General features: G+C 36.2%; 1 protein-coding gene, 2 long non-coding RNA genes and 2 pseudogenes across 3 annotated transcripts; 2 read left to right on the forward strand and 3 right to left on the reverse strand.

The window, feature by feature from the left end:
- Positions 1-8,979: 8,979 nt before the first annotated feature.
- LOC148916808 (small RNA-binding protein 11, chloroplastic-like) lies at positions 8,980-9,779 on the forward strand (annotated as a pseudogene).
- Positions 9,780-20,014: 10,235 nt separating this feature from the next.
- On the reverse strand, positions 20,015-21,562 carry LOC148916809 (uncharacterized; annotated as a pseudogene).
- Positions 21,563-26,534: 4,972 nt separating this feature from the next.
- On the reverse strand, positions 26,535-28,554 carry LOC103330949 (uncharacterized). The gene is made up of 3 exons (XR_016127270.1): positions 28,254-28,554; positions 27,285-28,128; positions 26,535-26,793 (listed from the first exon to the last, which is right to left on the reverse strand). It is a non-coding gene; the product is annotated as an uncharacterized LOC103330949 (long non-coding RNA).
- Positions 28,555-34,031: 5,477 nt separating this feature from the next.
- Positions 34,032-34,418, reverse strand: LOC148916810 (uncharacterized). Its single transcript, XR_016127332.1, has 2 exons — positions 34,389-34,418; positions 34,032-34,250 (listed from the first exon to the last, which is right to left on the reverse strand). It is a non-coding gene; the product is annotated as an uncharacterized LOC148916810 (long non-coding RNA).
- A 14,739-nt stretch (positions 34,419-49,157) lies between these two features.
- Positions 49,158-54,681, forward strand: LOC148916811 (uncharacterized). Its single transcript, XM_089052809.1, has 2 exons — positions 49,158-52,302; positions 54,614-54,681. The coding sequence occupies exons 1-2, from the start codon at positions 49,221-49,223 to the stop codon at positions 54,679-54,681; spliced, it is 3,150 nt and encodes a 1,049-aa protein (XP_088908935.1). The 5' UTR covers positions 49,158-49,220.
- Positions 54,682-59,084: the final 4,403 nt, after the last annotated feature.

Raw genomic sequence — 59,084 nt, forward strand, 5'->3', positions numbered from 1 at the left:
ATATGAGATTATAGTAAATAAACTTACGTATTCACTATATTTCTCATGTCCTCGTCAACAGAGCGGTTTAGCAATGAATCTATGTAATAGACAGTCTCTTTAGCTGGTCTCACAACTTTTTACACCCAATGACCCCTACACATAATGATCCATATAGGTTAAATACTACAAAGAAAAATATTACAAGGAAAATAGGTTAAATAGTTCAGGGGACTAACCCTGGATTATAAGGCACCAAGTAAAATTGATCCCCATCTGCTTGTTTCATCTGAGAGATGTTTTGAACAATAAGATAACGTTCTAGATTGAGTGCTGACTTGTCCAGGGTCGACAAGGACAACAAGGTTTACCATATTTGTCATTTTTAAATAGTCAAATAGGTACCTAAATATATGAAATTGAATTAAATGAGATTTTAATTTAAAGAAAGGGAAATGTAAAAATAAAAATAAAAAACAAAAAAGGATTTCTAGAATTACCTCATGTATATTGCAATAATTGTGGATCCGATCTCAATCATAGAAGCAAATTGTAAAATATGTTCACACAAGAGGAAGGTATCATGGTCAGTGCCAAACACTTCCTCTGGAATGTGAACTCTCACGGTCTCGTTAGTAGGCTTCAACTTGGTTATAGGGCTACCAGAGGAGGTGGCATGTCTAGCTATGAGAAATCTTGTTACAATAAATAAATAAAGAAATATAAGTTCATTTGTACAAGTAAAATAAATGACTCTAACAAACCAACAAAATCCACGTGGTATATAATATAAAGGACGGTTTCTAAAACATATTAACAAAGTAAAAGTTATAGACAACGATACAGACATAACCGTCGTTGTGTAAATATTCTAATGTCACTATAAAATAGAAAGGTTGTCTAGTTAAACTGTTCTAATGTCGTTACACAATAGAAAGGTCGTTTAATGAAATAGACAATGGTCTATAAACGAAAAACTGATGTAGTAAAATACTTAGACGACGGTTAAAAGCAACGTCTATTGAAAATTTAAAAATCAGAAAAAATCAAATGTAAGAAATTTTACAGTTTCATCTTGGCATTTTTCAGCAGCATTAGCATCATTCGTTGGATTTTATTCCTCCAAAACAAGGGGTCTCACATTAGAGCAGCTTGCTTTATCACACATTGGATTTTTTGGGCTTTGCTCTTGAGGCAGTAAAGGAATTGGAGTAATTGGAGTAATTGGAGCTTTATCGAGCAAGTTGGGCTCAAAGTTGGGAAGTAGTTGACTGAATTGTTTCAACCAAATTTCCCTCTCTGCTCTGACTGCCTCCAAAACCGTTTCCTTTGCCCTAGCATCTATCCTTTTGGTTTCTTCTCTCACTGCCTTCATAACACTTTCCTTCAATTTCTCAGCAAATTTTACTCTCTGTTGTCTCAGGAAATTGAAGAATTGAGTTGGGGAAACCCCAGCTCCAACACCTTTGACTCTCCCAATAGGCTCAGGGGTTCCCAAGCCAAGGTCAAAATATCGTTGCTCCCAAAGACAGTCAAAGTGCCCTCGGAGAATTTTTTTTTAAATCATCCTAAAAGAGAGAGAGAGAGAGAGAGAGAGAGAGAGAGAGAGAGAGAGAGGTAACAGATAGTAAAACAGATAAAATAAACAACTAAACAAAAAATATTAACTGACGTGGTAAATCAGTGAAAACAACTGTTTATTTAAAAAACTAACGCAGTAAAAAATTTAACACGTCAGTAAAAAAAATCGTTGTTGTGTATGCATTCTAACGTCGGTGCATGAAAAAACCGTCATATATTTGACATCCAGAAAAAATAAATCTTAACCAAAATAATCATGGTTTCTAGAAATAGTATACAAACCAATTGCAGAGAGAGAGAGAGAGAGAGAGAGAGAGAGAGAGAGAGAGAGAGAGAGAGAGAGAGAGAGAGAGAGAGACAGAGACAGAGAGACATACTGAGAGACAGAGACAGAGAGAGTATGTGTGCGTGTGATGCAAGTTGCTAGTGCTAAGGATAAAAACTTTATTGTCTCCAATATGGGTTTTTATAGTGTCATTCAAGAAATTTGGGACCTTGACTACCAAAAGTTTAGAATCCCAGTCTTTAGGTGTGATTGGATAGATAACACTTCAGGCCTTTTAGTTGATGAGTTCGGATTTACCCTTTTACATATGAGTAAAATTGGACATAGGAATGATCAATTTGTTATCAATTCTCAAGTCAAACAAGTATTTTTTGTTGATGACCCAATGCATCGTGGTTGGTCGGTAGTGTTATCAATGCCTAATAGATAATATAATGATGTTATTAGTGATGATATGCTAGGAGATATTAGAATTGAATGTGAGCCATTTACTAGAGGGATACCCAATGTTGACACATTTGGTGACCTGGTGGGTGACTTTGGGAGTGAAAATATTAGAGATGAGTGTGAAGATATATGGATTGATTGATTGTTGTAATGTGTGACATTAGTTATGCAGTTAATTGTAATAGCTCTGTATAACATTAATTTTGCAATAAATTTCAATGTTTGACATTATTCTGATCACATTTTCATTATGCAGGCGTCTGGGCATAAAAAATCCAAAAATAAAAATACTGGGTTAAAGGGGTAAAATACGACGGTTTAGTTAACAAATTGCAAAAACAGACGTCTAAAACATAACCAAGGTTGGATTTTTACAGATGACGTGGAATGACAATGCAAAAGACGTTAAAGAAACAAAAACCGTCATTTGAAAAAGAAAACATGTCGGTTAGTTAAAATTAAATTACATGACAGCTAATAGATATTAACAACAACGACGTGGAATGACACTACAAAAGACGTTAAAGAAACAAAAACCGTCATTTGAAAAAGAAAACATGTCGATTAGTTAAAATTAAATTACATGACAGCTAATAGATATTAACAACAACGACGGTCATGAGAATTATGCACATCGTAGATTTAAAAATAAAACGACGGATTAGTGCTCCAACAAAAGGAAAACACTACTTCTACCGATAAATAATTGACGTTGTCTAAAGATCGCAATAAAGGCAACTCAGTTATATTAACTGTCGTGACAACTTTTCTGAACGTCGGTTAGACGAAAACAATTGACGTCTCAAAGAATACACACGTCCATGAGGGTTATAAAAGTGTCTTTTAAAAGGCCAACCACGTCCAGTCCTATACACATACCGACGTGGTAAGTGACATAACAATGTCAACAAATTGTATTCTAGGGACGTAGTGAGGAGATTAACCATGACCGTTAATTTACATTAATCGCCACTCAAACTTTGATCCACGGCGTTTTATTTCCTGTTCCTGCTGTCAAAATCATTTTTAACGACTGTGGGTAAACACTTGGGTTGTGGTTTGGAATTATTACCTCAGTGTGTAATAAAATTGTGCCATGTTAAAGTATTCAAACGTCAGTGTTTTAAAAAAAGCATTGCCTAACGTTGTCCAAGTGGCCTTTTTTTTATCATTTAAATGTCGATTCTCGTAAGAATTAGTCATGGAATAACTTTAACAAGGTGGTGTTTTCTTGGGTGGTGACGTGGAAGATGTTATAAGCATCGGTCATTCTACACCAGTGATGTGGTTAACACATTTTACGTCAGTTATGATATGTTTCTTGACATATAATATCCTTTAGATGTCTGTTCTTTTCTATAAGCGTCATCTAAGACTGTTGAAGTTTATTTATTTATTTATTTATTTTAGATTTTAGACATCAGTTTTTTTATTTAGTAAATATAGTATATAATAATCACGACGGTTCCGACGTTATACATGACGATATTCTTTCAAATAGAGATGTGGGCAACTTTTTTTTATGTCGGCACGTATATAGTTCTTGACATGTAACACTCTTTACACGCCTCTATTTTTCTAAAATTGTTGTCTAAAGTTGTCGAAGTTTTCATTTGTTGCTGTTTATATAGTAATTAGATGTCGGATTGTATTTTGGTATGACGATTGCATGTCTTAACCACAAGCAAAACTAGGAAGGGGCTCATATGTGCTTTAGCCCAGTGCTAAATTTTCATTTAGGCATGAATGTATGAATAAAATATACTATAATTAAATATTAGGGCTCATATGTGCTTTAGCCCAGTGCTAAATTTTCATTTAGGCGTGAATGTATGAATAAAATATACTATAATTAAATATTAGCCCTCAAATCTCCCACACACCGCAACTTTTTTTTTTTTTCTCAGCCCACGAAAAGCTTCTTATTATTTTATTTTTTTTTCAAACACTTTTCTTTCTTCTTATTTCTTATTATTTTTTATTTTTTCGTCTCCGCTAGTTTTCTTCTTTCTTCTCTTTTCTCTCTCTTTTTTTTTTCTTCTTTTTCCTCTCATTTGATGTCCAAAAATAAATGAACCGGCTCTACTTTCTGCCAACTTTCTTCTTCCTCCTTCTTTCAGTGTGGTGTCTTTGTGGTCATTTTGGCTGGAAGAACACTGACAAATTTTTCATGTTTCACTCCAAAAATTAGAGGTCTATGAAACATAGAAAAAGGCAAAGATAACATCACCAGCTGGAATATCTGCTCCATTCCTCCAACCAAATCATTCAATTTTATATTGTCTGTTTGTTTGCTAATTAATTGGCTTCCCTTTTTGGGGGTTTGGTTATGGTTGTGTTAAGTGTTTGGAAAAAGAATGAACCAGCTAGTTCAGTTTCTATAATTTACTTGTGTTTCTAAAATTTAACTAGCTGTTTTCTCACTTTTGCCCCCCTTATAAATAAAATAAAATAAAAAAAATCTAGACAATTTGAAGCATGATATATTATATTATAGAAGAAGCCAAGGAAAATAAAATTTAGCCTACCTCTAGAAAAATTCCTAGTTCTGTCAATGGTCTTAACAACAACGTTTGCTGTCGTTGTTTTATGTATCAAAAGATGGCGGTCGATTTCACGACGGTTTAAAAACCTTCTAGACGACGGTGGATTTCTGTTGTCTATTTCAATTTTTGTAGTGAGTCTCTTTCTTGCTATCACCAACTCTTGGACACGTTGCCAATTTGGACATCAAGAATGCTTTCTTAAATGGTGTTCTTCAAGAAGACCTTTTTATGTCTCAGCCACTTTGCTTCACTGATTCGCAACACCCTCACTTCATTTGCAAACGTCAAAAGGCCTTATCTAGACTAAAACAAGCCCTCCGTGCATGGTTTAGTCGCTTCAGCATCTTTCTACTATAGTTTGGGTTCACTTAAAGAAAAACGGATTCTGCTGTCTTTATTTATCGCTCCTCATACTATTTATGTATTATTTTATGTTGATGATATTATTCTTACTGGCACACGTGCTGATTTTATTTCTTCCTTTGATGTCAAGGACTTGGGCTCCATGCGTTACTTTCTTGGCCTTGAAGTTCTTCCACATGATTCTAGACTCCACATCTCTCAAGTCAAATACACGTTGGATTTTTTCACCGCAACTCCATGACTGAATGCAAGCCCTCCTCCACTCCACTTGCCGCCAAGCACCACCTCACCGCACATGATGGTCCACTTCTCAACAACCCAACAGAATTCCGCCATCTAGTTGGCTCCTTGCAGTACCTCACCTTAACTAGACCCGCCATATTGAATTGGACTATCATTTTGTTCTCGAGAAAGTTGCCCTTGGCAGTCATCGTGTTCAGTTTGTTCCCTCCACTTATCAAGTTACTGACCTTTTCACAAAAGGTCTTCACAAAAGTTGTCATCTCCAGCTCTATAACAAACTCGTCCTTCGATGCCCACCATCCAGTTTGAGGGGGAGTATCACGCAATCAACTCAAAGTCGTTAGGCCCTTCCTCCATTACAGGAATCCTCCTTCCATATTCATATAGGTGTTAATCAACATGCCAAATTATACTTTACACAACACCACATAGGCATCAACAAATCTAAAAACCAATGCTGTTAGTATCTTAGGCATCGCTTTTATAATTAATAAGACTAAAATGGTATAAAGGCATCATCATAAATTTTTTATGTTTCTTACCGATGCCGTTGATTATACTTTACAATGATAAATTATACTAATGCGTAAAATGATATTTTTAAGAGGGACATTTTCTTTTAAAAAGCCGCATGATAGGACCCGACCCAAATTCCACTTTGGAATTCGAGCCAAATCCTGTGCGTGTCCGATGCAGCGAATGCCAGGCATAAATGACCAAATTGCCTTTCTAACTGGAAACCAAATTTTATTATCAGTTAGGCTGCTGCCGAAAATTCGGCAAAGTCCCCCTTGCAACTTGCTCATTTCCCAAAAGTTTCCACTTGTCAACAAACATTTATATATCCCAATCGTTCAGCGTGCATTAAATTATATCCAAGCAATCAAGCATCATATCATTCTGGCCTTAGGCCTCAACAAATCAAATAAATCATTCTACTAACAAAATTCATCTCAACTTTCAGAACATCAATAGTACATTACCAATCTCAAACACTCCAACTCGTGGCTACACCTTGTAACATTAGACTGCCTACATACCCTTACTAAAGGATTAAGCCACACGTAGTTCTTTCCCTTTATTAATGTAATTGAATAACTTACTCATTCATCATATTGCCATGTGTTTTGCAAATCAAATTGAATTCTCATGTGTGTGTGTTATACACAATCATATTCACAACTCCAAAGCAATACTTTGTAACTTCCCAATACTCGTATCAGTCATATACTGAATATAAATATGCCATACACTGAACTCCCTCTATTTTAGTTTAAGAATATCTCAAAACTGAAATTCTAGCCACCCAGGCGTACCCCCATTCGTGATCCGTCAATTCCATCCTCGCAGGCCTTGGAGACACCAATTATATCCGAGCCGCAATCCTCACAGGCCTCGGAGATACCACTTCTATCCAAGCCGCAATCCTCGCAGGCCTCAAGGGATCGTTGGTTAGCCTGAGCCGCATTCCTCACTCCGCACTGTTCAGGGGTTCCCAAAACACGTGGGTTTGAAAAACCATATCCCAAACTTATATCAATACTTTCCTTGTATTTCACAATTCATTTCCCGACCTTTATATCAACTTTCCAATAAATTGATTCTCAACTATACTTAAAATATATATGCCACAATCTGATAAAAACCAAGGGCCATGATTCATCATTTTCAGCTACTGGATACATTAGCAATCTATAAATAACTATCTATACTCAATTCGTAACATGACCCAGATGAATCATTCTAGATCAGGACTTGTTTACACGGTCATTTTAACACTTCTCAAAGGATATAACTACCTCGGAAGACTCATGGTCAATTTCGTCCATCTGCCTAAACTTGGTCCACTAAGACTGCGAGGCCCACGACCTCCTATCACAAATCCGGGAGTCCCTATAGGTTCAATGCACTCTTCTGAACCTACCCTGCAAGTATGGTCCAAATCGAACAGTTGGATTGATCACGATAGCACGATCGGACGACTACAATTTATCTTACCCTAGGGTTAGCAATTTCGGGGTATCAGGGACTCCAATTCACGATCCGTCAAATGCTATATGATTCTAGAAGTTCCTAGATCAACATATTTGAAAACTAAACGATCCAACGGTCCGAACCTACCAAACCCGGATATTGCCTAATGTGCGATATCTGATCGAGGATCAAATGATATCCAAATTCATATCCGAGCATACCTTCGTGATCGAGATGACATGAGGATGATTTCAGGAATCAAGGACAATCCCAAAAGTGGCCCACGCGCTAGCAGAGCATGGGTGTCCAAAGCAATTCCGGCGGTTGGAAAATATTCAAACCACTGGTCAAGACTTATACCTACATGATCATCACATAGATTGGAACAACTTTTGTTCTTGGACCTACCCCAAAAAGTTGACGGAAGTGGCCAGAATCGAAGGCCGAAACGGGCCAAAACTTGCCAAAACTTCTATCGCTTGTTTACCCACAAAAACTCAGAATGTTCTCCTAAATACCATAACCAGCAGCTAGAACACATTGAAAGGATATAAAAGCATACCAAATTCGAAGAAAATGGTGGCCGAAGGTGTCCAAATGAGCTCCGTGAAATTACATCAAAAAGTCCAAACCGCCTTGTTTGGTGTTTCCGGTGACCATGACGGCGAATCGAGGCTGGGATGGGCTGGGACTGGAAGAGGGAAGTGAGATGGTTTGTGTAGGACCAGTCTATCTTGAAACGGTGGCTGGAGTTGGGAGATATCAAGGTCTGAAGTTGGCTGGTTGTGGAGCTTTTGAGGAAGAAGAAGAAGAAAATTTGGGTTTTAAAACTGAACTTCTTTTGAACGTAACTTCTTCGTTACAACTCCGATTTGAGCCCACTATGTGTCTACGGACTCATCTCGATGTGCTCTACGCATCAGTATAACTAAAATTTCCAAATTCCTTCCCAGTCAAAAAGTCAACTTTTAAACCATTAAGATATTCTAGGGGCATAATGGTCTTTTACCAGAATAAATTAATAAATAAAAATTGATTTATGATCGGGTTGTTACACCGCAGATGCCTAAAGGGTAGTCAACGCTAGTCCCTCTCAAACTCTCGCCCTCCCTCTCAAACTCTCGCCCTAGATTCCATCTCTCTCTCAATTTTTCAGTCCCTCTCTCAAACTCTCGCCCTAACTTCCGTATCCCTCTCCCTCTCATTTCTTTCAGTCCCTCTCAAATTCTCTCTTTATTCTCTCTCCTCCATCACTGCCTCTTTCTCTCTCAGACACTCCAACCAGGGCCGACGCTTCCCTCAAGGCTAAAGCCTAGCCACCCCTGCCCCTCCCTGAGCCTCGGCGAGCTTTGAAAGGTCACATTTGGTGCATGAGAAACCTTCAAATTTTTGTAGAGTCTTTCTAGTTTCTCTACTGGACACCTTTGGTGCAATGCCAAAAGCCAGTCTGAGTCTGGATCTCTTTTTTCTTCCTATATGTTCTTATAAATTTTAAATCTGCTTCTTCACATTTCATGCTCAAAGAAAAAGTAGATCTCTAGAACTTGGGTTGACACAGAGATGGCCAAAAGATTGAGCTCGCAGCTCTTCGTCAGCAATATTCTCTCTTTCCCTTTCTCTCAAATCTTTTTTTATGGTTTTTTTGTTTAAAACGCTTGTTTTGATTCTTGGGTTTGTTGCTTAGGATTATCAGCGTTCACTAATAATGAACAACTCAAGAGACTGTTTTCTCCTTTTGGAGATGTTGCAGACGGTATTTCTACTTTTCTTATTAATTTGCTCCGATTATTTTTTATTTTTTCTTCTGTAATTTGTGGAAATTACTGGCTGGTTTTTACCTTTGTGATGATTTTGTTTAACTGTATGTTTAGCTAGAATGGCTATGGACCGTATAACTCAAAGACCCAAAGGATTCGGTTTTGTCACTTACAAGTCAGATATTGAGACACAAAAGCTTTGATGGGCATGAATGGCAGGGTAATTTCCTTCTTCCCTAAGGTTAAAATTAATTTATTTTTTTTAAAATGAAAAAAAACCAATTCATGAACTTGATTTATTCAGATTGCAATGATAAATTGACTCATATTATAATTGTTTTTGTGCCAAATTGCAGAACATATAACCCTTATACTTGCGCATTCTAATCTTTTACGTACTGAATATGTGTTTTTGGTTTATCAAATTTCTTAGTCTTTGTTTTCGCCATATGTTTTTAAATTGTATTTTTTTATGAACACCTTCAGTCTTGTTTTTCTCTTTTGAAGTTTCTGTTAAAATTTGTGCAGATGGTTGATGGGAGGCTGATTTTTGTTGAAGTTGCCCAGACTCAAAAACAGGAAGAGGATACCAAATCTAGATAATGACCTTTTTTTTTTCTCCATGTTGTTCAAGATGAGTTAACTTTTTAAGATTGAACACATATCAGATTACTATTGTATCCTCATCATTGCTTTGGTACTTCAAGTTTGAGAAATTTGAATGCAGCTTCCTCTCGTAATGTCGTTTTTCCCATTAAAAAAGAAAAAAAAAAAAAAGAGGAGAAGAACCGATTTTATTATACTTCAGCAACTAAAGGTATTTTGAAACATAACCAAATGTTTTGACATATCTTTATCTTTATTGTTTCTTTTTATATATTCTTTTGGGATAAGTAATTACCTTCAAAAGGTTAAGAACTTCTAAACTTTTGGGTAAGTAATTATCTTCAAAATTTAAGAACTTATAAACTAAGTGTTGTCTTTTTATATTCATGTAACTGAAGTTAGTTCTAACATATATGCCATGCCCTTGATCACCGATATTAATAGGTATGAAAAGGAAAGTGTTTTGGCTTGAAACTTCGGGCATTTACTTGTGCATTTTGAGATCACCAAGGGGACTAATTATGGTTGGCGTTCGAGTTAAATGTGTCTAGAATTGATTTGTGTGTTCTTTTTGTCTTTGGCATTGATTTTCTCACCACTACAAAAAAGGATAAAGACGACGGGAATTCACGGTCGTGTATTCGGTTTTCAAATCGTCGTGGAATCGACCGACATCTATTTGGGTGTCAAACCACGACACTAATCACAGTCGTTGTTAAAACAAACAACGTCATTAACAAATAATAACCGACGTCTTTGTAATGGAAAAAGAGATAAAAAAATAGTCGAGGATGAGAGTAGACGACCAATTCTAACAAAAAACGTCGTTAAAGAGGAAACATATGACATATATTAACAGAACATGGCCGCAAGATATACATACCTTTCACGACAAATAAAAATATGACGTCTTTAAATACATAATCGACGACGTTATTGACTCATACTACGTCAGTATCTTTTCAACAACCGTCGTGAAATGAATTTTCCACTTTGATTTTTCTATTAATGATGACGTGGAAATAGATGTTTGGGTCATTACTTACGACGCATATATTTAAACTGACGACGTTGTACTAATAAATAACGTCGGTTACAAATAATTGAGAGCCGTATTACATAATTTATACGTCATCTCTTAAAATATAATCGTCGTCTAATGGATCTGACACAGCAAGGTTTCTCAGTTCACCGCCGTGTAAACAAGTTTTAACGACACGATCTTAAAATAAACGACGTGGAAAATATGTTGGGGTCATTACTTACGATATATTAATTTATAAAGACGACGTTGTCGTCAATATACAACGTCGTTAGCATTCAAAAGACAGCCGTGTTTCATAATATATACGTCATCATTAAAAACATTACCGTCGTCTAATTCCTATTAGATGGCGTTGTTAATCCGATATTAGCCGTGTAAAGAAATTTTAACGACATTATCATAAGAAAAGAGACGTGGATACATTCATATAACGTTGTTTTTGTAAAGGAACGACGTCCAAATATATCTTAACGTCGACAAATTTACTAATGGATTTAAAATACCGTCGTGAATTCATCCTTTTCCACTTCGTTTATGAAATAACATGCGACGTGGTAAAGTTAAGATGACGTCGTCTTTTGTAACGTTCAGGTTAGATATCTCGTCTTTTAGACGTCGGTATTATGGGATTGGAGTCGTGTTATTTGGAATTACATGGCGGCTCTTTATGCTTCTCCGACGTGATATCCTTAATAACTGTTTCACAATAGTGTCGTGGTTCTTCTTTGTTACGTTGCTTTAAGACGTCGGTAAATATATTGCGGTCGTTGAATGCTCCAAAACATCATTTTTTATTGGAACAGACGTTTGTTTTTCACATTTTTTGTACTGATTGTTTTGTGGCCAAACCTGTATAATGAAAGTGAAGAAATCACATTACAATATATTACAAAATTAATGTCATACACTGCCAATTACATAAGCATCATTCAATCCATATATCTTCACACCCATCTCGAATATTTTGACTCCCAAACTCACCCACTAGTTCATCAAATGTGTCAACATTTGACATCCCTCTAGTAAATGGCTCACACTCAATTCTCACATCACCTAAGACATCATCATCACCAATAACATCATTATATTCTCTATTAGGCATTGATAACACTACCAACCAACCACGATGCATCGGGTCGTCAACAAAAAATAATTGTTTGACTTGAGAAGCCAAAACAAATTAGTCATTCCCCAAAACAAAAAATACGTCTAATTTGAAAACAAACGAAGGTTTAAAGAAACTATCGACGTCTGAAATTTGAAAAACAAATAAAAAGGCAAAGTTATGAGAATATACCTTTTCATCATGCTTTTCTTCATCTTCTTTTTTTTCTTTCTTCTCTTCATCTTCTTTTTCTTCTTTCTTCTCTTCATCTTTTTTTTCTTCATCTTTTTTTTCTTCTTTATTCTCTTCAACTTTTTTTTCTTCTTTCTTCTCTTCATCTTGATTTTCTAAATCCCCAGATTTCTGTTTTAAGTAAAAAAGAAATATATATATATATATATAAGACAGATTGTACATAAAGTAAAAAAATTAAATCAAAACGTCATGGTAAGGCATAACTTAAGACGGTATATAAAAATTATGGACGTCTTAAAATTATTAAACGATGGTAAATAATAAACGTCGTGGGGATTCATATATTACGTCGGTAAGGACTAAAACCGTTGTCTAAATCACCACAAAAGTTTTCAAAAATAACGACGTCTAATGGCATGTAAAACAAGTAAACTAAATACGACATTGTATTGAAATACAAATGACGGTTTATTAATAAAATCGTCGTGGTATGTATTTCAAACGACGGTTTGCTTCATAATAACGACGTCTAATAGCTCTTTTAAAAAACAGAGAATTCAAAGTTCAGATATGTTACCATTTCTTCCTACTTTTCCCCATTTTTGGCAGTATCATCCTCAAAATGTAGGGATCTCACATCCCCAGAGCAGCTTGCTTTGTTAGACATTGAATTTTTGGGACTTTGCTCTAGACCTAGATTTTGACAGGGAGTTTTCGGTTTAAGCATGCTTGGATCAAAATTGGGGATGAGTTGGGAAAGCTGAATCAGTAAATGTTCCCTCTCAGCCTTTACCAATTGCTTGGTTCTAGCCTCCATCCTTAAAGTCTCTTCCCTTGATCTAGCTTCCATCTTCTTAGTCTCTTCTTGAAGGTCAATTCTTACACTTTCCTTCAATTGATCGGCAAACTTTACCCTCTGTTGTCTAGGTAAATTGAAGTATTGCCTAGGGGAAATCCCATCACCTACCCCTCTTACTCTCCCTGGATGCTCGAGACCCAAAGCCAAGGTCAACACATCATTATTGCCAGATACACTGAGACTGCCTTCAGCCACTTGTTTTTGCAATTCATCCTAAAACAAAGACATATAAAAAAGTCAGCACAAGAAAACACACGACGGTTATTTATAAACAAATGACGTATTATATAATTTCACACAACGCAATAACATAGAAATCGACGTTATAATATATTTATAATGACGTTACTTAAAGAACGACGTGGTTAGTTGTTTCAAACGATGCAATAAATAAACCACCGATGTCTTATGCTATAATTACAAAAAACAGAGTAGCGATCCCAAATTCAGACACATGTAACGACGTTTTAAAACATCTCGACATAGTAATATATTCAAACAGACGCAATAAATAAAACACCGACGTCTTATGCTATAATTACAAAGACAGAGTAGCGATTCCAAATTCAGACCTGTAACGACGTTTTTTAAAACATATCGACGTAGTAATATCATTCACACGATGGTAAATATAACATAAGACGTAATAAGAATTATCAGGGCAATACAGAGTTTAATAAAAATTTAAAACAGAGTGAATTTACAATTAATTTTGCTTTCTCTGCCACCTTTGGATCAGGGATGTTACCATCTTTGTCTTGTCTAGCTTTCTTACATAAGGCAGATCGATCAATTTCTACCCCAGGCATGGTTTCCTCCAATTGATCCTCCAAACCAGCATATCCTTTTCGAGACAATCGATGATTGTACTCAAGTTTCTCCCTAATCTTTGAATGTTGAGAATGCACAGACACAAATTCTTGGGATAACCCTGAAGCCACAAAGGCATTCCATTCTGCTTTCTCTATGAATTTATATAGTTGAGGGGGTTGGCTTAATTTCTCCCTCTCCTTGATGTATGGAAGGATATAATGCCTCGTTAGTGTAGACTTGAAATCCTTCCATTTCTTGGCAGCAGAAGATAACACCAGGTTCTTGCCCCCTTGACCTACCACAAAAGCCATGTCAACGGCTTCCCAAATCTGCTCCTTTATGTCCTTGGGGATTTCAGCCCATTTCTTGTCCACAAGTGGGACTCTAGAGCGTGCCAACACACCAATGTAAGACTGCATCTCAGTATGTGCAGGGCCACATCCTTTCCCCCTTTTATTGTACTCAACAACTGGCTTGATTTTATGAAATTTTCTCTTCACAACACGAGGCATTGTGCTCATACCTCGACCTGACTTTGAATCCTCAGAAATTGTTGTCGTGTTGGCTAGTTCTGTCTCAGCAGATGAAACAAACTTCATCTTCTTCAAGGTCTTGGCTTGAGGAGTTACCATTCCAAGCTCCTTACCTCCATTTTTTTTCGAGCTAGAGTCCTTACTTTAGTCTTGAGAAACCATGGTTACAGACAAATCAAACCTGCAAGTGAAAATATTTTAGGAAAAAATTAAGAACACAAACAATGGTTATTCATAAAACACAACGTATGATAAGATTTTACACGACGCAATAACATAACATCAGACGTAATAAATGTTTAAAACGATGGTACTTAAACAACGACGAAAAAATATAAAAGAAGACGTAATAAGAAGTTATTACGGCGTTATTTACACTCCATCGTGATATTTATATTCAAACGACGTTAATATTAATATAACGTCGTGGTATTAAAATTAACACGACGTGAATAATAAGATACCGTCGTCTATATAAGATTCCAAACCCTTCTTTCTTTGTCTGTGAATGTTTGATTGTAGGTTTGATTTCTCTGAACCATGGTTTTTGTTTTTCCTAATTTGATAAAATACAAAGACAAAGAAAGAAGGTTTTGGAATCTTATATAGACGACGGTATCTTAGTATAAGGTCGTGATATTAACATTCACACGACGTGAATAATAAGATACCATTGTCTATATAAGATCCCAACCCCTACTTTCTTTTTCTTTGTATTTTATCAAATTAGGAAGAACAAAAACCATGGTTCAGAGAAATCAAACCTGCAATCAAACAATAAAATAAAAAAACGACGGTCATTTTAAAAACAACTTATGTCAATTTTCAGACGACGCTAGGGGCGACTGATGAACCGTCGTGGTCTACATATTTAACCACGTAAATAAGAAGCTACCGTCGTCTTATTTAGTTGAAGTAGTTGTGTTCAAAGTTGGAAACTTTCCCTCTTGTCTATATATTTTATCAAACTTGGAAAGAATTAAAATGATTTTGGCCAGAAAAAAGGTAAAAATATTTTCAAAACAAAAACCGTATGAGCATGCAAAACAGCAACAAAAATAGTGAGAAATGAAAGCTTACCTTTTGCGTGCAATGAAAGCTTTCTCTCGGAGTTTGGTGTTTAAGTTCAGAGAAGACGACGAAGAAGACGATGAGATACAGTGACAGTTCTTTGACAAGGAAAAAAGACGAAAAGTTTTCTCTTGGAGATTGAAATTTTTTATCGGGTTTGGAAACAGTGCATGTGTAAGTCAGGTAGACGAAAAGTTGAATATATACACAAATCGTTTCATAAAAATAAGGCGGCGGTTTACAGAGTATGAAGACGTATAAATAAAAAACTACGACGATAATTTGAACTTAGGACGTGGTAAATAAATACGACAGTAGTGTTGTAGGTACCGTCGTAGTAAACTCCAAACTAAAAGTTGATAAATTAATATCTCGCGTCATGGTACAAGGATTTAACACGTCGTTTTTTTGTAATATACCGACGTGGATTTTTATAATATACAACGTATATTAAATAATAACCGACGTTGATTTTAAAATTAAACGGCGGTTTGTGTGTAATGACCGCCGTGGGTTTTAAAAATTTATTGTATCAATTTGTTGCTTTCTTTCAGTTTCAGTTTTCATTTAGGGTTCCAAGTTCTTCCTCTCTCACAGACACTCTCTCTCACCTCTCAAAGACAATAATTTGGATGTCTTTCTCAAAGAGAAATGGAGCTTACTCTCCAACAAATCTATGTCCACAAGAAGAAGCTTGTCATCTAGACTTCTCACTTCCGTGATCAGGCCTGATAGGAGACTTAGTGCTTCTGAATACTCCTTGCTTTCCATCAAAAGAGATGCAAGCCTGGCCTCCACTCGCTATCGAAGGAAAGTTCACTTCTCAGCACGGGTCCACTGCGCAATTTCTTTGCAAAGGGAAATCTGAAGATCAGATGTGCTTGATCCTCTGCTCGATTTTCTTGGCTAAGAAGATCCGTCAGATTTGTGATAGCCTGTTCCTTTATCCGTAGAGCTTTAGAAGAAGAAGATGGGTTTTCAAGAATGCGATAAAGAATAGAAATGGCTTCAGATGGCCTCTAAAGCCTGAGCAATCGAATTTGTAAAGACATTGTCAATGCTTTGAACTATCCAAGTCCTGCAGAAAGAGAACAGACCAAATTTGAAACAACGACGGTTTTTTGTTCTATCGTCGTCTTTTTTAGTCGTCTTTTTTGTCGTCGTAGTATATTAAAGTAAGATGGCGGTAGGTTTATAATTACCGACGTAGATTATTTTTGTTAACGTCGTTAAGTGTAATATAACCGACGTGGATTTTACTTTTAAATTATAAATAGAGTTTTTTTTTCCCGAGTTCTTTCAGTTTTAGTTTTCAATTACAATGCGTTATAAATAGAGTTTTTTTTCCCGAAGAAATTTAAAATGACGGAAATTAATGTTCTAGAATTTGTAAAGTTTCTTGTTAGGGTGACTGATTTAAATTAAATACAAATATAAAAACAACGACGGTTTTTTGTTCTACCGTCGTTTTTTTTCTCGTAAGATGGCGGTAGGTTTATAATTTCCGACGTCTTTAATTTCTACGTCAGTACTTAATTGATTCTATCGTTGGTTTTTTGCTCTGAGACTAAGATGACGCAATATATTTGTTTCACGACGTGGATTCTTTTTGTTAAATGACGTTAGGTGTAATATAACCGACGTGGATTTGATTTTTTAATCATAAATAGAGTTTTTTTTTTTTACAAATTTATAAATAAACCCAATCCTAGACATGTATTTATAAAAAAACCCAAGCACTATTTAAACATAGAAACACACCCAAAATCAACCCCAAAGTCAACTTTTTGGGTGTGTTTATAAATGGGTTTTGAGTGTGTGTAATGATGGGTTTTGGGTGTGTTTATATGTTTAAATAGTGCTTGGGTTTTTTTATAATTTCAACCCCCATTTTGGGTGTTTTAGTGAAACTCCCTTTTTTTTTTCTCCGAGTTCTTTCAGTTTTAGTTTTCAATTACAGTGCGTGATAAATAGAGTTTTTTTTCCCAAGGAAATTTAAATGACAGAAATTAATGTTCTAGAATTTGTAAAGTTTCTTGTTTGGGTGACTGATTTAAATCAAACACGAATATAAAAACAACAACGGTTTTTTGTTCTACCGTCGTCTTTTTTGTCGTAAGATGGCGGTAGGTTTATAATTTCCGACGTCTTTAATTTCTACGTCAGTTACTTAATTGATTCTGTCGTTGGTTTTTTTCTCTGAGACTAAGACGACGTAATATATTTGTTTCGCGACGTGGATTCGTTTTGTTAAACGTCGTTATGTGTAATATAACCGACGTGGATTTTATTTTTTAATTATAAATAGATTTTTTTTCACAAGTTTTTTCAGTTTTAGTTTTCAATTAGGGTTTCAACTTCTTTTTGCCCTTTTCTCTGTCTCACCTCACCTCTTAGGAGGCAATTGTTTGGATGTTGGTGTATGTGTGTATGTTCGTGTAGATACACAAACGCACAGACATCATCAACTTCCAAAAAATTGTCTCTCTCGATTGCAAATCTGAGGCTGCCGTCGTGAAATTTCAGAGGCAATTTTTTGGATGTTAATGTGTATGTGCGTTTGTGTATCTCAAAGACACAAATACACATATATCATTAACCTCTAAAATATTGTCTTTCTGGTAAGATTATGATGAGGAACAGAGTTCCATCTGGTAAGATTTCGTAACCCTTGGGATCTCAGAAAAATGTGATTATGTCGGCGGTTTTCTATATAAACCGTCGTGGTTATTTCAATTCTTGTCATTAAGTTGATCTACCGACGTAGGATAACAAAATCCAAGAAATAAATTGTTAAAAAAAATTCTTATTAAGACGACGGTTTAAATATAAGGTATGACATATAAAGTGAATAAATACGACGTTAAATTTTATAATACGTCGTTAAATGAAAAACCCCAACGTGGTGAGAGATAAAGATACTGTCGTATAACTATACGAGAAAGACGTCGATATATTTATCTTTGCCGTAGTTGTACATTAATTTAATACGGCAGTATTTTGTATTATACCACCGTGGATTTATTTGTAATTATACGGCGCCTTATACGAAAACTTGGTCGTGTTAATTTCTGAGTAAAACGGCGGCTTTTTGACATCGTCGTCTATACTTTCTACGTAGGTCTATTCATAACTTCTGCCGTTCTTTGTTGGCTTAGATTTTAGTCTGCGGAAATCCCATTTCAATAAGACGTCGGTTTTTTAATTAGGTGCGTCGTCTTTTATGAACAACCATTGGAATCTCCCATTTTTAGGTGTCTAAGGTGTTATTACATGGCGATTTTATAGAACCGTCGTCTTTTAAAAAACAACGACAGTTTTCCCTTAGACCGTCGTTTTTTTCTGGTCGTCTTTGTCACTTTTTGGAGTAGTGTCTTCCTCCTAGTGATGGAAAGCTTGAGATTGTGGTTCCTTCTTTTGTTCACTATCTTGAAGTTCTAGAAGGTGCTGACTAAGACAAACATCCTGGTATGGCAATTTCCTTTATCTTTTTTGGGTAAAGCTGTCTTAAAGGTTGGTGAAGTAATTTTTCTGAGTACTTGCTTAATTCTTTATCAGGTTGGTCTGCTTTTCATCTCTAATGTATATTTAATCTCAGCTAATGAATGAATTTTCATTTCTTCCTTCCATTTGTACTCGTTGAGGAGGACCACAATTAATTAGTTTCAGACTGCATGCTCGAAATGTCCCACTGCAAGCTTCCATGACTGTAACAGATGGTTAGTATCACCATATACATTTTTTTTGTTACACTTGTATAATAACTTTTTCAAAATCAATAAAGCACACTGATACATTTTACTATTTGCGCGATGAAGACAATTTAGTTGCGCAAAGAAGATCTGAGTTGCACAAAGCTAAGCGCGACAAAAACTTCGTTGCGCTAAATCCGTCGCACAAAGATCGTGAAGAAAGACTATGCACAACGACAGATTTAGATTGGTCGCGAAAACCCAGAACCACGGCTAATCTTTGGCACACAAAAGTTTAGGGACGAGACTAATGTTCGTCTCTCAAAACGTTGCGCGGCGAAAATAGTTCGTCACAATCGCACAGCACGATGGTTTGCCTTTGTCGCACTGAAATGTAGGGACGAGAGTGTTGTTCCTCTCTCATACCTTTGCGCGACGAGGTGTGTTGGCGTCACGAAAATGTCTTAGTCACTTCACTTTTTCGTGAGACGAAGAGTTTCATCGCACAAAAATAAAATGTATTTCATTTAAATTTAATTTTACCTTTTTTTATTTTGTAAAAAAATAAAATTTGAAATATTTTTTTTTTTTGGGTAATAAAATGAAGTTACAATAAAACATTTAATGAAGAGAAAAACAAAATTGAAAAAAATATAAATGTATATAGTACAAGAGAAATGTTTAAAATGTAATTAAGAAAGTAAAAAACTAATCAAAAAATATTCCAAAATCTACGTGGTCGTCTTGCAAATGTGGCTTGGAGGTCCGGACATTGTAGACAGAGGTAGAGATGCTGTGGCCATGTTCAGGTTGGAGGGGCTCGGAGGTCGACGAGGACCAAAATGTGGGATTGGAATGCCAAACAGAGCGAGGGACTCTAGAAGCTGTGACATCTAGGTACTATACGGCGACTTGGGTCTTAAGCTCGGCCACCTCTGTTGTCAGCAGTCACCTGATTTGACAGCGACAATGAAGCGGCTCTAGGTTCCCGCCATCGTGCATTCCCCATCCCTCAACAATATGTCCCTAGGCTCCTCCCGAGAGTCTGATCCAAGGTCTCCATCAAGATCTAAAACCCTGTATTCTGTGGAGGATCCACATACTCGAGCGGAGTATCGAGAAGAAGATGAGAGGCGGACTCCGGAAAAACCAACTGGCTATTCTCCATCATCGTCGCCTGTTTAACATAACATAAAATAAAATATTAATTAAAACATTCATATAATAACCATGAAACTTGAATGCGTAAGATAATAGTTCAAATTAAAGAATACTTACATGAAGGGACTCGACCAACTCATTCCCAGGTCGAACATAAACGTCACCAAAGACGTCGATCTTCAGGAATTTGGATCCCCCCTGAATTGAACAGGAGAAGAAAAATGCTAGTACGAAAAAAACAAATTAATATTAATAACGTATTAAAAATTGAATATAAACAACTTTATTATTACCCCCCGCCGCACCTCTATCCTATAAGAGAACAGCCTGGAACCTGAATAGTGGAGAAGAGTCTTCTTGTCCCTATTACCCTTATTTGCTTTCGCCTTCTTCTGTTATACAAAAAATAAATGTATTAGTTGAAATTGAAATGAAATATAAAAAATTAAATAAACATTAGTAAGAAACGTCTAATAATTTTCAACTTAATAGAAAAAAAATACCACATAATCAGGCTCTTGAAAATGACCGCTGAGCCACACCCAACTATCCTCCTGCCCCTCAAACTCCTTCAATCAACCCTCTTGAAGAGTGACCTGCAGATCATCAAATGCCTGAAAATGGTGGTGCAGGTCGTACTTCCATTGCTTTTACCTCTCAGCAAAGAGCCTGTTGAAGAACGCCAATGACTCATCGTCAAGGTTCTCTAAATTGTAGTTCGTCTGTAATAAATTAATTACATGCATTAAGTAATAAAAATATATAAAGTTGGAAGGAAAAACAATTAAAAGGTAGGATACATACCGACAACTGTCCTCGCACCTCCATCCTCATCTTGTCAGGCATGACCTTCCAAGACTTCCATTTCATCAGACAATGGGTCCGAACGACGTGACCAATGTCGTGGGCCAATGAGCTATGATGGTCCACCGTTGGTGCAACCTGATGCCGCTCGTCGTATACAATGTTGATACGACTGTTGGTCACCCGAATCACCTTCGCCATCTTCAACTGGCGACAAGGTCCCCGGATGTTCTTCTTGGCTACAAAAAAATATAAAATTAACGTTAAATAACAAATCCTACTAAAATCTTAGTCCAAAACAGCTGGAGTTCAAGGAAATATTTACCTCAATGTTGTGTCGATCGTCGGGGCGGTGATGACGCCTGGCACAAGCAGTTGCGCCACTAATGACGCTGATGACACCGTCGCATGGGAGACCCCGGGACCAACCGGCAAGTGGTCCATCTGTGCTGGAGCAATGGTAGTTGCCGGCTAAGCCGGGAGGCAAACTCTGTACAGTCATCACCGCCTTACGACTTCTAATAAGGTTTGATATCTGCACAACTGAACAAGCATCCAAAATTAATCCAATTAACAAACATAAATCCCAACTAATAAAACAAAAATATATAAGAATCTTCATTAATTAATGAACATAAAAATTAATCCAATTTACCAAGATATAATCTAAGCATATACAACCTAATAAAAAACACTAATTTATTAATACTAACTAACCAAAATAAAAACTCAACAAAAAAATTAGTCAAGAGAAACAAAAGCATATAAGAATCCTTATTTAAAGCATATCTTACCATAGGGTTCGCGACTTCGGAGTATCCAGGACTCCGATCTACGATCCTAGAATTACAAGGTACAACATACGAGAGTTTGAGTTCAATCCAATGGTCCGAACATATCAAACCCGGAAATCGCACAATAGGTGAAATCAGTTCGAGGCTCAAATGGTATCCAAATTGGAGTCTGAAGATACCTATGTGCTCATGACAACTAGGGGATCGCATCGGGACGCAATGTTCTTTTGCTACAGTGTCCACACGAGCCGACAGCGCTTGGGTGTCCAAAGGGATGGGTCTGCAGTCTTTGGGCCAGCCATGGCTGGTGGTGGTGGTATGGAGGTTTGGAAGGGCACAGGTGGAGGAAGTGAGAAAGACTTGCGAGAGAGAGAGAGAGAGAGAGAGAGAGGGTTTTTAGAAGTATTGAAAAAAACAGCGCCTTCTTCTAAATTTTCTTGAACTTGCTCTACAAAACAATTAATGCGTCGTGCAAGTTTGCAAATTTTTTGAAAATGGTGCTTTTTTTTTCAGGGTTTAGGGTTCAGGTTTAGAGTTTGCACGACGTAGAAGAACCTATTATGTCACACAAGGAAATATTTCCATGCCAAAATTATCGCACCTTGCACAACATAGAAGAGCCTTTTACGTTCCAAAATTATCCATGCCCTAAATCCTAAACCCAAAACCCCAAACCCTCAACCCTCGAAAATTATCGTACCTTGCGAGATGTAGAGGAGCCTGTTATGTTGCACAAACCCTAAAGCTAAACCTTAAACCCTACACCATCAACCATCAACCTGCGAATTTTTTTTTTATTTTTAAAAGAATGAGTGTAAAAATTACTGAAGAATCATATCAAAAATTCTACAAGTATTGTGAAATAATAGAAATAATTGTAACCAATTGCATTTTTAAATGCAAAGGCATGAAATCTACATTCTTGCATCTTGAACTCTTATTTTTGTACCACACATACTAATATTTAATTTTATAAAATGAAAACATTAAAACTTTTATGAATTTGATTTGTGATTGTTATTACATGCTAATTGATGATGAATTTTAGCCATAAAAAAATTGATTTATAACATTAAGTCGTTGCAATTTTTTTTTTAATCATTTTTATATTAGATTATGTGAGGGCTCCAGTTTAAGTTTCAGCAGTGGATACCACAAAATCTTTACAGTAACATAATTAATTACAAAAAAATTCATTTACTATGTTTTACATTGCAAGTCACAAATAAATTGTATTATTCATCATCGGAACTATAATAACTTTCGTTATCATCGCTATCATCACTTTCAGTCTCCCAATCCTCCTCCTCTATAACTACATCGCCGTCGTTGTTCGGGCCCACTGCAACATCGTATCGCAGAAGATCACCGAGGACAATTGTAATTGATTGAATCGGTATTTCGATTGAAGACACTCCTTATATCTGAAACGGTTCTTGTATACCATTTGTATCTCGAAGATTTTCTGCAAAAGATAACTTTTGTCACGACAAAAACTCATTTTCATCGCTCAAAATAACATTTTCGTCGCGCTTGTTGACAGCAAACTTTATGCGACGAGAAATCGTTTTCGTCGCTAAACATTTCGTCGTGCCAATGACCAATATCGTCGCGCATGAACGTGTCGACATCTAACTTTACTCGACGACAGTGATAGTTCGTCGCCCAAGTATTTGGCGCCAAATAAAATAGACCCGCGTTTTTCTTACAATGGTCGCGCAAAGTTTTCTTTCGCGACGAAAGCTATCGTCGTGCAAGTGTTTGGCACGAAATAAATAACCCCGCGTTTTTCTTGCTAACTCTGCGTGATGATAACGTGTATTCACAACGAACATTTTGGTCGCGCAAGCTTAGAAATATAAAATTATTATCCGCGATAGTTTGAGCTTCGAATGAGTTCTTCTGTCGCGCAAGTGTTTCTTGTGCGACGAATTTCTCTACGTCGCGCAAATCGTAAAACGTAGTAGTGGCAGTAATCCCTCATAGTAGAGGATAGCCATGTGGGTCATCCTTTTTTTTTTTTGTTTTTTGGACTCTTATCTTAACTGTATTTTATCTTGTAGCTCATGCATTGTGTTTTTAGATAAACACTAGGTAAACTTTGCCTTTCTTGTTTCCTTTCGAATCTTTGAACTTATTGCTCTTTATGCATTTTTAGGGCATGCTTGGTCTATAAATTGTTTTGGGGAGCCATGAATATGAATTTTTTAGAGCTTCAGTTTTTAGCATGATGTAGTACGATTATGGAACTAAGGTATTTTCTTATTGTGTTTGCTATTTTATAAGTATTAATCCAGCCTCTTGGAATGTATTTTGTAATTATAATCCGTCTAGTAGTTGTTGCCTCAATTTTTGTTTATGGTGAGTCAAAAGGATTTTGTCTGTATTTAGCTTATCATTGCAACTTGATAGATAAGGATAAATTAAGTGTAGCCAAATTGCCAATTGGACTTGAATTTTGACCATCTTTGACAAGTTCAAATTTACTTTCGACTGTCCCACTCTGGACATGTGAATCTGTAAATGGATGGCTTAGTCTTTTTGTTGTAGCATATTTGAGTCTTTGTTATGGATTGGATGATTGGGTTCAGCTGAAAGACCAAATTTTTTTGATTCCTTTGTTTGATGTTGCTCCTTTTCGGCTCTGGCAATGTTACCAGCGTTGAGGTGCCTTTGTTTTTTTTTTTTTTTTTGGATGAATGTTAAATATAAAACCTTATTGTAATATTTTCATATACCATTCTGTTTGGTCAATCTACTGCAGAATATGCATGATTTCTTTCTAACAGTTTTTTTGTTTCCTGGGCATAGTTGCTGTCTGGAGATAAGTTTACTTAGATGTTTTTTCTAGCAAATTTTAGGGGGTGTAGCTTCAATGGTTTTCTTCTTGGTTCTAGTTTCCTGCTTTTAATTAAGTAGTGTTTGCTCTTGTTGTTTAGTCAAGGACAGCTTGTCCTCTTGATTATCAATACAATCATTTCTATTCAAAAAAACAAAAACAAAAAGTTACTGTTTGAAATCTTCTAAAAATTGAAGTTGAATTCCCTGTAATTTTTTTTTTTATAGTATTTTTGTTTTTCTTTAGCTTCTTGTTGAAGATTTTATATAGTTTTTCTTAATCTTTATATACTCTTTTCATTTAATTTCAATATGCGAGAAGTGGAAAAAAGAAGGGATTTTACGCCCAAATGGAATTGGACGAGGTTCGAGATGAATGGGCATGTCATGTGCTAGAGTGGATTTGAGTTTGAACATTTTCCTTCTTGTTTTGGTAGTATTTTGCTTATATATGTATGGATTGATGGATTTTGGTTTACTAGCAGAACTCATAAGTTTATATATATATATATATATATGAATATTTTTTGATGTTGCAATGGCAATATATATGAAATGGATGAGATGCCTCTATATTTTGAGACAGAAACTAAGTAAAATATGATGTGAAACATGGAAATTGCTTACAGTTTATTATTAAATATGATGTCTATTGTGTATAACAACCTTTGTTATGCCATAACAACTGAAGTTAAAAATTAAAAACAACATTAGCACTCTATGGGAACCGAAGCCTATAATCAAAAGGGGGTCAATAATATTTGTAGAAATTCAAACTATTTGTAGGCTTTTCACTTCAGCATAAGCGCAAAAAACGAATGAGTAAACCATAATTTGCAACAGCAGCGACATCTTTTCTGAAGTCGTAAGTTAGAACACGCTTCAGTATAATCAAAACCCTTGATGCTATAACGAGTATTTAGCATTAGTGCTGATATATTCCCTAATGCTATTAAAGGTTTAGGCATCAGAGGTGAACGTTGTTTTGGCACATGGTAACTAGAGGCGGGCACGGTTCTGATTGGACTGGTTTTTGCCCCAAAATAGAACCGATCCGATACTATTCATCCGATTTGGTTTGGTTCGATTTTGATTAAAAAAATTTCAAAAACTATTCGGTTCGGGTTGAACCAGTTTTGTTCCGGTTCAGTTTTGAACCGGATTATAAAAATTAATTTTTAATACAATTCTCAACTGAAATATTATTCTTATTACTTGAAAATTAACAAATTATTCAATTTCATATAAAAATAAATATTAAAGTTAGAAAAGAGAGATATTTTGAAATTGAACTTGAAAAAATATTAGTTTTTTTTTAATGAAATTAAAAATATAGCATTAAATATAAATATATATTGAAATTATATATTTTTCAATTTGACCAGTTTGGTTTGGCCTGGTCCGGTTTTTGAAGACATGGAATCGGATCCAAAACTGGTCCAAACCGGTCCGGTTCAGTTTTGACCGATTGTTGACTTTTTGGTCAACTCAATTTTTTCCGGGTCTAGTTCGGTGCGGTTTGGTTCGGATTTCCGGTTCGCCGGTTTAAGTGCCCACCCCTAATGATAACAACTTATGCACGGCGATTAAGTGAATAGCGAAGTCATAAATAATCTTTAACAACGGATAATATCTGAAGCGTATGATTGTATCATACGCATCGGTTCCCAATACTTCGATTCTTGGGTACCTTTAGCAACGGATATTATTCAAAGCTAAAATTCAATTTTCACATAGTGTAATATTGATTTACCTTCCTTGTATTGTTGATTCAGTTTCCTTGCACATCTTTACTAGGGTTTTTAAATGTGTATAAATCTCTCATGTATCACACTTATCAAATCAATCCAAAATACAAGGTTTACATGATGCATTCAAATTTGTGTCTCCAATGCACACCCATCATTTTACTACATATAAATAAGCTTCAAATATCAATTGCCCCTTGTACATACAATCGACTAAAATCCAATTTATAAATACTACCACAAACGATACATTACACAAATTTAGTTGCAACAAGCTTGAAACTTCTTTTTGGTGCTGCCTCGTTAAGCTAGGATCAGATGCACTTGATGATCATCAAGATTCTTCTCTCATACTGGTGATAATTATAAACAACAAGGTACATGAGATGGGTTAAATATTTTACATTAAAAAAAAATATTTGAATTAGTAGGGAAAACAAAGACATTAGCAGGAAACAGTAATTCCCTAAATATTTGATGTACATGAGTTTGCATCACATATGGCGATTGGGATGCCATCTTTTCTGTGACACCCTGAAACTTTGGTCACATGACAACAGTACTTGCCTCGAGAATCTTGAGAATACAATGCACAATCGCCACATCGACATACTCCTAAGTATTGCCGAAGTATGTTAAACCCTTTTGTTTAGTTAAAATGGGTTGGATAAGAATGTTATTGATAGTAGAAATTAAAACAAAATATTTCCATTACACCAACCCGAAGTTACAAGTTTGTTATAGTATGATAACCATAAAGATAATTTAGAAGCAAAAGAGAGTTCGAAAGTAACAATAGATACAATAGAATATACAAGGATTAGATCTTTAGTTAAGGTATTACCTCTTTATTAAGAACTGCATGCCAATACCAATGTCATTTAAGAAATTATATAAATGTGTGAGTCGTTTGGGGAAGAATGAAGTAAGCTTTTTTTCCGTGTCCTCTGTCTACAAAAAAATTTGATATGTTAAGATATGTCCCTATATATTTGTAAGAAGAAGTTTAGAAAAGTAGTTAGTGTGATGTGCATACCGAACTATTTTGTCGTAGGAAATGAAGGCAAATCTTTCTTGAGTACCGATGCACTCCCAGTGCATTATCCTCATATTTACCTTTCTCATAGAAGTCCATAAAATCTGTATCCAATTTGGACTTTGCAATCGTTTCTTTAATGTTAATGCTCTCATCATCGCTTTGGCAGTATTTATCCTTCCAAACACCCTTTTTCTCATTTTGAAGTGTGATGTGGGCATCAATGGGGAAATAATATCTCTCATTAGGCGACATGAGTAGAGGATGATGGCATAAATCATCTAAAGCCACCCTGCAAATAAAATTAAATGATTCCATAAAAAAGTATAGAAATGGAAAGAAAAGAGAGAACTTTTTTATTAAATAGTTCCCTTACTTTGGTTCGTCAACCTTCAAATAAAAGTGTGCCAGCTCCACTCTTGTATTTCCCCCCTCCACGCTTGTATTATCATCCCCCTCAAGTATGCTCTTAACCAAAGATCTCAATTTGCTCCTATAAGTTGTCAAATTCTCTGTATTGGATGAATTTGGAATGTCTTTGATATGTGCTCGATAAGGCTCACGATCGATGCGTATGTGATCAACTAGTGTCAAATCGTCAGGACAGCTTTCACCTTTTTTCATCAATTCAGAAAGCTGCTCAATGACGTCCCTTTGAAAAGGATATAATAAAAATGTTTAGAAATATATGTATACATATATATAGTGGAGCTTCATGATATATATATCTCGGAAACATATATACGAAAAAAAGAAGTTAAACTGTATGAAACTCACCGAATAATATTGCGGTATTTTTTTGCAACATAATTACCATCCCATGGTGAAGTCGCACGAGGACTCTCTAGCATCATAGCTAAGGTATAATCGGAATATGACGGTTCTCTAGTAGCAGGCTCAGTTCCTACTGCGGTTGTATCATCCTGGTTTCTAGAGACTCCTGAAGTAGAAACTACTTTGTCTGTTTTTTTTAAGAATTCGGGAATCCCAACTGTACTTTTGGAGGCATTATTCATTTTGGATGCTTTTGTGTAGATGAACAAAGTAAGAATACCAAGAACTTGACGAGGTTTGAAAACAAGCAACTAAGAAGAACAATCAATCACCCACTTGTATAGAACTCCTTGTATGCTCACAAGCTTGCTTTGGCCTCTTTCTAAGCACTCTTACGTAGTTGTGATGGTATTGAGAAAACATGTCTTCTTGTCTAAAAAATTTAAATATTTTATTTCCAAAAAGACTAAGTCCAATGAGTGTGGTGATTCTTTATTGCAAAAGCATAGGGGAAGAAAAAAAATGAAGAAGAAAGATATTTCAGAGACTGTCAAAATAACGGAAAAAGCATAAGAAAGAAAGATGGTTTAGTTAATTTTTTTTATATAAGCACTCATCTAAATTATTTTAAATTAATCTAATTAACGGGAAGAATGGGATTCAAATTTGAGTACAAGGGGATGGTCAAACTATCATAACCAATTGCCTTAACCCATATTATGCAAACAAAATATTTTAGATTTTTTTTGGACCAACGAAATGTTTTAGTAAATTCCCAAAAGGATAAGTCAATTAATAAGCCAAAAACATACGAGAGAGACATGCACAACGCACCATGGACTCCATTAAAAACCGATTCATATAGTCGTGGTAGGTGTGTGTATATATATATATATATATATATATATACAGTCCCCTTCTATTGAGGGATCCCTCAAATAATTTTATTTGAGGGACGCCCTTTAGGGTACCCTACAATTTTTTTTCCAGTGATCCAAACCATCTATTTTTTAGGTCTTCATTCATAGATCATCCTTACAAAAAATTAGACAAATCGGACATTGTTTCGACATCCAATTGTGTCTTACAAAATCAATGAACACGGTGCTTCAAGAAAGTACTAAAATTTCAATAACTCAATTGAGTGGTCAAATGATATCGGATTCAAGTGATTTTTTGTAGAGATGATCTTTGAATGAGTATCTACAAAATAGATGGTTTGGATTAGTAAAATACAATCCATAGTGGCCCTACAAGGGGTGTCCCTCAAATAAGCTTATTTGAGGGATCCCTCAATGGAAGCTCTCTATATATATATATATATATATATATATATATATATATATATAATAACTACTATCATAAAGCAACCAATGGAATTGATCCTTTGAGTGCGCACGTATCTGAGATAGTTACAAGTCGTTCGTCGTTTTTAAATCTCAAACCCATGTCATGTATTCTGGGTAAGAAACTTGTCATAATCAATCCTAACATGATCGACCTTAATTATGTTGCGTACAGAGTTGTGGTGACAAAACCATATTCAATAGCTAATATTTTATACAAAATAATTGGACGCGTACAGAGTACTTTTTTTATGAATGATAATGCCATTCATGCAAATTAGTCAAATTAATAAATTAATTATTTACAAAGTAAAAATTAAGGTTTAAAATATCGATGGTTTTTTGAGACCTGAGGGTTTTTTGAAAACACAAGAAACCTCAGGAGGTGTCAGTGTAAATAACTCTTCAAATTTTTAATTGTCTTCTTCATATTGATAATATCCATATTATAGTGATATTATAACGATATTTTGGCCAAATATTGCTGAAGTGTGAGAGAAATTATCGACGTTGATATTTTTCGATATTATCGGTACTAATACGATATGTGTATGAATATGTTCTAAAATATCCTAGACCCGGAAAAATCATAATATCCTCGATATTTCGTAGATATTATCGATATTTTAAATCCTTAGTAGAAACACACTGAAGCGATTAATTACATAGTAGAAAAGAAACACGCTTTGCTAAAAATTTCAAAAGTAGCTTACCTGCCAAAAGATATTATCGATGTTTTATAATCTTCAATGCGTGGCCGCTGGCACGTTTGTATTCTTGCTTCTAGCTAGGTTGATTCAACTTGTCATAATTAATTAATCATAACCCTAGTTACATGATCGACATTAATCATATGGTGCATTCAGTTAAGAGGAGTTTGGGTGACAAAAACATATCTAATAGATTTGTTAGTACGAAAATCGTATTGTCATTTCCTAGACTTTAGTATAGGTTGAAAATTAGTTGTGAGGAATTGCGACTGGACGTTTTGGCACTACTCTTTCAACCCCATACATCCGAGGCATGACTTGACCGATATGAAAAACTTGACTTCAGGTAAATCATGACATAATCATGCATTCATGATAGGACTTATAGTTGAAGTTCTTTTTAGAGTCTTTGTGTTTGAAGTTAAAATATGAGCAGATTCCTAAGTGTTGTGCACTATGCGTATCTTCCAATTATCTTACTTTAAGAGTCAGTTGGTTCCCTATTAAACGTGGACGTTTGTTAAATTCATTAAGAGTCCATAATGAATCAGACTTTGTATTTTCATTGAATCAGAATTTATTGGATAATTGGTTGGCTCTTGTGTGGCGTCTCTTTAAGGAATTCATATTGCATCAGGTTTAAGGAGGCTTAGCTGATTTGGTCTTAGAGTCATACTTGCTTTGGAAGTGTAGTCTCGCAAGTTTCTCTCTTGTGACAGAAACTTGCTTTGAATAAATGGATGTTTGTTTCCTTTCATTAGTAGCTTTTCAACGCATTAATTTTGAGAGCATATTGAATCTGTTTTTTGGAAAAGCTGCTGCACTTATTTCACTTGGTAAATCATCAAGGGTTTCTGTGACTTGGTGATTTATCGAATTCATTCATCATTCATATTGCATTCATATGCATGTCGGTGACTCATACGGTTGAGGGCACCAAGACCGTGGTGGCGGTTTTCCTCCGGTGAGCTTGAAGCAATCGTGGCCAGTATTGCGTTCAACATAAGGAGTGTCGAAGATCATCCCGTGACTGAAGTTGAGTTACGAAGAAGTTGGTAAACATTATCTAGAATGTGTCTAGGATAAGTGTGTGAGTACTTCTTGTAATCATCATTCTATAGTGGATTTGTGTTGGACTGAGGAGTCCCGTGGATTTTCCCCAGAGGTGGGGTTTTACCACGTAAAATAATTCTCTACGTGTTCTTTTATTTTATGCCCAGCACGTTACAGGATTGATAAGCCATATCAATCCTGCTACCGAAGTTTATTTTTATTTATTTGATTAGAATCTTAAATTGGCCTATTCACCGTCCTCTAGGCATTTTGAGTCATCCTGCAGGTATTTTCAAGATTAATTATCAACTTATGAGATATTTGATTAGTGATGATCGAAAGAGAAAGTAAAATAGACCTATCAAATAAAAAGAAAAGGCACACCCCTAGTCTTGTGGTGTACGGCATACAAGAAATCAAAGAGAGACTTCTAAGTGCAACTGAGAGCCATAATCATAAATATTCCTTGGAACATCATAGGAGAAGAAAAAAATGAAGAAGAAAGATTCCAGAGACTCTCAAAATAAGGAAAAAATAAATGAAAGAAAGATGGTTTTAGTTCATTCGTTTTTATATAAGCACTAGTCTAAATTTTTTTAAATTAATCTAATTAATAAAATGGGGAATTAGAATTTGGGTAAAGGGGGTGGCCAAACTACCATAACCAACTGCTTTAATCCACGTTGTGCAAACGAAATGTTTTTGAAAATATTCCTAAAAGAATAAGTCAATTAATAAGCCAAGAACATACAACGGAGACGGGCACAACACATCATGGGAACTCCAATAAGCTGATTCATATAGTCGCCATAGGTATATATATATATATATATATATATATATGCAGTCCCATTTCATTGAGGATCCCTCAAATAATTTGATTTGAGGGACACACTTTAGTTAGGGTAGGCGACAAATTTTTCTTTTTCTACAATCCAAACCGTCTATTTTTCAAGTCTTCATTCATAGATCATCCTTACAATAAATAAGACAAATTGAAAAATCAATAAAGCATCTAATTGCAAGCAACAAAATAGACGAACACGGTATTTCAAGCAAAGACTAAAATAACAATCAACTAATTGAGTGGTCAAATAATTTTGAATTCAAGTAATTCTTTAAAGAGATGATCTTGAGAAAATATCTAAACATTAGACAGTTGGCACTCCAATAGAGACTGCCGATTCATATATTCGTCGTAGGTATATATATAAAGTAGTTAAATAACTAGTCTCATAAAGCAACCAATGGAGTTGCTCCTTTGAGTGCGTACTTATCTTAGAAGTCGTTGCTTGTTTTTTAATCTTCAATCCGTCCCTGGCCGGTGCTGTCCCGAATCAAGCATTCTAGGTAGCTTTTCACAAAAAATAAATGGACGCGTACCGAGTACTTTTTTTATGAATGATAATGCATCAAAATGGCCAATTAGAAACGTCGTCGTGACTCGTCCATGTAAATTAGTCAAATTAATTAATTCATTAATTACAAAGTACAAACACGCTTTGCTAAACATTTTGAAAGTATTACCTGCATCATTCAGACTCTTCTAGAAGCGAGACTGCTCATTCTTAATATTAATAATGTAGATAAATTCTACACTATTGAATTTCTATAAACAAACCCAAAAAATGACAACTGAGGCTATTAAATTTAAGTTTTGATTATTATATTACTTTAATACTCTATTGAGTTTTTTTATGAGGTTTTGGGGTTAAACTTGTTTTAAGAAATTGATGGCAGTTTTGTAATTTATAAGAAGTTAAAATCCTCTTCATTATGTTGTAAATGAGCTTTGGGTGTGTTTCTAAAGTCCATTTCATATATGGTATTTTTATAATTTGGTCTCCTAAATTGAGTATAATAATGAATCTCCTTAAACTAGATATACTATACAAAAGTATTCTATATAAAACGTTTCTTCATTCCTCTTTATTAACAACTTTCATTATTTCAAGAAATCAATAATAATAATTTACATATACACTTCTTAGGTTTCAAAAACTTGCATTCACATTTGTGTCTCCAATAGGTATCAAATATAAACTGCCCCTTTGTACAACGGTTTTTCTTCAATACTTTGATGTATCCATACATCAAAGCTTCAGACGGGTAATTTTCATTTTATGGGGGATTTGTTTTCTTCCATGAATGAGGTTATAGATTTGTGCATCAAAATAAGCACGACTACAAAAATTGATATAGACGACGGGAAAACACTGTCGTCTTTTTCTTTTTCAAACCGTCGTTAAATCAACTGTCATCTTTTTGAATGTCAAACTACGATGGTAATTAACCATCGTCTATTACATGTAAAAACAACGTTTTTTAAAAGAACCGTCGTCTATTGACTGTAAAGACAAAGGTTTTTCTAAAAGAACTGTCGTCTATTAGCTGTAAAGACAACAATTTTTCTGAAGAACCGTCTTCTATTAACTCTAAAAACGACAGTTTGTTAAAAAATCGTCTTCTATTAATTCTAAAGACAACCGTATTGTTTAAAAAATCGCCGTTTATCAATTGTAAAACTGGACATGGTGATTTGACATTTTAGCTTCTTTTTTTTTTTTCTTTTCAATGGCTCTCAACAACAATTTTAACTAAAAAAACAATCATAATTCTTTGTGAATAATAAATTCAGGTCCAAATTTGCTATTACCCACACCATACATATATATACTCAAAAATTGTTTATTTCATAAAACTTGAAGATTTAATAGTAATTACATAGTTTGCCAATCTTGATTCCTACTATATCCATACAAAATACCATATCCATAGCATTAAACTATAATTAGAAATAGATGAGCTACATATGATTGGTCGTAAATGCTGCCCATTCGATCCGAATTTCATCAATTTGTTCGCGTATGAGTTAGCTCCGCCTTCTTGTACTACAAAACCAAGATTTAAAAAATAAGTTTTAGCAAGAGATTATAGAACAGTAGACCAATTCTCTGCCTAGACAGTTCTCTGCCCCTAGACAGTTCTCTGCCCCTTTACATTAAAGAATAGTAGACCAAGTTAAGAACCTGAGTTTCCATGTTGCTAGCACAAAACTTACAATGATTGAATTTGATCTTCAATTTAAAATATTTACATTGGTGGATACCACAAAATCTTATGTTATATTTAACGAATGTATAAATAAACTCTTAATTGTTAGTGAAGATATTGTTCTGATAGCATACGCATTCTAAGAAACTAGTTTCAATGATCCAACCGTCAAAATTTTTTGTTTATACTTCAAGATCATATATGCCAAAAATCGGAAAAAATAAACATTTAGAGATCAAGTAATATGACAAAACGTTTCGACGATTATAAACGAAAAATCACGATTTAACGGCTATTTACACTCCAATTTTGATGATTTTTTACAGCTACACTCCTTGACCCTATATGAATACAATGAACTAATTCGATCGTCAATTTAAAATATATATTTTTGAACAAAAACCCAATCCGATCTACAATAATATATTAACAAAAATCCGATCCGAACTAAAATAACAAATTTAAAGCTACTTAATAAATATATATACCGTTTAATTTCTTAAGTGTTATGCATACAAAATAAAAAACAACAATAAATTGGTTTAGGCGATGAAATATTTAGAGTACGTCATGCAAAGATTTAAAAAAATAAATTTATTATTTTATTTATTTTTGTAAAGACTTTGCGCGACGAAACACACTTTGTCGGGCAAGACTTTGTGCAATGAAGTTTAGTGTTTCGTAGCACAAAGTCATGCAAAGATTTTAAAAAATAATTTTTTTATTTTATTCAGGCTTAAGTGCTACAATACCCCCTTAAAACACTAGTCAATTCTCACTTTATCCCTTGAAAGTTAAAGTGACCCACTTTGCCCCCTTGATCAAGGTTTGATGTTCCACATTGCCCTTATCGTTAACCTCATCCAAAACTCCGTAAAGTTTGATGACGTGGCAGGGGTATTTTAGTAATTTTGTGCACCTAGGTTTTTTAATTACTTAAAAAAATAAAATATAAACATAAAATTGAAAATAAAATAGATTTTTGAAAAAAAAAACCCAACCCATCCCTTCTCCCCAGTCGCATTCTCAATGGCCTCCTCAACACGGTGAGCCAAACCCATTGGTGGCCTGACTGTTATTAGTTGCAGGAGCAACACCCCAAGTGAAAATATATCATATTTTGTTCCAAGCATGCCAGTTGTTTTTTTGTTGTTTTGGATTTGCAGAGAGGGGTAGAGAAGAGGAGTTAAGGGAGAGGGGAACATCAATGTTCTGGGTGGGGAAGATTGGGACACCCTTCCTTCTCTATCCTTGTAACCCCCACGCACGAAACCCAAAGCTCCCCCAACCCGCAACCCACCCATCTCCCGTGTAGAATTTGGAAAGCCATCACCTCCCGAACTCAAAACCCATGGGCCCCCTCCAGTGACCCATTCTCCTTGGGCGAACCTCAACAAATATCAAAACAACCCAAAAATAAAAAAATCCCACCCCTCGGCAAAAATCAAAACAACCACCCTCCCTATGTTTTTTCTATCCATTAATCAGCTTTCAAGTTTCATGCCTCCAATCCCAAAATACAAAACAACGAACAGAGAGAGAGAGAGATCAATTTTTTTAAAGTTTTAAATTTTATGTTTGTGTTTTAATTTTTTAAAGTAATGAATTTTTTTTATCCATGATGGAGGTGGGCTCCACTTTGCCACATTACCCACTCAAATTTGTGAATAAAAACTTAGGTGCACAAAATTACTAAAGCACCCTTACATGTCATTAAACTTAACAGATTTTTGGATGAAATTGACGGTGGGGGGCACTGTGGAACATCAAACCTTGGTCAAGGGGGCAAAGTGGGTCATTTTAACTTCCAGGGGGTAAAGTGAGAATTGACTAATGTTTCAAGGTGCATTGTAGCAATTAAGCCTTTTATTTATTTTTGTAAAGACTTTCCGTGACGAAATACACTTCGTCGCGCAAGACTTTGTGCAACGAAGTTTAGTGTTTCATAGCGGAAAGTCATGCAAAGATTTTAAAAAATAATTTTTTTATTTCATTTATTTTTGTAAAGACTTTGCACGACGAAACACACTTCGTCGCGCAAGACTTTGTGCAACGAATCTAGTGTTTCGTCGCGCAAAGTCATGCAAAGACTTTACAAATAATTTTTTTATTTTATTTATTTTTGTAAAGACTTTGCGCCACGAAACACACTTCTCGCGCAAGACTTTGTGCAACGAATCTAGTGTTTTGTCGTGCAAAGTCCCTTTGAGCGACGATGTGTGTCGTCGCGCAAAGTGACTTTGTGCGACGATGTGTGTTTGGTCGCGCAAAATTTGGTCGCGTAAGACTTTGAGCGACGAATTCTTGTGTTTCATCACGCAAAATTTGGTTGTGCAAGGGTTTTTTTTTACTAGTGAACATAATTAATAGAACAAATCAAAGTTAATTGACTTTATTTTGAGTATTAAAAAAAGTCAATTTTTAACAATCTTACATGAAAATACTGCAAAAATGTAGTTTACCTTCATATAATCAAATTTATAAGTTCTAATGTTTCAATTTGAGAAAGTTAAATACAAATATGTTAGGTATAAAGACTTGATTTTTTCTTTTAGTACTTGTTAACTATATGGAGACTTTTTTTTCTTTTTATTTTTAATACTTGTTAACTATACATGCATATATATACAGAGAGCTTCCATTGAGGGATCCCTCAAGCTTATTTGAGGGACACCCCTTGTAGGGCCCACTCCGGATTGTATTTCAGTAATCCAAACAATCTATTTTGTAGATACTCATTCAAATATCATCTCTACAAAAAATCACTTGAATCTGATATCATTTGACAATTCAACTGACTTATTGAAATTTTAGTACTTTCTTGAAGCACTGTGTTAATTGGTTTTGTAGGACACAATTGGATGTCGAAACGGTTTCCGATTTGTCTAATTTTTTGTAAGGATGATCTATGAATGAAGACCTAAAAAATAGATAGTTTGAATCATTGGAAAAAATAAATAAATAAATAAAATTGTAGGGTACCCTAAAGGGCTTCCCTCAAATAAAATTATTTGAGGATCCTCAATAGAAGGGTGTATATATATACAGTCCCCTTCTATTGAGGATCCCTCAAATAATTTTATTTGAGATACCCTAGGGTACCCTACAATTTTTTTTCCAATGATCAAAACCATCTATTTTTTAGGTCTTCATTCATAGATCATCCTTACAAAAAATTAGACAAATCGGAAATCGTTTCGACATCCAATTGTGTCCTACAAAATCAATGAACACGGTGCTTCAAGAAAATACTAAAATTTCAATAACTCAATTGCATGGTCAAAAGATATCGGATTGAAGTGATTTTTTTGTAGATATGATCTTTGAATGTGTATCTACAAAATAGACGGTTTGGATTAGTGAAATACAATCCGGAGTGGGCCCTACAAGGTGTCCCTCAAATAAGCTTATTTGAGGATCCTCAATGGAAGCTCTCTGAATGAAGCTTCCTATATATATATAGGAAGCTTCATTTGAGGGGCACCCTTGTAGAGCCCACTCCATATTGTTTCCAAGTGTTGTTTTTTTGGTTGTTCTCCTTAGGAGGTTTACTAGTTTATATGGTTATTGGTTTTGATTATTAATATCCTTGAGATTTTCGGAATTCGTATATATATATATATATATAGATGGGCTATCGTTTTGGAATTTATTATCTTTGTCTTATGGGATTTTCGGAGATTATTATTTTTCCTAAGTATATGAATATAATATTTTGGATATTACTGAAATTGAATAGGTTTATTCTAGTTTTGGTGTTTTTCTTGATTATGATTTTTATAGTTTTCATAAAGGAATTATGGGTGTTATTTTATTATATATATATATTTACGTTATTTGGAAATGTATATTTGGAACTGGAATTATGGATTGCATCATTACATATACCTTCCCTTGGATATTGATACTTGAATACGAATGTTACCCACACGTGTGATGTGTTGTTGGTGTGTGGGAGGATATCGGGCACCCTTGGCGAGGTGTCGTAGGCCCTTGGAGAGGCAGTCTACTCGTGTAAGACTCTTGTAATAACCCGATACTAAACTAATAATTAATTATTAATTTATTCAAATAAAAGACAATTTTACCAAAGGATTTTTTTTTAATGGTTTAAAAGTTGAGTTTTTGTTTGGGAATAGATTTGGGGATTTCACTTATACCATTGCATAGAGCACGTCAAGATGAGTCCGTAGACATGTAGTGCGCTCAAATCGGAGTTGTAACGAAGAAGTTACAATCAAAAGAAGTCAAGTGGCATAATCGTAAATTTTTCGAACTTCAGAATTCTTAAACCCAGATTTCTTCTTTCAATCGCGAATTGGATGAACAGCAGTTTTCAAACTCCGATTTCTCCTCCGTCCAGACACCAATTTCGACGCCACAACTTGCAAACTCTTCATCTTTATCTCCTCTTCACATCCGTACAAATTTTCAGAACCCAAATCCAAGGAATTAAACCCAAAATTCGAGCCAAAACAGAGTCAAAAATCTGCCAAATTTTCGTCAGAATTTTCACTGGCCACCGACGCCATTTCCGGCCAACTCTGGGCACCACCCGCCACCCAATCACTTCCAAAACACTCCCCTACCTTTCCTTAGTAATTTCCCTCAAAGAATCAACCCAATTTCGAGTAGAAATTGTCAAATTCCAAAATAAAACATTCTAGAATTTCTAGGTTTTCAAGATACAGAAACCTTCATTCGAGGGTTTTAAAGGTGGAATTGATCGTCGAGCCAAGGTGTAAAGTTACTCCTCTTGATGTGCTTAATCCGTAGGTATAATTATTAGCCGACGCTTTGGAGTTTTTCGATCGCCGGAAAATTACTCAATACACCTGCCAATGGTGGCGGCGCGTTCAGCGGGTTGTCAAGGTTGGGTTTCTGTCCTAGAATGTTTCGTTTGATCATCGATCAGATATTGCATATTAGGTGTTATCCGGGTTTGATATGTTCAGACCATTTGATCGACTTCATTTTCGAATATGTTGATATAGGCACTTCTAGGATTGTATAGGAATTCGCAGATCGATAATCGTAGGCTCGGATACTCCAATTTGATATTTTAAAGTTCAAGTTAAACAATAATTGTCCGATTGGGAGATCGTGAGCAATTTGACCATTCGATTCAAACCAAACTTGGAAGACATGTTTAGTAAAGTGTGTTGAACCTATAGGAACTCTCGAATTGGTAATCGCAGGTTGTGGACCCCACGAGGTACCGAATTGACCAATATGAAAATTTAATCGCTTATTTAATCTCGGGTCTTTTCAGACCATTCCACCTGTCAGAAATGTTGAAAATGGGCCTAGGAACCTTCGTAAGTTATATACAAGCACTTTTTTAAGGCCAGGGGTCAAGGTTATGATTAAATATCTATGGTTGAACTATTTTATTAATTAAAAGTTTTAATTGCTTAAATAAGTACTCGGGCTTCGTTAAACCCGCAGGAAGGACCCTCAAAGGGTCAGGCTAGCTCGGACGCTCGGTGAGTAGACATGTTTTTTCTAAATAGTTTTTAGAAATTCTTGAACTATGGTTATTGATTGCTGTGCTTAAGGAAATGGATAATTTATGATTTCCAGCTTTCTAAATAGCGTTTTATGCATATTTGAATTTAATTTGAGAATGATTCTGAATGATTATTCATGAATGAAGTATGTATAGTTTTTACTTTCCAAGCATTTAGTTGAATTCAATGATTTTTATTACATTTTGGTTTTAAATGTGATTGGAAAGTAGAAAATGAAATATTAATGGGATTTAAGGACAAAATGAGAAATATAATTATAATTTTTTTAGGAAAGATTTTTAAACCACCATAGGTACCGAAAATATTGCCTTCGGGTAAATTGTTGCCTTTGGTTATAATGATGTCCAAGGACATCCTAGTTGCCTTCTATTGAGTCAGTGCGCATTTGACAGTTGTCCCGCGAGTCTTAGGGATATCCGGACCACGAGGAGCGAGGATGCGGCTCAGGTTGACCAAGTGTCCCCTGAGTCTTGCGAGGAATACGGCTCGGGTGACTTTGTGTTTCCAAGGCCTGTGAGGATGTGTCGCATTATGTGACACAATGAATTGATGATATAAAGTGGGAAATGAATATAAAGATCATGGAATTGACGCATATATGATAGATACACCTAGGTGAAAAAGAGATTATTTCTTTACAACGCTTTCAAAAGGTTTTGATGACTCAATTGAATGAGTGATTAGTTATATGTATATAAATATGCTTGTCTTTATTCTTGTACGAATATAAAACATGAATATAATGAATTTTATAAATGTTTTAACAGTGGGGTTAGTATGTTAATACTTTATTTTCCAAACTTTATTTTTGTCTACTCACAATTTTAAATGTTTTGTGCCCCCAGGCAGTAGTCGTGTACCAGAGTACCACCACAAGGCGGCCATCACTCATCATTCCTTCTCTTTCTCTATGTAGGATGTTTCCTTGCAACTATTTTATTTTGTAAAATTACTAAATTAGTATTGCTTTGAAATTGCCCTAGGTTTTTTGTAAGTCCTAAGGCCATAAAGTTCTGTTGTTGGATTGCTCAAATTCAAACTTGATGCATGCTGAACGGTTGAGGTTATAAATTGCTTTTCTTACAGGTGTAAAATTTTGGGAAACGAGTATTTACAGGGGAGACTCTATCGAATTTTCAGCAGAAGTCAAACTTGAAGTTAACTTTGGTTTTTGTTAGAAGGGCAATTGGTCAAGTGTGCCCGGCACCTGCCAGGTGTCGGACATGCAAAGGGTTCGGCTTAGATTCCAAAGTGGAGTTTGGGTTGGGTCCTGTCATAACTTGTTTTAACCACACGTGCGATGTGTTGTTGGCGTGTGTGTTGTAGAGGAATAGTCCCCTAGTTGGACTGCTCAACCCTAGTCACGGGGTTGAAATAATTACGCTTTTGTCACTATGTTTGTTTTGATCGTAACTTCTTCGTTCCAACTCCGATTTGAGCTCACTACGTGTCTACGGACTCATCTCGACATGATCTATGCAATAGTACAATTCAACACCTATCTACTCTATACAATAGATAAAGCCACATATACAAGCTGTTACAACAGCTTTAACTAATTACTTACAAGAGTAACTAATGACAAACTAATCTAATCAGCTAACTACTCTCCTTAGCCCCCCGCAAGCTGAAGTGGGGATTGCACACTATAAGCTTGGAACGAAGATAAGCATGTTGGGTAGAAGGAAGAGATTTGGTAAAGATATCTGTGAGCTGATTAGTAGTGTCAACAAACTTTAAATGAAGAATACCATGCTCAACCAACTCCCTAATGAAATGAGAATCAACCTCAACATGTTTAGGGCGAGCACTAAAAATAGGATTAGAAGCTGAATGAAGGTCAAATTGATTATCACACCAAAGTAACGGAGCAGAAGGAAGCTGAAAACCAATATCTTTAAACAACTTAACAATGTAAACAAGTTCAACAGCAGTCATGGCAATACCTCTATACTCAGATTCAGTAGAATTACGAGAAATTGTTGGTTGCTTCTTGGCAGACCAAGAAATTAAATTTGAACCGATAAAAACACACCAACCACTAGTAGAGCGACGATCTAAGGGGCATCCTGCCCAATTTGCATCAGAATAGGCCTACATAACAAGGGGGTCTTTGCGAAAACAGATTCCAATATCAAGAGAACCTTTAAGATATCTAAGGATTCTTTTGACAGCACCTAAATGATTAGTGAGAGGTTGGTGAAGATGTTGAATACCAAATGAACAGCAAATGACAAATTAGGTGGTGTCGATGTCAAATATTGAAGAACACCAACGGTAGATCTATAGAAAGTAAAGCAATATTCCAAAATTGTCTAATTTGTAGGACCCCAAGGGAGTGGCCCATGGTTTGGCACCAAGAAAATCAGTTCATTGGACAAGATCACAAGCATATTTAGTTTGAGACAAGAATATACCACAAGCAGTTCGTTTAACCTCTAACCCAAGAAAATAATGCAAATGGCCTAAGTCTTTGACAGGAAATTTCTCACTGAGTTGCTGAATAAGAGCTTGACAAGCTGCATTATTGTTCCCAATCACAATAATGTCATCGACATAAACCAAAACTAGAATTAAAGAAGAGTCACTCTTGATAAACAAGGAGGAATCAGCTTGTGATGATCTGGAACGCAGAGAAATAAGTGCTTTAAAGAGCTCCTCATACCAAGCTAGGGGCACCTGCTTAAGACCATACAAACTCCTATTCAACTTGCAAACAAAATCAGGCTTGGAGGGATCGTGAAAACCTGGTGGTTGGCTGAAATACACATTCTCCTTCAAGAACCCATGCAGAAAAGCATTACTGACATCAAGTTGATTAAGGAACTAATCATATTGCACAGCTAAGGATAACAAAAGGCGAATAGTAATAGGTTTTGCAACGGGGCTAAAAATTTTATAAAAATCAATACCTTTTTGTTGATTATACCCTTTAGCAACCAATCGAGCTTTGAACTTATCTACATAACCATCAGATTTAAATTTGGTCCAAAAAACCCCCTTATAACCCAGTAAATTATAAGAGGGATTGGGAGGTACCAAGGTCCATGTCTGAGTCTTTTGAAGAGCAGTAATTCCAGAGGCCATGGCAATAATCCAAACTTTGTGGGTTCCTACTTGCTTATAAGTCTGAGGAGTTGTTGTTAAAATGTTAACTCGCAATTGTACAGGCCAATTAGTAATATATCAAGACAAGTATGAGGTTGTACCCACGAGGACTAAGAAGTTAAAATTAGTTATGTACTTAGATTACCGAATTCAAGAAAGTAAGAAGTTAAGTCTAAAACAGAATTTAAAGCAAGAGTGATTGTGATTGTTGAACAAATGAAGCAAGATGAAATGTGCAAATGAAAGCAAAGTGAGCAAGTGTAACAAAGAGTGGTTTTAAGGGCTGGAAAACAGATTTGGAGACTAGGGCATTTGATTCACCATAACAATTCAATTCTGGGTTACAAGCATTCAAGTGACAAGTCTAATTCAAATTCAAAGATTGATTCTAGCTAAAGTATGATTAAGCCATGGTGTCTGGTCCTAACCTTGTATTCCTAATTCCCTAAGATGATCATCTGTTGTCTAACCTAAATTAAGCATAAGAAATCCATTAAGCATAGAAGAACATTTTAAACAACCAAGTATGTATCTAATCTCTGTTGTCAAGTGTCCATACATACTCTTCCTATTCATAGTTCAATTCGAATTAAAGCATGGTGTCTACTCTTAATTCAAACCAAGATACACAAATCTGAATGGTAGCTAAGCATTCCGATTAGCATATAGGCAAATAGGCATAATGAATAAGAGCATGAATCATGAATCAAACTTGAAACTTGAAATTTATAAACCCAGAATATTCATGTTAGGTTACATCGAAGCCTTAGTGATGAATTTAGCTGCTCATAATGGAAATGAAACTTAAACAAAAATGAGAATAATGAATGCAATAAAATTTCTGAAGTTCTTGTGGTGTCCAAGGCTTCTCCAAGTGCTTCTCCGCGTCTAATGCTGCTCCAAGAGCTTTCCCACGTCTAGAAGGATGTATGTCAGCTAAAGAGGTGATTTGGGATGAGTTTGGGTGAGTGGTGATGGTAGAGAAAGAGGAAATTCGTAGGAAAATGGAAGAACGGCTTGTTGGAGCTGTTTTGGTGATTTGGGGCTGTTTAGAGTGTTGGGTTGATTACTGGAGTGTTTGGGGTTGTGGGAGTGTGGAGGATGGATTCTGAATGTGTTTAGGAAATGATGGAAGTGTGGAGGATGGATGGTCTGTTAGGAATTGGAAGAGAGGGGTTGTGAATCCCAGGATGTTGCACCATTTGGAATGGGATGGATGTGGTATTTATAGGGAGAGTGAGAAGAGGAATCTGAATTGATTTAAGCCTCCACCATCAGCACTTGCAATTGAATATCAGTTTCTTGGCTGCTGCACTTCACTAACAATTCCTACTAGAAACCACACCTTATCCTTAGCTTAGCATGACCAAGCAAGCAATGAGCTCATCTGTAAGTTAGCATGACGTGTATTTTGATGGGCTCACGGATTGGGTTAGCCTTAATCAACTGATGACATTAAGCTGTCCATCTTGAAGTTCAGACTTTCATCTTTCTAACCACATGTTATATGGGCCAATCCAAGTTCGAATGAAAAAGATAAGTCCGAAATGAATTTGTAACTCAGTCTTCAGTTTTTACACATTGTTTTCACCATTTTACTCCAAATGTCTCAAGTGTTACCTAGAGCTCAATGAACTGAATGACAAACACAAAAGAGGTTAAAAACACAAGTTTAGCTCAAAAACATAACTAAATCATTAGGTAGAAGGGTACAAAATGATATACAATTATGAACTGATCAGGAGTAGGAGGAATTAAAGTAGTAGATTGAACAGAAGTAGGAATAGGGTGCTTAGGAGCAGAGAGAGCCCTGGGCTTAAAAATTCCATTTTTTAATCGAGTAACCATAGGATGACGATTAGAAGAAAAAGGAACTACATAATCCTGAGAAGGGAGAGAAGGAATGATTGGTTCCTGATAAGGTAAGGAAAGAACAGATTCAGAAGAAGAGGAAATGGAACTAGGAGATTGTGAAGAGGAAGGAGAAGTAGCGGAAATCGGGAGAGAAAAGGTAAGAGAAATAGGAATTGAAGAAGCAGAGACAAGAGAAGATGAACCAGTGGACCTTGGGTTGCAAAAGGAAAAGATGTTTCATTAAAAAGAACATGCGTGGAAATAAAAAGCTTGCCAGTAGAAATATCCAGACATCTATAACTGGAATGATTTAAGCTACATCCAAGAAAGGCACAAGGCATGCTTTTAGGATCTAAATTTGAGGAACTATATGGGTGTAACCAAGGAAAATAGAGACAACCAAACACCTTCAAAGTATTATAATTTGGAGTGTGTTTAGACAACAATTCCCAAGGAGACTGTGCAGAAGAAGTAAAGGGTAACCGATTGATGAGATACAAGGCAGTTTGAAAATCATCCACCCAAAAGCGATGTGGAACGAAAGAAGCAAAGAGTGTCTTAGCAAGCTCAACAATATGCATCTACTTTCATTCAGCACTACCATTATGTTCAAGGGTGTGTGGACAACTCAGCTAATGCACAATACCCTTGGTGTTTAAAAAATCTTGGAAACCAGTACTTAAGTATTCACCACCCGAATCACTCCTCAAGATCTTGTTCCTAGAGTTCAACAAGTTTTCTAACTTGGCCTTAAACACTTTAAAAGTAGCAAGCACATCTTATTTATATTTCTAAGGATACAACTAGCCATATTTAGTGTAATCATCCATAAACAAAACATAGCACTTATAACCAAGAGCTGAAACAGTGGGACTAGGACCCCAGACATCCGAATGCACAAGCTCCAAAGGCTTGGTGGACCTATGTGTAGAACTAACAAAAGGAAGCTTATGAACTAACCCAACCATACAATCATAACATATTAAGGACTTAGACAAGTCACCACTAATAGGTAGATGATTGCCATTAACAATCTTGCAAAAAAGAGAAAAGTGAGGATGACCTAACCTCCTGTGCCAAGTGAGGATATCACATTTATTAACCAGAAAAGCAGTTGAAAGACTTGAGGAAAACGAAGCTGCAATACCAACTGGAAGTCGATAGACACCATCCTCATTGAGACCTTGGAAGAGCATCATCTTCGTAGCTAAGTCCTTAATTGTGAAGGAATCAGGATAGAGCGTTAGGGACAAGAGTTGCCGCGAATATAGAGGGAACATGTAACACATCCTTTAAAGTAAAAACAGTAGAAGAAGTATGTATGCGGGTAAAACCAACGTGAGAAATTGGTAAGAAATTACCATTACCAACTTGCAAAGAGTCAGAGCTAGTGTATGGAGAAAAATTCTGCATGTGTTGATTGGCGTGCAGTCACATGAGCGAGCGCCAGAGTCAACAATCCAAGAAGAAGTGGAAGCAATAGATTGTGGATTAGCATAGTATCCAGTAAATGGTCCACAAGATGGACAACTGCAGGAAGCATTGAGTAGACGGCCCAATTTGCGACAAGTGTTAGCCACATGACCTTTCTTGTTGCAGAATTGACACACAAGAACATGGTCAGAAGAAAAACCAGCAAAATTGAATGAAGAAGAACCTCCTAGAATGGAATTACCACCCTAGGGCTCGAATTTCGAGAAAAATTGGGGCCATGAAACCCTTGCGAACCAAATTGTGGAGGAGAAGAAAAATTTAGGGCAAAATTGGAAGGCGGTGATGGAAGCATACCACGAGTGGGAGGAAAACCTCAATGCTGAGAGTTAGAGTTGTTGGAACCACGCAAGCAAGAAAAGTGCTGTGAAGAACGAGGAGTGGCGGCATAAGCATGAAACGCAGTTCAGTATGTCCAGAGGAATTGGATAGGGAGCGTAGTTGGAGTTGCATTTTTACGATTCCTCCCTAAAATTTTTCTAAGGATGTGGTTTAGGGAACCCATTGTGGATGCTCTAATAGGGAGTCCTCTAGGAGCTCCTAAATCTGAGGAGAGAGAAATGACTCCTAGTGACTCCCTATAATTTAATACTGCTTTATTTAATGAGTATTCAAACCTTTATTTAATGCTAACTATTTTTTATTTTATTTTTTTAATAAAGATGGACCAATCAAAAAAGAGTTATAGCATTTATGACTCTCCAAATTATGGAGTATGGTTGGAGTTGAAATTTTTTAGAGAGCTCCTAAAATAGTTTTCTTATATTTTTAGCTAAATTTTAGCTAAGAAACAGAGAGCATCATTGTGGATGCTCTAAGCATTCTAATTAAGTATCCCCAATCAGTAATTTCTTGACAGCTGGCAACCACGTTTTAAAAAAAAATTGGTTAAGTCCTTTCTCTCCTTTAGACAAAAAAATTAATAAATAAATAAAAAGTCATTTCTCTCCTGATTTGCTCCCTCACCACAACCGCTAGCTTCGGTGTCGACGCTCTAAACCGACTTGCTCCCGCCATGGCAGCTGGCCTCGGCGGCAACGTGGACACAACCACCCTCCATCCTCCCCGAGTCCTTCCTTCATCTTCATCGGCATCTCTCCTCACCTTCTCTCTCACTTCATCTCTCCCTCTCTTTCTCTCTCTTCACACCGGCAACAGTGGAGGCGACAACCTTGCCAATGTCCAAATTTCATGTGGCTGACATCAAATCCGAGGCCAACCTCTAGAATTTCTGATGCGAAGAGAGAGAAAGAGAGCCAGCGAGATGGGAGAGAGAGCAGAGCTGAGAGAGAAGGGAGAGGATTTGATTTGAGGGAAAGAGAGAGAGAGCTGATGAGAGAGAAGAAAAGGGGTTTTGAGTTGCAGTGATGGGCTCGCGGAGGATGGAGCAGACATGGCAAAAGTAAATTCTTTCAAAGTGTGGTGACAGTTGTTGAGAACTGATTGGATGAGGACACTTACTTCCTAAGGGCATGTTTACGTATCAGTAATGGGAATGAGAGGAAATGGAATGATTTCCATTCCTGACTTCTCCTGCGTTTACTTGCAATCAGGAATGAAAAAATAAGTGGGCCCCACCTCAAAATCCGTAATCACATTCCCTCAAAATGATAGGAGCATATTTATGCGACTTTGCTATCTTATTTCTTTGCATTTACTTAGTTAATTCCCATTTATTAGAGTGATTTAGCTTATTTTCGTGCTATTGTAGGTCCAGATGGCAAGATTGGCAAGAAATGGCATTTTGGAGCATTTTAGAGCAGTTTTGGACTTTGAATGGATAGCATATGCATGGCCCAAGATGGATGGACGTTTTTGAAGTTCGAATAGGCTAGGAATGTGCTAAAAAGAAGGGGAAATTAATTCAAGAATCAGCTTCTGGGAAGTAAAAACCCTAACTGATTTTATTTTATTTTACCTTATCCTAATCCTATTCGACCTAAATTCCAGCTGGAAAAGGGGGGGATTAATTTCATATTAGGAAACCTAAAAACCCTAATTTCGTGGGTTTCTATTGGGCCCTATAATGCCTAAAGAAATCTGCCAAATAAAACCCTAATTTCGTGGGTTTCTGCTGGGCCCTTTTACCCTAGATCTACCACATATATAAAGGAGGGGTTGCCGCAGGAGAAGGGAGTTCTTTTGGTGCCGTAGCAAGAAAGGAGAAAGGGAGAAGAAGAACTTGGCGCCGGAACCTGCTGCATCCATTGGGAACTTGTCAAGGCTTATGATTTTCATAGAACTTAATGATCTTTAATATGTATCTCTATCATGCTGTTTATATAGGGAACTTGATAAGGATAATTTGATTGCGTCGCTGAGTCCAATTCAATGAACTTAGGAAAATCTGAGAGTTAATTAGTCCAGTCACAATTAATTTGGGGCTTTGTCATTCATACTTTATAGAAAGAGTAACTGGAGATCGATTTGTGTGCATATGTTCCATGTGTGGAGAAGAATCCTCTAGATATCCCTTAATCCATATTTCATTCACAACTTAGTTGTTTGCTACTGTCAGTTTTACTTTATTCTAAATCTTCCAAATTCCCCCCAATCATTGTTCCCTTAACTTAGTTTCCAGTTTAATAAGTCTAATTTGTATTGATTAGCATCCCTCCTAATCCCCGGAATAGAATGATCCCTACTTACTCATACTACGATTGCATAATTTATAGGGTTTAATTTGTGCGTTCGTTATTTCTCACGCCAAATTTTGGCGCCGTTGCCGGGGATTAGCAAAATTGCTAATCTTCCGTTTGTTTTCGTTTTTCTTGTGTTTCTGATTTTGTTTTGTTTTGTTTTCTTTGTTTTAGGTACTAGTTTATGACTCGAAGTTCACACCCTGTTCGTGCGCACATATTGGACTCTGACGACGATTTCGAACGAACTTTGAGAAGGAAGAGGAAGCAGCCAGAACTCAATCCCTCTAGTTCTAGTTCCGAACCTGAATCTGAAGCTGAAATGGACTTGGAAGAGGAACAAGACATGGCTGTAGACAATCGAACAATCAAGGAACTTTCAGCCTCTGGATTGGACACTGCAGTCCCTCTTTGCATTCAATACCCTAGGGCAGCTGCAGGTAAGACCGATGAGTTTGAATTGAAGTCGAGTTTGCTACATCACATTCCCAAATACCATGGGCTGTCCATGGAAGATCCAAACAAGCATTTGAAGGAATTTGAAGTAGTATGTTCAAGTATGACACCCATTAACGTGGATGGGAATATTTTGAAGATGAAAGCCTTCCCATTCTCTCTTATGGACAAGGCTAAAGATTGGCTCTATGAACTAGCACCTGGAACCGTCACTTCTTGGGAAAGTATGAAGAAAGCATTCTTAGAGAAATTCTTCCCAACTTCAAGAGTCATTCTTTTGAGGAAGAAAATTAGTGGAATTCAACAAGGCCCGGGAGAATCCTTTCCAGGGTACTATGAGCGTTTTAAGACGTTAGTTGCATCCTGCCCACAACATCAAATGAAGGAAGAGCTTTTAATTCAATATTTCTATGAAGGACTACTTCCACTGGAGAGACAAATGCTTGATGCTTCAGCGGGAGGTGCTTTGGTTGACAAAACACCAGTTGCTGCGAAGATCTTAATAGCAAACCGAGCTTTGAATGCACAACAATACGAAGGAGTTGGAGGGAGAGATCATACACGGCCAAGTCCGGTTAATGAGGTAAGTGCTATTTCGGAACTTCAATCTCAAATGGCTAATCTTTCTACTCTTATTTCGCAAGTTGTTGAAGGATCCAAAGTGCAAAGTACAGCCACTTGTAGCGTGTGCTCTATGCATGGACACCCCACTGATCAATGTCCTCAATTAATAGAGAATGGGGGATGGGAAAGTGCCAATGCCGTAGGTTATCAAGGCCAAAATCAACCTAGGTATGACCCGTTTTCAAACACCTACAATCCGGGCTGGAGAGATCATCCAAATTTGAAGTGGAGGGAGCCTCAACAACAACAAGGCGGATATAGACAGCCACCTCCAGGGCTCTATCAAAGGCCGTTCGCACCACCACAGCCTCAACCACAAACTGCCCAATCAAATTCAGGTTCGCCATTGGATAATGATCAAATGCTTAAAGTACTAACTTCTTTGACTCAGGGTTTACAAAATCAAGCCAAAGAGATGAGCGAAGTGAAGAAGCAAATTGGGCAGATGGCGGAGTTCATGGGACAGTTTAGAGAAGAAGGCAAACTACCTAGCTCAACCATTGTCAATCCAAAAGGAGGTTTTGAAACGGCTAAAGCTATCATCTTGAGGAGTGGTAAAGAGATTGGAACCAATCCCAAAATGTCCAAACAAAGCCCAAAAGAGAACGAAAAGCTGCTGCTTAAAGAGAAGGAGGTGGACAAAGCCACGGCAAGGGAGGAACAACCCTTGCTGCAGTCCCCCAAAGCTCCTACACAACCAAACTCAGGTAAGGTTGTTCCAAATTCAACTCATTCTAACCCTATCCCACCAAATGTGCCTTTCCCTCGCAGGTTTATGCAATCTAAGAAAGAAGAGAATGAAAAAGACATCTTAGAGACTTTCAGGAAGGTACAAGTCAATATCCCACTTCTTGACGCAATAAAGCAAGTTCCAAGATATGCTAAATTCTTGAAAGAGCTTTGTTCAACAAGGAGGAGGATTTCAAACAAAGAAGTGGTAAGGGTAAGTGAGAACGTTTCCATGATTTCGCAACGAAAACTGCCACCTAAATGCAAAGATCCAGGTAGTTTCACAATCCCTTGTGTTATTGGTAACACCAAGTTTGAACATGCCATGTTAGATTTAGGTGCTTCCATTAATGTCATGCCATACTCTATTTATGCATCTATGAACTTAGGAGAGCTTAAAAATGATGGCGTTATAATTCAATTAGCCGATCGTTCTAATGCATATCCGAAAGGAGTTTTGGAAGATGTTTTGGTGCAGGTTAACCACTTGATATTTCCAGCAGATTTTTATGTGCTTGAGATGGAGGATTCGGCCCATTCTACACCATTGCCAATCTTACTTGGACGACCTTTCATGAAAACAGCCCGAACCAAGATCGATGTGTTCAAGGGGACGTTGACAATGGAATTTGATGGCAATATCATTGATTTCAATATTTCTGAAGCTATAAGGTACCCTATTGATGATCACTCATGTTTCTCTATTGATGCATTTGATTCTTTGGCGCAGGAATATCTCGAATCCCTAGATAGGGATGTCCTTGAAACCACCATTGTTCAGGGAATTGAACTCATCAAAAATGGGGCCGAACCTAATCATGAAGAAATTGGCGAGATGGTGGCTGCCCTTGAGTCACTGCCACAATATGTTGGTAAGTCTCCAATCCCAATCCCAATTCCCGTTTCTACTAACAAGTTGTTACCTTCGGTGATTCAGGCACCCACTCTCGAGCTTAAACCGTTACCGAATCATTTGAAGTATGTCTTCTTGGGAGATAAAGAGACTTTGCCTGTCATAATCTCTTCATCACTCACGGCAGTGGAGGAGGAAAAACTAGTTCGGGTGTTGCAAGAGTACAAAACAGCTATTGGATGGACTTTAGCCGACATCAAGGGACTTAGTCCTACAACATGCATGCATCGCATACTTCTAGAGGAGGGGGCTAAACCAACTCGAGAGGCTCAACGCCGACTCAACCCTCCAATGATGGAAGTTGTGAAAAAGGAGATCATTAAGCTTCTTGATTGTGGGGTCATTTACCCAATTTCGGATAGTCGTTGGGTTTCACCGGTTCAAGTTGTACCAAAGAAATCAGGAGTCACTGTGGTAAAAAATGAAGAGAATGAACTTGTCCCCACTCGTATCCAAACAGGTTGGAGAGTTTGTATTGATTATAGGAAGCTCAATGCCACCACAAGGAAAGATCACTTCCCTTTGCCGTTCATTGATCAAATGCTTGAAAGGTTAGCCGGTCATTCTTTTTATTGCTTTCTTGATGGCTATTCGGGATATAATCAGATTGTTATAGCCCCAGATGACCAAGAAAAGACTACTTTTACTTGTCCGTTTGGAACTTTTGCTTATCGACGAATGCCATTTGGTTTATGTAATGCACCAGCCACCTTTCAAAGATGCATGGTAAGTATCTTTTCCGATTTCGTTGAGAAGATTATTGAGCTTTTCATGGATGATTTTAGTGTCTTTGGTGACTCTTTTGATGACTGTTTAACTAATCTCACGTTGATATTAAAATGTTGTATTGAAACCAACCTTGTTTTAAATTGGGAAAAATGTCACTTTATGGTAAAACAAGGCATAGTTTTAGGACATATAGTTTCAGAAAAGGGAATTGAAGTTGATAAATCAAAAATAGGTCTTGTACGCCACTTACCCTCTCCCACTTCGGTGAGAGGTTCGTTCTTTCCTTGGACATGCAGGATTCGATAGACGTTTTATCAAAGATTTCTCGAAGATTTCAACACCCTTGTGCCGACTTCTACAAAAGGATGTGCCGTTTGTGTTCGATGACGAATGTGAGAAGGCGTTCAATCACCTCAAAGAATTGTTAACTTCAGCACCTATCATTGTTCCACCAGATTGGAGCCTTCCGTTCGAGCTTATGTGTGATGCATCAGATTATGCTTTAGGGGCTGTTTTGGGACAACGGAAGGACAAGAAGCCACACGTCATCTACTACGCATCCCGAACCTTGAATGATGCTCAATTGAATTACTCTACCACTGAAAAAGAACTTCTTGCTGTTGTGTTTGCTTTAGATAAGTTTCGTTCTTATTTACTTTGTACTAAAGTTATAATTTACTCTGACCATGCAGCTTTGAAGTACTCACAAAGAAAGAAGCCGAACCAAGGCTTATTTGCTTCTTCTTCAGGAGTTTGTCGTGGAAATTAGGGACAAAAGAGGATGTGAAAATGTAGTGGCTGACCATTTGAGCCGTTTGGTACATGAAGAAGACATTCTACCTATTCTAGAGGCATTCCCAGATGAACAAGTGCTGACCATTGAGGTAAGTGAGCCATGGTATGCTGATATTGTGAATTATATTGTGTCTAAACAAGTTCCAAGCACCATAACTAGGCACCAACGCGATAAACTTAAAAAAATTGCACGGTTTTATGTGTGGGATGACCCTTATTTGTGGAAATATTGCCCTGATCAAATTATTCGTAGATGTGTGCATGATTCTGAGTTTAATTCAATCTTAACCTTCTGTCACACTTATGCATGTGGGGGTCACTTTGGTACACAACGCACAGCACTTAAGGTTTTAGAATGTGGTTTTATTGGCCTACTATCTTTAAGGATGCTAGAATTTTTTGTATGACTTGTGATCGTTGTCAAAGAACGGGCAATATAGGTGCAAAAGATCAAATGCCACAAACCCCTATCTTTTCTGTTGAGATTTTTGATGTTTGGGGTATTGATTTCATTGGCCCTTTTCCTTCTTCACATGGTTTTAATTATATCTTACTTGCTGTGGATTATGTTTCAAAATGGGTGGAAGCAAAAGCTACCCGTACCAATGATTCCAAAGTGGTTGCAGATTTTATTAAAACTAACATATTTGCAAGATTTGGAATGCCACGAGTACTTATAAGTGATGGGGGCTCTCACTTTTGTAATCGGACCATAGAGGCACTACTTAAGAAGTATAATGTCACGCATAAGGTTTCAACACCTTATCATCCCCAAACAAGTGGACAAGCCGAAGTTTCCAACCGGGAAATCAAGCAGATCTTGGAAAAGACAGTTGGACCAACTCGAAAGGATTGGAGCTTGCGTTTGAATGATGCATTGTGGGCATATCGTACTGCCTACAAAACACCAATTGGAATGTCTCCTTTTCGGCTCATTTATGGGAAACCATGCCATCTTCCAGTTGAGTTGGAGCATCGTGCACATTGGGCAGTCAAGACTTTCAACATGAACATTGATGCCGCTGGACTTCATAGGAAATTGCAATTGAATGAGCTTGAGGAAATTCGGACTGAAGCTTATGAGAACGCTCATATTTACAAGGAGAAAACAAAGGCTGCCCATGACAAGATGATTCGTAGTAAAACGTTTTCTGTGGGGCAGAAAGTGTTACTTTTCAACTCTCGCCTTCGTTTGTTTCCGGGTAAGTTGCGTTCTAAATGGATTGGTCCTTTTGTTGTTACTAATGTTTTTCCCTATGGTGCAGTCCAAATTCAAAGTTTTAAGACGGGACATGAATTCAAAGTGAATGGATACCATTTGAAGCCATACTATGAGTCTTTTGAGGAGCATGTAGTGGAGGATGTACCCCTCCATGCCATTGGCCCTAGTGAAGCTTAAAGGGAGGTACCGTCCGGCTGGAAGACGTTAAAGCAAGCGCTTCTTGGGAGGCAACCCATGTGTTCAAATAGAAAGACAACGGAATCTCCGGGCTCTACAACCAGATTTGCTCTCTTTTACTCTTCTCTTTATTATTTTTACTTTGCTATGATTGTCTTGTTTGCTAGTTGTCTCTCATTGCTTTCTTGTTTAAAGTTTTCTTTTGAAACATTGAGGACAATGTTTAGTTTAAGTGTGGGGGGGTAAACAGAGTGCTTTTCGTGATTTATTTTCAAAATTCACCACCTATCACTACTAATGTTGTTATTCACTGTTTTAAAAAGTGTTTTCGTGCTTTATTTAAAATTTAAAAAAAAAACCAAAAGAGTCAAGAGTCGTTTTTGTTGTTTGTTTGTGTCTTAGGGTACCTTCCAACACAATGATGAGGATTTGGTTTTTAATTGCATGACTTTTAAAGAAAGTTACAAACATGGGTGGAAGTCTGATATGCTCTTTGGTTAATACTTAGTTATAGTTGTCAATTACGAATTCACATGTAATCACACACAAAAAAAAAAAAAAAAAAAGATCATCTGTTTTTGTAACATGCTGGAAGGAAGGAACTCAAACTAATGCTACAACCCTGAGAGACTTGAGCCTATTCTTTGTTTGGAGAGTTATTAATCTTGATATTCTTGTTTTCTAAAGTCGTTGCATGATCTCATTATTTCTTTGCTTGGTTGCTACTTAGAATGCTTTTTCATCTCTTTAGTTCCAAATACTAGAACTCATGCCCGTTCCATTCAAAGCATCAAATTGATTGCGTAACAAATAACAAGATGAAGTTGTTTAGTTACCATCAGAGCCAAAAAGCCTTATCCCTTGCATATGCATTGTAGGTTTAACCCTTTTGAAGCCTTATTTAGCTTATTTTCTTTGTTAGCTTGCATTATCCCTACCAAGCCTAGTATAAGAATATCCATACCCTTGTTCTTAAAGAATAGTCAAGCATGACTTGTTGGGAATTCCTTTTGATTTACGATTTGCAGAAAAAAACAAAAAGAAACAAGTGTGGGGGAAGGATTTGTTCCTTTGGATTAGTGTTGTTCAAAAAAAAAAAAACAAAAAAAAAAAAACAAAAAAAAAAAAAAGAGAGAAAAAGAAGAAGAAGGGATATGTGAATCTGACCCTAAAGTTGTATAAATCTCCCTTTGTGCTAAAAATTGGGTGCTGCAATCACAAGTTGAATTCCAAGTGTTGATTTCATTGCTCTGTTTACTATTACTTTAAGAACCTTTGTTTATCCTCAACCTTTCTTTGTTAGCCAATACCTTAGCCCCAATACAACCCTTAGACTTCTATCTTGATTGTTATGTGTTTCAATATGTGGAGTTTGAAATTGGTATGAGCTTATGGAATCCCTGGTTCTCGCTTCTAAGTAGTAGCATTCTGTTCATGAGATCATATACACGTTCATATTAATAATTTCAGAAAGTGTTTTCTTTGTTATAACATATGTGAGTGCTAGTCAACACATTTACATCAATCTTCTCACATATACTTAGTATAGGGAGTGTAGTCAGAAAATCTGTGTGAAAATAGAGAGTATATCGGGTGAGGAATTGAGTGAATTCTCTAAGGCATGTTACCACTTTCAAATGTTGTTTTAATTGATTAAATGTGAGCTAGTGAGTGTTTACTGTGATTAAGTATGAGCTCGAGGGTAAGGATAGCTCAAATCTGTGTGAGTAGTGATTTTTAACATGTCATGTTTCATTGGAAATCCCTGAGGCAATTGTTGGAAGGTTTAGGTTTTGTTTTGTTTTCTTTGTTCTGCTAGGGACTAGCAGAAGCTAAGTGTGGGGGAATTTGATAGGAGCATATTTATGCGACTTTGCTATCTTATTTCTTTGCATTTACTTAGTTAATTCCCATTTATTAGAGTGATTTAGCTTATTTTCGTACTATTGTAGGTCCAAATGGCAAGATTGGCAAGAAAGGGCATTTTGGAGCATTTTAGAGCAGTTTTGGACTTGGAATGGATAGCATATGCATGAGCCAAGATGGATGGACGTTTTTGAAGTTCGAATAGGCTAGGAATGTGCTAAAAAGATGGGGAAATTAATTCAAGAATCAGCTTCTGGGAAGTAAAAAACCCTAACTGATTTTATTTTATTTTACCTTATCCTAATCCTATTCGACCTAAATTCCAGCTGGAAAAGGGGGGGATTAATTTCATATTAGGAAACCTAAAAACCCTAATTTCGTGGGTTTCTATTGGGCCCTATAATGCCTAAAGAAATCTGCCAAATAAAACCCTAATTTCGTGGGTTTCTGCTGGGCCCTTTTACCCTAGATCTACCACATATATAAAGGAGGGGCTGCCGCAGGAGAAGGGAGTTCTTTTGGTGCCGTAGCAAGAAAGGAGAAAGGGAGAAGAAGAACTTGGCGCCGGAACCTGCTGCATCCATTGGGTTTTTCAGAGTTCTTCCCTTGATTAGTTCAAATGTTTATTCTAGATTGCTTTTCAATTATTATGAACATGTGTAACTGAATTTCTTCTTAGTTAGAGGTGAATTCGAAGCCATGGACATATGTTTTACATGAATTTATTACTTCCAGTTATGGTTTCATAAAGTTTGAATGTGATTTACTTTTCTGTTTTATTGAGAACTTATTCTTGCATGTTTATTAAGGATGCATACTTAGTTTGTATGCAGGGATTTGATGCTAGAATATAAGGGAATTTCACCTAATCGTTATGAACTTATATTCATAAGTAGTAAAAGTCACTAGTCATGATTGCGTTAAGTAAATTCTTGGCAGGAGTATCATGCTTTTCATAGTTACAATTGCCTTGTCAAGGCTTATGATTTTCATAGAACTTAATGATCTTTGATATGTATCTCTATCATGCTGTTCATATAGGGAACTTGATAAGGATAATTTGATTGCGTCGCTGAGTCCAATTCAATGAACTTAGGAAAATCTGAGAGTTAATTAGTGCATTCACAATTAATTTGGGGCTTTGTCATTCATACTTTATAGAAAGAGTAACTGGAGATCGATTTGTGTGCATATGTTCCATGTGTGGAGAAGAATCCTCTAGCTATCCCTTAATCCATATTTCATTCACAACTTAGTTGGTTGCTGCTATCAGTTTTACTTTATTCTAAATCGTCCAAATTCCCCCCAATCATTGTTCCCTTAACTTAGTTTCCAGTTTAATAAGTCTAATTTGTGTTGATTAGCATCCCTCATAATCCCCGGAATAGAACGATCCCTACTTACTCGTACTACGATTGCATAATTTATAGGGTTTAATTTGTGCGTTAGTTATTTCTCACGCCACAAAACTATGAATCAGATAAACTAGGGGGGAGTAGTCGATACGATTCCCATTCTTATTTTCTCTTAATAACTTCTAAAAATACCCTTATCACTTTACCATAATTCTAAAATTAATTTGGATTCTGATTCATGCAAATTAGTAAACAATAATAATGGGAATCAATCCCATTCCATTGCTAATTCCATATGTTTAGTAAACAGCTTAATAAGAATGATTCTTCCCATACCGATTCAGTAGTTCTCCGATTCCTAAATTCTCTGATTCCTTAGTTTTTTCATTACTGATACATAAACATGCCCTTAGCTGGAATGCTTTACCCAGTTTTTCTCATACTTGGAACGGCTGGATTGTATTAAAATGTCCGATTCTCCAAATTTAGCTGTTGGCCCCTGGTACTTTGAATTTTCTGTAATAATAGTTTGCATTGGGAGTTGTGCAACAGTATGCTTTTTTCAGTCATATTTTTATCTACAATCAACGTTGCACTATCTTTCTTTGCCCGAATTATCTATGTTCATATTCTATTTTTTTCTTTCTTTTACTTTTTATTTTAAGTTTTTACGATAATACCCATGTGAGTTTTATATGCCAGTTTTGTTTAGTGGTAGGTATGAAATTTTTTATTTTTTATTTTTTGTCCAATGGTTTTGGTGAAGTCTACGAGAATGGCTTTCGGCTTGACTTTTTAGAGCATCTCTAAGGGAGATGTCAAATACCAAACATCAAATTTAAATTTGATGGCTGATGTGGCAATTTGATATTTACACAGTTTTATACTCCACCCAATATGTCAAATAAATAATTATTGTAACAGTCAAATCATTTATGATAAAGAAGAAAAAAATAAAAAATGAAAGTTACAACCAGCTGTCTTTAAAAAATAATAAAATATTCATTTGACATTTTACTTTTGAGATGTCAAAAATAACAGATGAACCTCCAGTTTTCATTCCACATCAGCTTTGACAATTCGGTTAAAGTGATGTGAGATGTTATTTCTAATCGTTAAATGTCTATATGACACTTTTGACATATCAGTTGGAGATGCTCTTAGATAATGTTTATGTGAGAC

Source organism: Prunus mume, linkage group LG5 (genome assembly GCF_029339155.1).
Source record: "Prunus mume cultivar Tortuosa linkage group LG5, ASM2933915v1, whole genome shotgun sequence".
NCBI lineage: Eukaryota > Viridiplantae > Streptophyta > Magnoliopsida > Rosales > Rosaceae > Prunus > Prunus mume.

Bases quoted from the DNA above. Each gene is read 5' to 3' on its own strand.
- LOC148916811 (XM_089052809.1), top strand. From the start codon at position 49,221: ATGACTCGAAGTTCACACCCTGTTCGTGCGCACATATTGGACTCTGAC. The intron at 52,303-54,613 runs TTGAAAGGTTAG...TGAAGCCATACT, and splicing joins GCCGTTCATTGATCAAATGC to ATGAGTCTTTTGAGGAGCAT.